Source organism: Chenopodium quinoa, unplaced genomic scaffold, assembly GCF_001683475.1.
Source record: "Chenopodium quinoa cultivar QQ74 unplaced genomic scaffold, ASM168347v1, whole genome shotgun sequence".
NCBI lineage: Eukaryota > Viridiplantae > Streptophyta > Magnoliopsida > Caryophyllales > Amaranthaceae > Chenopodium > Chenopodium quinoa.
In genome coordinates, this window is record NW_018742329.1 from 2,272,028 (window position 1) to 2,344,116 (window position 72,089).

The 72,089-nt window shown below is 38.4% G+C and overlaps 1 protein-coding gene across 1 annotated transcript; it reads right to left on the reverse strand.

Moving 5' to 3' along the window:
• Positions 1-34,428: 34,428 nt before the first annotated feature.
• On the reverse strand, positions 34,429-47,676 carry LOC110690027 (CTD small phosphatase-like protein 2). The gene is made up of 7 exons (XM_021866853.1): positions 47,564-47,676; positions 45,835-46,087; positions 43,523-43,650; positions 40,888-40,990; positions 39,770-40,300; positions 38,938-39,275; positions 34,429-38,465 (listed from the first exon to the last, which is right to left on the reverse strand). The coding sequence occupies exons 2-7, from the start codon at positions 45,995-45,997 to the stop codon at positions 38,307-38,309; spliced, it is 1,422 nt and encodes a 473-aa protein (XP_021722545.1). The 5' UTR covers positions 45,998-46,087; positions 47,564-47,676; the 3' UTR covers positions 34,429-38,306.
• Positions 47,677-72,089: the final 24,413 nt, after the last annotated feature.

Below are 72,089 nucleotides of genomic sequence, written 5' to 3' on the forward strand. Positions count from 1 at the left end.
TATATAATTTGAACCCACTTATAAAAAATGATAGATTCGTCACTAATTTGTTGAACTTTTTTTTTATTAGGTTAGGACCCGTGTCACGCGCGGTAATTTTCAATAATTCTAATCATAAATTATTCAAAGAAATAACAAAATTATCACAGGTTGATTTGATATTTGCATTTCATTGTTTAAGCATGAAACTTCTATTAAACAATAAAAAAATATATATAATCTTGTTGTAATACATAGTACATAATAAAGTATGTATTTTATATTAAAAAAATAGTCAATGTCACAAATTATGTTAAGAATATTATTATTTTATTTATTTTTCAGTGTAATTTTATAATTGTTAATAATTTTTTTTAAAAAGATACATCAAATCTTTTTAATGTACATCTTGATATAAATAAGAGATTTGTTTCTTAAATAGATTTTATTTCAAAAAAAAAAGATACACCAGGAGATGATTTCTTCTAATAATATTAATTTTTTTTTAAAACCAATGAAAATGGTGACACATGTCATTTAGACCCTACTTAACGGATTTTTTGGACGGAAACCGTTGAATGGTGTTAAAATCCATTTGTAAAAAAAATTGTTATAATGTTAAAGATTTTTTTTTCTTTTCTTTGAGGTGCTAAAAACCATTTTTAGTCTTTTTTGGTGTTAAAAACAAAATTTCCTAATATTTATTTATAATACTTTTTTAATATAGGAAAATACTGATTTATTTGCGAGAATTCGATTCTTGGGATATTATATACCTTCCATGAGATGGAAATTGTTTACTCGGTTCAGTTGCTAAAGCGACGTAAAGAGTGTAAAATAATATGAAAATTAATTGTCCAAGACCATTTTTAAAAGTAACACTTCTAATAAATGATGAGAAAGCAAAATTAGAGAAAGGAGTTCCAACCATTAGATTGGAACAGGAGCGAATACAGGTTGGGCTCAAGTGGGTTCAAACCACTGAATTTTTGAAAAAAAAAAATTTAAATAAAGAAAAAGAAAAAAGGGTTAAATAGAATATCTTCACATTAAAAAAAAGATCGTTAGATTGTCTCTCCAACAAGGCTGTAATTTTCAGCGATATAAGCGGGAGATGCTCCGCAATTCAAGATCTACTCGACAATCGTATTTTTTATGAAGGAAAATTCTATTTGATTCAATATCTTATGTATTTGTTAACATCGAATCTCTATTGTAGATGTCGTATGACTTTTAATAAATGAAATACTTTTGCTATTCAAAAAAAAAAAAGTTAATGTGTAGCCTAATGGTTATTTTTGGAGCGCGTCTTTTCTTCCCCCTTACAAGGGAGACACGGGTTTGAACCCTCCCACAACCCTTTTTTTTAACAAAATCGAGACTTCACTTCACAGCTTCTGTAATTCCCCAAAATTATTTCCCCCAAATTCAAAAACTCCAAGTCCCTAACTCACCTCTCTAACTCTCTTGTAACTCAATTGCTCCACCCCAGCGCGGCACACCGATACTACTCACGGCTGGAGCTGCTCGTCTGTTGACTGCTCCTCCATGGAAGCACAGCTCCACCATCTTCCCAACAGCCCAGCGAGTAACAAAGTAATTAAGGTACTACAATTCTACCTTTTTTTTAGGGATTCTACAATTCTATATAGTTCAATACTTAAATGTTAGTTCATTTAATTAGATTGTAAATTTGTAATGTTTATAATTGATGAATTGATGATTTTTGTAAATTTAACTTGATGTCTTAAACTGCCATTTTATTTGTGTGTATTGTGTAAGTGTGTTAGTTGATTTATTGTACGATTGATTTTTTTTTTTTAATTGATGAATAGTATGGGCGATCAATTATTGAATGATAGTTTAGTCATTTTTGTTGAGGGAGACTTATTTGCTAGAGTTAGTGATGATGATGTATTGATACGCTTCCAAAGTATGCAAACTCGAATAATGCTTTTGTAGGTTTTTTTTTAATTTGTTTTTATTATTTTTTTTATCATTTTTCTAATTGTAATCCATTTGTAATCTGAAATTTGAACTAACGTATTGAATATTTAATTAATGTATTCACGTTCCTTTTTTTTCCCAATTTCAAACCCACTATTTAGAAATCTTAAATACGCCACTGGATTGGAAGAACTCAAATGCGGTCAAAAGAAAAGATAAATGGTTAGTTTATTGAATTTGGTTTTAATAATATTAGTGTTAGTAGCTAAAATTAATGATAATAAATAATCGGATTTTTCACGAAATACCACCGAGTTTTAACAAAATTCACCAAATTCCACCAACTTTTTTCAAATTCACCTTATACCATTCAGTTTTTACACATTATTACACAATGCCTATTTTCTTAACGAACGTTAGACTAACATTTGTGTAATTTTACAAATTCACCATATACCACACTGAAGAAATTTATTTCACCTTATACACACTAATAAAACATTTAAACTTATATCACCAGATACCCAAAAATAATAATACTGACTAGTTTTTTAAAAATTCTCCACATAAGCAGCCTACACCACCAACAACAAAACTTGTGGGAGGCTTGAAAAAAATCTGGTGGTGTCTTCAGCATGACTATGCAGGTGTAATACTCCGTATTTTTTATGTATTTTTATAAAGTATTTAAGAATTTATAAAATGTATTTTAAGGCTAAAGTATTTTAATTATAAAGTTTTATAAAAGTAAATTATATTTTGGGCCAAACGTTTATTATTATATGGGCTCAATTAAATAATCGTATGTATTCTTTTCCTACATACTCTTGTTAGACATACCCATTTCATTTTACGAAGCCTAATTACTTATTTGTACCCTTGTGGGCCAAATATTTCATAACTTAAGTCCTCATTTTTAATAGGAAAATTTGATTATAATAATCCACCTTTGCCCGATTTTTTTTTTATTAATCCGACCTTTTGATTATTCCACAATAATCCAAGGTTTAAAGGGTGTTCTATTCTATTAGGCCAAGCAGGTCACTTGACCTAAAATAGCAGGTCACCTGCCATGTGTCATGTTTTTATTTGTCCCAAAAAAAAATATTTTTCAATTTATTTTTGTCAAAAACTTTAAAATTAAAAAAACCATTTTTTTTTCCCTTCCTTTCTTCTTCCTCTCCCCTTCCACCTCCATTAAAATGCCACCTCCAACTGTAACCCCCAAAATCGGACCACCTCCATATTTGACCTCAATAACCCTACCCCTCTCAATCACCACCTCCACTGCCACGCAGCTTACCGCCACCACTTGAAAGCCCCACCATCACGCACCACTTGAAATCCCGACCCCTCCACCTGAAATCCCAGTGATATTATCACTGGGAAACCAATTTCAGATCCCAAAAGGCAAAATGCAGCTCTAACAAAAGTATATCAGCTTCAAAATCCCCAGAAAAAAATTTGCAAGAAGAAAAGAAATGTTCTTGAAATTATCTCCTCAAAAAGGCATCTAATTTTCTATAGTTTAAAACATGAACAATGCCAATAAATAGAATTAACCTTGCAAAAAAAAATATCAAGGAGGAACCACTGTCCAGTTGCTGAGAAATCCCCGGTTCACCATCCCTCCGCCTGAAATCTCGACCCGACCGTCATTCCTCCACCCCACCGTGGCACCGTCACCCCTTTACCCGAAAACCCCACCCCACCGTCTTTCCTCCACCTTAAAACCCAAATTCTAGAAACCCAAACCCCTTCTTCTTCCCAAACCCCACTCTCCAAACCGAATTCAAAGTATTTTCTTTTAATTTCTAAACTAAAGGATCCGAATTAAAGTTCTTGGTTTCTAAAGCTTTAATTTTACGAGGTGGGTTTCGAGGGTTGGTTGCAGGGAAACAGGGGCGGTAAGAGGGTGGTCAAAAATCAGAACAGGGAGGGGGAGGGGCAGCAGGCCGGCGCTTGGTCGTGGGTTGACATGGAAGGGGGGAAGGGAAGGGAAATGTAGGCCATGGAAAGGGAAAGCTTTTTGGCTGGGATTTTTTATTTTTAACCTTATTTTTTTGTTAAATAAATTGAAAATAGTAATAAATAAATAAAATTACCTGAAGAACACGTAGTAAGTCACTTTGACCTAATAGAATAGAATACTCCCTAAAGTTTGAATTATTGTGGAATAAACGAAAGGTCGGATTAATAGAATTGGACCGCGAAAAGGTTGGATTATTATAATCAAATTTTCCTTTTTAATAAGCCCAAACTTTACCCTATACTCTCTACTCTATAAATACCTCTCAAAACCCCAAAATTTTCCCACACAAAGAGGCTCATGAATCATATTGGGGTAAGTATTATTTTCTTTTCTTTTCCTTTTATTTTTCTTTTCTTTTTTTCTTCTTATTTTCTTTTTCCTTAATTTTCCCCTTTTCCTTGTTCACGAGGTTATACGTGAAATTGGTTTCACACATACAAATCTTGCGCCACTTGTTTTCCACCTCATCACCGGCAGCTGCCACGTCACCAACCAGCCACCGGACGACCACCTGTTGCCGGCAACCGCAGTCACCACGACAACTGCTTGTGGTTTTTCTTCCTTCTCTCTCCTCCTTGTTTTTACTTTATTTAATGTAGTATGTATTTTGGGTTTTAATTTTAATTGTTAAAACATGATTAGTATGTTTTATAATTATTTTTTGATGATTAAAGATTGTAAATTTTAGAGTATAAAGTGCTTTAATTTCATATTTTATAATTCTTTAAGGTAGGGTTTTAAAGTTTATAAATACTTGATTTTTAGAGTTCTTTTATCAATTAATTTGGGGGTTTGAATACCCATTGATTTTGATTGTTAACCAAGTATAAAGATATGATTTAGATGAGTTTTTAAGGAGTTTTTAACAAAGTAATAATGTTGGAATTTTATTTAAAGTAGTGAAATTGTGATTTTAATGAAAGGGTTTAATTACCCATTAAAGAAGAGTTTAATTAGGGATTTTGAAATAATTTTCAGATTATTTTAAGTAGTCTAAAGTGAATTTAAGTTGCTGGAAATTGTGTAGACTAAGAGAAGTATAGTGTTATTGTCCCTTTATGTAGGATACTTGGTTCGGGAATTGTTGTAGAGTACTCGGCTATTTTAAGGGCTTAATTGAGGTACGTTCGCGTACTTAGCATAATCATGTTAATATAATAGCATGCTAAATGTGTTTGATTGATTAAAAGTAGTATCATGCTAGGTTTGGATTGGAAATTATGATTTGGATATTATTGGTTAATGGATTATGAAGCATGATTTATTTGTGATGGAATATTGAATGGGAAATCATAGTTTGGAATATTATTTATGAACCATATATTTATTTATGGAATGGTAGATAGCATGTTTAATTAAACTAAATGTTTAATTTGGTTTAGAATATTTAAAAGGAATTTTATTATGATTCATATAATTTTTATTGATGCTATAAGCATCAGGAAAGAGCTATATACGTGTCTATGTACACGAGAAATAAATTGTATGTTGGTGCCCTAGTGCACTTAAGGTGTTCTTAACACTGAGGGATAGGATTTGTGGCGCTTTATGCGTTTATGGTGTCATTGGCACCGAGGTAGAATTAAAAATGATTCAACATTAAATATTATGTGGTCACTAATTATTCAAGAACTAAATTGGTATATTCAATTGATTGAATAATTATTGTTGATTGAATGATTATGGTTTGAGAGTCATCACCAAGTTTAATAATCTGAAAATAACGTAAAGTGAAAGAGATTACGCACCAAAACTCTTGGAACGTATATACCTTGAGTATGAACATATGAGGGGAGTTATGGGGTTTTATATTTAACCATAACTTCTACTGGAGTACAGGACACTTTACATTCATTTTATTATTAAATATTAGGTTACTAAATATTAGGTTACTAAATAAAAAGTTGGGGCAACTAGAGTATATGATCAACGATGTTCGAAGAGATAGAGGAAAATCACGTAGTGAATTTGATCGAATTTGTAAGAGGATGTGTTATTTTAATATTCATGGAGATAAAAGCTTGAGTATACTTTCTAAGAGTAAGAAGTGGAAGGGAAATATAACGGAAGGAAAGTGAAATACAACTAGGAAAGGACAAGCTGCAAAAAGGATTTGATAAAGGTTTATTGAGGTTTTAGAGTGGTTGTTTCATTCAGATCGTGGTGGATAGATTCTCTAAGTCCACGATGTTTAAAAACCAATGAATGAGGCTTGGAAGATGGAGCGACTTGCGAAGGCTTACATCAAATTTGTTGTGAGACTACATAGAGTTCCTGAGAATATCAAGTCAAAGATTACTAATTTCTTTCAAGATCCTGGAAATTATACGGGAGAACTTTGGTAATACATTGAGGACGATTACAACATCCACCCATTGGTATAATAACGAAATAATATTTTACATGGGAATTTATGCAGGGAACATGTGTATTCAATTTCCGAAAGGATGTAACAAAGTCACCATACAAGCCAGTATTGGCATGGAAACATTTTTTAGGTTGGTATAGAAAGAACCATGAAAGTTCACTATGTTGGGGAACATAAGTGAGAAGATCGTTTTAGAACTCCAAACGAGTGAAGTTATAGTGAAGCAAGAAAAGTGATATAAAATAACCCAAGAAAAAGGGAGGAGAAATCAAGTAACAACAATTTCAAATCAACAAAACAAGATAAACCTATCTCAACAATCACCAAGATATATGAAATAGGGATCTTAATCAAAGCTAACACCAAGTAAAGCTAAAATTAAGGTGTAACCACAAAGATTACAAGGGAGCAATCACAAAGAAAGCAAGATAATACAAAGATTATGGTAGAGAGAGAAAGTCTATTTGATTACAAAATCAAGAAAAGTTCAACATTAATTGAGATATAAAACGTCTTAAAACAACTTAAATAGTTCGCACAAACTGACAAGAAAATAGGAAAAGGTTCGGCCGAATTCTGGGTAAGTTCGGTCGAACTTGGGGGTAATTTCGGTCGAACTTTGGGTAAGTTCGATCGAACTGTCCTGCTCCTGGTTCGGTCGAACCTTTGGAGTTTGACCGCTACTGCAAAACTGACAAAATGGTTCGGTCGGACGTCCTAGGTTCGGCCGAACCTCTTCAATTCTTCTTGTCTTCTTCAAGTGTGATGATGGTTAGTCCGAAAGGTGACCCCAAGGAGCTTGGCCCGACTTCGCATCACGACACGTGGAAAGTCTTCCACTTCTTCAACTAAGTTCCATGCACCCGCGTCAAACCCCTCCTTTTCAAAAGGAATTGCCCTCAATTCCGGTTCATCATCACCAATATCATCTTCAAAAAGAAAAGGAGAAAAATCACCAAGATTAAAGGTAGCATGAACACCAAAGTCTCCCGGTAGTTTGTGCTTGTAAGCATTAGGTCCAACTCTCTCTACAACTTCAAAGGGGCCTTCGGATCTTGGCATGAGCTTGTTTTTTCTCTTAGCCGGGAATCTTTCCTTCCAAAGATGGAGCCTCACAAGATCACCTACATGGAATTCCCTTCGCTTCTTGAATTTGTTTGCTCTTGCCTTGTAACTCTCATTTTCCTTCTCAATTCTCTTCTTGACATCTTCATGAAGCTTTTTCATCGTTTCCACTCTTTCTTTTGCCTCAAAGCTCAACTCCTCTTGAGGGATACTAGGCAACAATTCAAGTGGTAGGCGGGGATTGAAGCCATACACTACTTCAAATGGTGTCTTACCGGTAGCTATGCAATGAGAGCGGTTGTAAGAAAATGCAACTTGAGGTAGCTTAAGATCCCAATCTTTCATGTGTTTGCTAATGATATCTCAAAGAACGGTGGACATGGTACGGTTAGTCACCTCGGTTTGGCCATCATTTTGAGGGTGACTAGAGGTACTAAACAAGATCTTGGTTCCCACTAACTTCCACAAAGTCTTCCAAAAGTAGCTCAAGAACTTAGGATCACGATCTGTCACAATACTTTTTGGAATGCCATGAAGCTTCACCACTTCTCTAAAGAACAAGGTAGCCACATGAGAAGCGTCATCGGTCTTGTGGAAAGGAATGAAGTGAGCCATCTTACTAAAACGATCAACCACAACAAACACGGAATCATTTTGCCTTTGAGTGCGAGGGAGAACAACCACAAAATCCATACTAAGATCATCCCAAGGGTGACTAGGGACCGGAAGAGGAGAGTAGAGTCCTTCACGGAATTGACTCTTAGCCTTATGACAAGCCCCACAACGAGCTATCACATCTTGCACATCACCAAATATCTTGGGACAATAAAAGTGCTCTCGAAAAATGTCATATGTTTTTGCAACCCCAAAGTGTCCGGCTAGTCCTCCTTGATGAGCTTCCTTAACAAGCAACCGTCGATGAGAGCACTTCGGAACACAAAGCTTGTTTCCCTTGAAAAGGAAACCCTCTTGCACCATGAAAGAGCCATCGACCCCTTCCTCACACTTCTTCATCAACCCACCAAAATCCTCATCATCGCCATACAACTCTTTTAGCAACTCAAACCCTAAAAACTTTGCATCAAGAATAGTGATCATACTTTGCCTCCTAGAAAGAGCATCGGCAACAAAATTGCTCTTCCCTTACTTGTACTTAGAAGAGATAGTGAATGATTGGAGGAATTCAAACCATTTGGCATGCCTTGCATTGAGTTTATGAGAACCATTGATGTACTTAAGAGATTCATGATCAGAGTGTAGTACAAATGGTCTAGGTCTCAAGTAATGTGACCAATGATCAAAATCCCTCACAATAGCATAGAACTCCTTGTCATAGGTACTATACCTCATTCTTTCTCCACCAATCTTCTCACTAAAATAGGCAACCGGCCTCCCTCCTTGCATAAGAACCGCTCTAACTCCAACCCCACTAGCATCACATTCAACTTCAATGGGTTGATCAAAATTCGGAAGAGCTAAGATTGGAGCCTCACACAATTTCTTCTTGAGGGTCTCAAAAGCCCTTTGAGCCGATGGTGTCCACTCAAAAGTACCCTTCTTCATGCATTCGGTCACCGGGGCCAAAATAATGCTAAAATTCTTCACAAACCTTCGATAGAAGGACGCTAGTGCATGGAAACTCCTAACTTGAGTGAGAGTAGTAGGAGTAGGCCAAGATTGAATGGCCTCCACTTTACTAGGGTCCATTGAGATCCCTACATTCGAAATCACATAGCCAAGAAAAATAATACTATCCACCATAAAAGTACACTTTTCCAACTTGGCAAAAAGTCGCCTACTTCTCAATATTTCAAATACTTGCCTCAAATGTTTAACATGATCAAGTTCACATTTTCTATAAACAAGTATGTCATCAAAATAAACAACAACAGATTTACCAACTAAGGGGCGAAGTACCTCCTTCATGAGCCTCATGAAAGTGCTAGGAGCATTAAAGAGCCCAAATGGCATAACTAGCCACTCATACAAGCCTTGCTTGGTCTTGAAAGAGGTCTTCCACTCATCTCCTTCACGCATGCGAATTTGATGGTACCTCATCCTCAAGTTAATCTTCGAAAACACCTTGGAACCATACAACTCATCAAGCATATCACCAAGTCGGGGAATAGAGAAGTGATACTTGAAGGTGATGTTATTGATGTCCCTACTATCCACACACATCCTCCATGTACCATCCTTTTCAGGAACCAAAAGAGCCGGAACCGAACAAGGGCTAAGGGATTCCCTCACAAATCCTCTTTCAATCAACTCACCAACTTGTCTTTGAAGCTCTCTTGCTTCATCGGGGGTACACCTATAAGCCAGTCTATTAGGGAGTTGAGATCCGGGAATAAGATCGATTTGATGCTCAATTCCCCTAATAGGTGGCAAACCGAGGGGGAGATCATCGGGAAAAACATCATGGTACTCAACCAATACTTCCTTGACAAGGGGGTGGATTGGGTTCTCTCACTCACTCTCTTGTGTTTCCCTAAGAAGACAAATAAAGACAAGGTGTCCTTGATTTATCTCCTTTCCCATCTCATTTTCCCCAATGAGAAGGTTCTCTTTGATTGTGTTTCCTGTACCCAAGGGTTCTTTGTGTTTGATGGTGGGGGACAAGGGGTTGAGTACAATCTTCTTCTTATCCATCATGAATGAATAAGTGTTCTTTATTCCATAATGCATTACATCTCTATCAAATTGCCAAGGTCTACCAAGCAATACATGACAAGCATCCATAGGCAATACATCACAAAGTACCTCATCCTTATATAGCTTTCCAATTGAGAAAGAAAGAAGAGTTTGTTTCGTTACCTTCACCTCATTGTGATTGTTAAGCCATTGAAGCTTGTAGGGAGTAGGATGATCAGTAGTTTCAAGATTGAGCTTGCTCACCAATGTTGTTGAAGCCACATTAGTGCAAGAGCCACTATCAATGATAAGGTTGCAAACTCAATCCTTGATGGTGCAACGAGTTTGGAAGATGTTTTCCCTTTGCTCTTCCGCCAAAGGGGTAGAAATGGAGTGAAGTGCCCTCCTCACAACAAGGATTTCACCCTCATCGGCTTCAACTAGAATCGCATCCTCTTCATCATATATAGGGTCTCCAAAATCCCTCTTCTCATCTTCGTATTCATCATCATCCATTTCACGAATCATCATAGCTCTACTATTTGGACACTCATTAGCAAAATTTCCATAACCCCTACACTTGTAGCAAGTCTTCCGATTGCTCATCTTGTTGTGATCATATTTTCTAGAAGAGTATATGGGAGCCTTGCCTTTGTCATCCTTGGAAATAGGCTTGCTTGTCTCACCCTTTGGAGCAAAAGAACTCTTGAAGGTAGGCTTAGTATACCAACTAGAACTACTCACCTTGTCATACTTCTCAAACTTCAAAGTTTTTTGCACCACTTGATCAAAACTTCCATGGGCATGCACATAATCCTTTTGCCCATGCTTTCTTTCAATACCACCAATATACCTAGCAATCTTATGCTCTGGTGCTTCGTCAATTCCACTCATGATAGAAAGTTTCTCAAACTCCCTAGTATACTTCTCTACCGACATAGTTCCTTGCTTAAGAGAGTTCAATTTAAGATAAGCATCTTGAAAATAATCTTTAGGCACAAAGTCCTTGTTCATATGTTTCTTCAATTTATCCTAAGAAGTGATTTTTGATTTTCCATCTTTCTTCCTACGATTATTTAAGTTCTCATAAAATGGTTCGGTCAGACTTCCTAGGTTCGGCCGAACCTCTTCAATTCTTCTTGTCTTCTTCAAGTGTGATGATGGTTATTCCCAAAAGGTGACCCCCAAGGAGCTTGGCCCGACTTTGCGTCACGACACGTGGCAAGTCTTCCACTTCTTCCACTAAGTTCCATGCACCCACGTCAAAAAGTATCCATGAATGGATTTAAGTGGTGCAAGTTAAACAGAAGACAAGGGACAAGTGTTATTGAAAGTGTAACCGATAAAACAAAGGATAAATTTTGGAAAGAATAAAGAGGATGAGTCAAAGTATATAATAATGCGAGTTTGCATAGAATTGGTAAAGTGGGAGACTAACTTGGAATATTGTTGGACCTTGGTAAGGTATAAGACAATTTTCATCAGTCATTGTGAAGAACATTGACTAAAAGTATGGGTTGCAAAAGAACTAATGAGTGTAACCAATTTGATCAAGAGAAAGCTAGAGAAAATCAATGTTTTGAATAGCAAAGTGCTTCATACTTTCACTAAAAGATTGGTAAAAGATTGTGTAGATGGAAATTGATTATTTTTGGAATAATGAGTAAGGAATTGATAATATTATTGGTACTCGCAACAAGGAATGAATATAGAAGTATTATGATTTTACCAAGGATGGAATGAGAAAAAGATCAACATAATTCTAAAGTTGAGATATGTGGAGTTACGGGGGCGTAACTCGTTTTCTTTAAGGGGGGTAGAGTGCGATAGAATTACGCGCTTTTCTTTTAATGTTGGCATTTTAAGTGCTTTAATTTTTCGGTCAGTTTTACACTGATTTTGTTATTTAGTTTGATTGTCTTACACACTAGGATGTGTAAGTTTATTTCCAAAATTGAATCTTACACTAATAGTAGTGTGAGTTTGTTAGATAGTCTAATAGTTTACACATTACATTGTGTAAATTTGTTAGTAAAGTTGTTGTCTTACACACTAGTTTGTGTAAGTTGGTTAGTAAGTTGGTTACTTAACACACTAGTGTGTGTGTGAATGAATAGATGAGGTAAAAAGGAAGTATCACAAAAGTACAACAACTAAAATTATTAAGAAAAGATTTTGAGATTTTAAGTATTTATTTGCATATAAACGAGTTTTTAAACTTTTCATACCTAAATTTTGAGGACGAAACGTGTTTTAAGAGGGGTAGACTATAATACTCCGTATTTTTATGTATTTTTCATAAAGTATTTAAGTATTTATAAAATGTATTTTAAGGGCTAAAACATTTTAATTATAAAGTTTTATAAAAGTAAATTATATTTTGGGCCAAACGTTTATTAATTATATGGGCTCAATTAAATAATCGTATGTATTCTTTTCCAACATACTCTTGTTAGACCTACCCATTTCATTTTACTAAGCCTAATTAGTTATTTGAACCCTTGTGGGTCAAATATTCCATAACTTAAGCCCTCATTTTTAATAAGCCCAAACTTAACCCTATACTCTCTACTCTATAAATACCTCTCAAAACCCCAAAATTTTCCCGCACAAAGAGGCTCATGAATCATATTGGGGTAAGTATTATTTTCTTTTCTTTTCCTTTTATTTTTCTTTTCTTTTTTTTTCTTCTTATTTTTCTTTTTCCTTAATTTTCCCCTTTTCCTTGTTAACGGGGTTATACGTGAAATTGGTTTCACACATACAAATCTTGCGCCACTTGTTTTCCACCTCATCACCGGCTGCTGCCACGTCACCAACCAGCCACCGGACGACCACCTGTTGCCGGCAACCGCAGTCACCACGACAACTGCTTGTGGTTTTTCTTCCTTCTCTCTCCTCCTTGTTTTTACTTTATTTAATGTAGTATGTATTTTGGGTTTTAATTTTAATTGTTAAAACATGATTAGTATGTTTTATAATTATTTTTTGATGATTAAAGATTGTAAATTTTAGAGTATAAAGTGCTTTAATTTCATATTTTATAATTCTTTAAGGTAGGGTTTTAAAGTTTATAAATACTTGATTTTTAGAGTTCTTTTATCAATTAATTTGGGGGTTTGAATACCCATTGATTTTGATTGTTAACCAAGTATAAAGATATGATTTAGATGAGTTTTTAAGGAGTTTTTAACAAAGTAATAATGTTGGAATTTTATTTAAAGTAGTGAAATTGTGATTTTAATGAAAGGGTTTAATTACCCATTAAAGAAGAGTTTAATTAGGGATTTTGAAATAATTTTCAGATTATTTTAAGTAGTCTAAAGTGAATTTAAGTTGCTGGAAATTGTGTAGACTAAGAGAAGTATAGTGTTATTGTCCCTTTATGTAGAATACTTGGTTCGGGAATTGTTGTAGAGTACTCGGCTATTTTAAGGGCTTAATTGAGGTACGTTCGCGTACTTAGCATAATCATGTTAATATAATAGCATGCTAAATGTGTTTGATTGATTAAAAGTAGTATCATGCTAAGTTTGGATTGGAAATTATGATTTGGATATTATTAGTGAATGGATTATGAAGCATGATTTATTTGTGATGGAATATTGAATGGAAAATCATAGTTTGGAATATTATTTATGAACCATATATTTATTTATGGCATGGTAGATAGCATGTTTAATTAAACTAAATGTTTAATTTGGTTTAGAATATTAAAAAGGAATTTTATTATGATTCATATAATTTTTATTGATGCTATAAGTATGAGGAAAGAGCTATATAAGTGTCTATGTACACGAGAAATAAATTGTATGTTGGCGCCCTAGTGCACTTAAGGTGTTCTTAACACTGAGGGATATGATTTGTGGCGCTTTCTGCGTTTATGGTGTCATTGGCACCGAGGTAGAATTAAAAATGATTCAACATTAAATATTATGTGGTCACTAATTATTCAAGAATTAAATTGGTATATTCGATTGATTGAATAATTATTGTTGATTGAATGATTATGGTTTGAGACTCATCACCAAGTTTAATAATCTGTAAATAACGTAAAGTGAAAGAGATTACGCACCAAAACTCTTGGAACGTATATACCTTGAGTATGAAGATATGGGGGGAGTTATGGGGTTTTATATTTAACCATAACTTCTACTGGAGTACATTATTATTATTATTATTGTTATTATTATTGTTATTATTATTATTATTATTATTATTATTATTATTATTATTATTATTATTATTATTATTATGCGCAGGAATATTATTATGCGCAGGAATTCCGCCACTTATGAGTGGTTATTGATGCTGGCACGGTTAGCTCCCGTGTCAGTAATCTCAAATTTATTTGGGGGAGGTTGAGGGGGAAACCCATTCGATGCGTAGTCAACATTAAATAAATTATGTAGTGTCTAGTGAGAACTTTTGTTGAATGTTGTATGTTTGAAACACAGGTGCAACAAGGTAAGTTGTGTGTTGATAGGAAATAATTACGCTTATGTACTCAGCTTTGCTGATTGTGTGTTTTGTGTTTTTGTTGGCCTTGTCATTATCTTGACCCTATGATGACCCATTTTTAATGGAGAGTAGTGCAAAACAAGTAAAGATAAGCTTTTCAGGTGATGAAGCGTATTCATGAATGGGCATGAGTGAAGAGCGAATCATGCTAGTTTCTATAAGTATATGAATGTGTTATTGCTTTAATTTATTTATGACTATATTATCATTTGTGACTAACAATAAGGGTTTTTGAGTTCGGTTTTGTTTTAATAAGGGCCTACAGTGGTTCCAAGTTGTAGGTTGATTTATTTTACTTTTGTTGACTTTACTTTTGTTTGGTTGACTTTTTAAGTTGACTTGTTTTGAACGGTTTTGAAATTAGTCTTCCGCCGTGTGTCTTTGATAGTTGCCTTAGCCGTTTTCACGGTGGCGGTAATATCTTAGATATTCCTATTTAAAGTTTTAAATAAGGCAAAACAGGTATTTTAAAAGGAAGAAATTTCTAAGGTGTTACATTAGGCATCTATTGCAGGACTTGAAGGCAAATCTTGACATTCTAGTGGATTCATTGCGGAGAGTGTGCACTTATTAGTGTGGTTATGCTTTACTCCTATAGGAAGATGCTTTTATACATAAACTAGTCGTTGAAAATGGTAATGGCTAGTTTTTTTTTTTCAAAAATAAAAAAAGTAGTCGTTATAATTTTGGGTACATGGTGAAACAAGTTTTATTAGTGTGTATATGGTGAAATAAATTTTCTCATAATGGTATATGGTGAATTTTTAAAGTATCATAAACGGTAGGCTAACGTTTGTTAAGAAAATAGGCATTGTGTGATAATGTGTAAAAACTGAATGGTATATGGTAAATTTGAAAAACGTTGGTGGTATTTGGTGAATTTTGATAAAACTAAGTGGTATTTCATGAAAAATCCGATTAATTATTTTTTTTTTGAGGTTTATTGATTGTAGGTGGGTTCCAAGGTATGAGGTGTCTAACATTGCTGGAAGAAGAAAAGTTGAAGCGAGAGATTTTGAGATGGTTGAGTAACTCCTAAGGAAGAGTTTACTTAATTTGCACAAAGTGAAATAGGAATAGATTTGGGTTGAGGTTATGGACTATGAGATCCAGCATACATGGATACTTGTAGCACAAAAGTTTCATATGGATTAGGTTGAACAAAACTAAAGCAATTACTTTGGCTTCTCTTTCTCGCACAATTTTACTGCTTGCTTAAACATACTTTTTGGTTTTAAGGAAAAGCGATACCTATTTTCTTATATAGTTTCAAATTTTAGATCGAGTACGAGGTCTATTAAAATGTTTTATGTGTTTAAGTACTTGATTATTCGATGGTATAGTAACATGTTAAGCACTTAGGGCCTGTTCTCTTACGTTGAAATTCAGTTTAATTCAGTTCAGCTCAGCTCAATTCAGCTCAGCTCAGTTCAGTTGAGTTCATCTCAGTTCAGTTGAGTTCAGCTCAGCTCAGTTCAGTTAAGTTCAGTTCAGCTGAGTTCAGTCAATGAGGACAGACCCTTAAATTTTTACCTCCATTAACTTGGAAATGATGTTGAAAACAAATGATGATTTATTAAATTGTTGTCATGAAATTTACAAATACGCAAAAAGTCTAAAACGATAAATTGATTAGAAATTTATTACGAGCACGATTATAAATTTATCAATAAATTTTGACCTATATATTCAAGCTAAGCTCATTAAGATGGAGTCATTATTAGACAATATGTTTGATCTTAGTATGTATTTTATTCATATAGAAGGATACATATAACTAGGAGCATCATGTTTATGAATGTTCATTCAAAGGGAATTGCCTTGTTCAATTGGCAAAGGTTAATGATTAAACAAAAATTGATAAATAAAAATTATGAATAATTCATCACAATAAATATGAACCAAGAAATTGCATGGAATGCTTGGTGAGTGACTTTCTACTTGATGGCCCCAAAAGATGGGATATTCCCCTTGTGAGGAAACGTTTAAATGAGAAAGCGCTATGGAAATTTCAAGTATGGAGCTTTCGAATGACCAGAATGAGGATTTATTATACTAACCTTATCATAAATTAGGAAGATATACGACTAATTAAGACCGGGTATGCTTTTCTCCAAGGTTTGAAAGAACATGAACAACTTCATGTTACAAATCTGAATTTTTGGAAAATTTTGTGGCGGTTGATACACCTCCTAAATGGAGCCTTTTTCTATGGAAGATATTGTTATATGGGCAGGTGGTTAAGGCTAACTTACATCATAGGGGTATACCAATATAGTTAGAATGCAATGTATGTGGAGATGAAGAAGAGGATGTAGAACTTTAGGTACTATAAGCGGAATTGCATAAATCATATTCATAAGCATCTAAACACCAAGATCAATGCATAACACATAAGGAACAATTAATATAACCTTTGAAGCTTGATTCCACTAGCAATCGAGCAAGAACAAACGGGAGACAAAGAAACCCAAACGTGATTCCTTTACTTGGTCCACGGGCACGGATTAAACCTCCGCTAATGCTAGTTAGTTGTAATTGAGCCTTTTCAATTAAACTTCTACGGAGAAGAGAGAAACACGAACTAACCACGAACGAACACCACACGCGCCATGACAGGGTAAAGTCGTATCCCCTAATCAAAAGTAAATACCTAAATCCTATAACTAAAGTAGATAGAGAAGTAGGGTCGATCTCCACAGGGAAACAAGTCTTTTTACTCCTAATTAATTATTATAATCTAAATTATCTAAGTAACCAATATTTATATTTGAGTATGAAACTAAACTACAAAGAATAGGAATAGGGAGAAAACAATATATAAAAGGATGTAGGGCATATGTTCACCAATAAATAATACTCCAGGGTAAAACATAGTAATCAATCATTGACATTGCATAAATAACATGATTAACAGGCTCTCGCAATTTATTAATCAACATAGATCTAACAGGCTCTCGCAATTTACTAGATCTAAGTTCTTATTGAAAATAGTCTTTAATATCAAATTAACATCTGCTCGATTCATCAATTTAATATTGCTATACTTTTACAAGCTGCAATTGTAAAACATTAAAACAATTCAATAGGAAATTATCATGCAATATCAAAAATCATTAATAGTCAATCATCAATTCAATTAACCAGATTGTAAAGGGCTTTCGTTACGTATTACAATCACACAATTAATTTATCGATATTAAATCTCATCTCTCGAATCTTGACTTAACCATTTATAAATTAACTTGCCTATTGAAACTAGACCTAAACATTAATTCTCATCTCTCGATTCTTGAATCAATATTGTCAAACTCATGCATAAAAGATAGGCCTAATATAGTCACAGAGCATTAAATCAATCAATAGGAAATTAATCTAGCATTGATAATCAACAACAATAATTTACCCCTTCATATTATTTATTAGATCCCCATAAACCCTAGAAATTAAACTACTCACACATATTAAAAACTAAACTAATCAAAGTAATAAAATAAATCATAGTGAAAGGAATAAAATAAATAACTAAGATTAAGGGAAAAGAAATCGTTACCAAAATAAATCTGGAATTAATGAAAGAAATAAGAACAAAGGTTTAGAGAGAGAGAAAACTAAGTAGAGAGAGAAAATCTAAGAAAGAAGGTAACTAGTAATTCCGTACAAATCGTATTTAAACCTTTCCTAAAACACGAATAAAACTAAACTAATCAGACTCTAGGAAAACACGCGCCCGATCAGGCGAAGGGCCGCACGATCGGGCCCGCCTTTTTCACAACGCCTATACTGATGTGCCGCGCCCGATCGAGCCTACACTCACCCGATCGGGCGCACCTCTCCCTTGAGAGTGCCTTCGCGCGCATCCGCCCGATCGGGCGTATTCTTGCCCGATCGGGCGTATTCTTGCCCGATCGGGCCCGGTCTTCTTCTTCGAGGCTTAGACTTCGTTTGGGCTAGATTTCTCGGCCCAATCCATATTTCCTCTCGGGTCTCGAATACATGGTCCTAATGCCTCGTGATCCCAATTACCGAGCCCTTAATCACCGGCTCTCACCGATCTTGGGCTCCAAAAGTGGTCGTGTCCTTCTAGCTTCCGCAGTCGATCCAATAAGGCCCGGGAAAATGCTCCAAGAGCGCAATTTCCTGTAAAATACAACTAAAACTACGAAAACACTAGAACACACAGATTAGTAATAAAAGTGGCCCGAAAGAGCCAAAAACACTACTAATAACGACCACGGGACGGGGATAAAACACTATATAAACTAGACATATCAAACTCCCCCAAGCCAAACCTTTGCTTGTCCCTAAGCAAAGAGCTCATCAATGAACATATAAAACATACTTCACCCCAATAATCAAATCAAACCAACGATTCAAGGTAAATTTAATGAACATGCTTCAACATCAATCAATCTTATTCATCTAATCACCCTTCCTCCCCAACAATTGTCAAGTAAAGAAAACCACAAGAGCATATAGAATTCAAGACTAGTGCTCACACACTCAACTCTCATTTATGTGGCGAGTAAAGAATGTACTCGATCGCTCTCTACCCAACCCCTTTAATGTGAACAATGCCCTCCCAACTCACACTCTCGTGTGTATAAAAACAATGAACGCTCATCCTACTAGTAGACTCGAAATATGCCAAGTCATAACTTGCATTGAAAAACAACACTTTCGCATATACATAACTTCTATGCACAAGGTCGGAAGGTCTTTTAAGCTTGTAATGTAAGGCTAGGGTAAAGGTAGGATAAATTTGGGATTATGTGAGAGAAAAGCTATGAATTAAGGGAGCTAAATCCTAATAAATCCATGATAAAAAATAATGATCATACACATCTCCAACATAACCAACTCTAAACAACAATCCACCAAATATACTCCAAACAAAATAAACCATCCCAACACTTACAATTTCACTCATAAGAATATGATAATGTAGAACTTTTAGTGAAAAACAAATTTTGAACTCATTCTCTTTTTTTTTTCTTTAGAACAACCTTCAAATAGAACATTTGAGCATTAATTTTTTTTTCTTTTGCTCTTTGTTTCTTTTTATTTCATAATGGAATTTTCAACTTTGAAACACAACATCAATATTTTCCAATCAAAAATCAAAGAACAATAACTATTCTTTTATTCCCACATTGTGCAAATAATATGCACACCACAACTCCCTCACCTCACCAACTAATAGCTCCCCAAGCCAAGCTTGGGACTAGTAACCAATGGGGCTCATATAGGCTTGTAATGTGGCTAAATAAACAATAAAAGGGCACAAGCAACAACATGGGTAATAAGATGGAACAAATGTATCTATATACTCTAAAGGCTACCTAAAAAAATGAACGCCTTCGTCCTCCTCATGTGCATAATAATAAGTCATGAAACACTACTCATAGTTGCTAATCAATACTCAAATTCATTGACACACCAGGAATTATGGAACTATCACACATTTCCTAACCAAATCAACTAGTCAAGCACTATATTCACAAGTAGTTGGGCAAAATTGACGCATGTTTAGGAATCCAAACAATTATACTTCAAATAATGACCAACAAATCCACAATATTCATCATCAAATACCAAGAATCAAAACAATTTTCTCAAGTATGGGGCACAGGGAAGTATGATTTACAATTCATTGGAACGTATTTTTGAATTTTACGTATTTTTGAATTTTTTTTTATTTTTCAATTTTTTTGTATTTTTCATATATAAGAAAGCAATAAAAATTACACTAGGAAAGCAAATAAAACTATACTAGAAAGCAAATAAAGAGAGAAAAGGAAGAGAATTACCAAGTGAAAGAACACCCCCCAAGACAAATCAAGCAATGCCCTCATTGACTTGGGAGAGTAGCCTACTCCTCATCCTCATCCATCCTAGAATAGCCCCCGCCGTGGCTAGAACCGGCTCCTCCATGGCTAGAGCCACCACCACCATACCCCGAACCACCTGCATAGTAGTTAGGGTCTACATTCCCACCCATACCCCCATATCCGTGGACCGAAAAGTAGTCCACGTAAGTACCATACGCACCGGGGTGAGAATACCCTCCTTGGGGGTATTAGAACCAATCGGGAGTAAGTGAATCGGGAGGAATAGCCCCCCGACGGGCATAATCATCATAAATGGGGTAAAGGCCCCTCCCTAGGTTCCTCTCTATAAGACCAACCCGCCCATCTAAGGTGCTTAACCTAGAGTCTAGGTTTTGCATCATACCCTCAACCCTCCCTTGCCCCGTCTCAATGCGGTCTAATTGGCTCCTAAAAGCCGAAAAGTCATATGGGGCATTGGGGTCGACATTGTAATCGACCGAGGAAGTGGGCATGACATAGGTGAAGGGTGGGGGTGGTTGGTAGTGTGGTGAGTGGTGAATGCGGGATTGGTGGGGTTGTGGTGAGGGGTGAGGTGGTTGAACCTCACCTTGACCATTTATCTTGAAAGTATAAGAGGGCTTCCCCCTCTCAAATTTGGTCAAGGCGGGGTTGGGTAAGGTAAAGGCTTGGTCTCTCCTACCCGATTGTCGGTGGACAATCCACCAAGTATCACTCCCCACAGGTTGCACCCAGTTCAAACTCCCTAAATAGGGTAGGTCCATTAGGTTCGATCCCACAACTTTCCTATGTCCATCGAGGTTCCAACCTAGGTGTTTCCTAGCAATATGGGTCACTAACCCCCCAAAGTAAATAGGTGCTCTAGAACTACTAGCCTCGGCCGCATTGGTCGCCCTTTGGAAATGATTGGCTATCCTATGGGGTATGTTCAGTTTTTCAGCATTAGGAATTATATAGGATGCCAATAGTTCCAATTCATCTCTCCTAACATTTTCCGGTTCATGCCTCCCAAAAATAGTGAGGCCAACAAATCGTTGCCAAAGTTTTGGGACGGGATGTTGAATCCACGTCCCTTTGGCATGTTGGAGGTTCACTAAATCCTCCCCAGTTAACGTCTTATAGACCACGGCGGTGTGGTCTTGAGAGGGCTCAATAGGTTTATCCGATTTTAAATCAAACAACTTTCCAAATTCTTTTAGAGTTAGTCTCACATCGTTGTTTAATAATCGGAATTGTACATGAGTGATTAGTGCATTCATTTTAATAACATTAAAACTTGAGATAAATTCCAATGTTAAATAATCATATGTATCATGGCACATTTGAAAAAAATGACTCATGCCTATACCCTTGAACAATTTTTCCACATATTTATCAAGGCCTAACCTACCTAATGTGGGATGATGAATAAAACGGGTAGAGATTACCTGACGATCGATGAGGTTGACCATCCTAACCCGTTTCTCCTCTGAGGTGATGACAACCTCCTCCCATCCCGGAATTTGAAGATCCGGGTTGATTGTTGGTTGTGGTGCACTTGAGCTCTCACCCCTTTGGTTCCTTGAACGCTTTGAGGCCATTTCTTTGTAAAATAGTGGTAAATTTGAGGTTTCTCTCTCTTAGGGTTTGAGAAAATTTGAGAGTATTTTAGATTGTAGAGGAGGATGAGGGGAGATGGAATATGTAAGAATTTTTTAGTTTGGATGGAAGAATTGGAGGAGATCTTAGATTGAAGTGTAAGTTAAAGGGTTGAAAATGGAGGTTTTAGAGAGAGAAAGTGAAATGAAGAAGATGAAATAAGGAGAAAGTGAGGAAAGAAAGAAGAGAAAAGAAAATAAAAGGGGGACGGACTGATGGCGCGCCCGATCGGGCGAGCCTCGCCCGATCGGGCGAAAGTGGGAAATTCCAGAACTCAAGTTGCGCGCCCGATCGGGCGTGAATGCGAACAAAATTTTCGCCCTTTTCTCGCCCGATCGGGTGAGCTTCGCCCGACATATCTTTCCTTTTCACTCGATTTTCCAAAAAAAGCGCCCGATCGGGCAAGCTTCGCCCGATCGGGCGAAAATAGTCTCTGAATTCAGCCTTGCTTGCACGCCCGATCGGGCGAATTTGCTGCTGATTTCTGGGTTGCTTGCGCGCCCGATCGGGCCCGAGCAGCCCTTTTTCTCCGATTTCTTTTCTTCTTCAAATTTTTCTAAGTCTTTATACCTGTCAAATTCATACCTGTACAACAACACTTAAAACTGGTGAAATATCACTCTCCTCGCCTCTCTAAAAAAAGCAAAAATAAGGAAAAAGGAAAACTAGTCTAGAAAGCATGAAATACGGGTTGCCTCCCGCAAAGCGCTGGTTTATCTAGGTCCCGCACGACCTTCTTACCAAGTACAATTTCTAGGACCCTTGGCCTAACGCTTGATCGGGTGGTTTCTCACCCAGTCTAGCGATGTTTAGGCTGTGATGCGGCTTCCTAACATAACCTGTGGGACACCAAGTCGCCTTATCTGGTGGATCCTCCTTGACTTGGAATGGGGGATCTTCAATGCTACGCACTAAAAACCCTTCTTCGATCGAATGTTGCTTCAAATTGTCATTGCGTTCAACACTTGCAACTCGATTTGGCGGAACACTTACCGTAGGCTCGATTCGCACAACTTGCTCGATCGGTTCCACTTGTTCATCCTCGAAACCAAGACCAACATTGTAGAGTGCTCTTTCTATTGCATCGACTTCCTTCTGCCATTTGTCTATCTCATCTGAAAAGGATGTAACACAAGATACCGCCTCCAAGGGATCTTTTTCAAGAGCTTGGGGCTTATTAGAATAATTTACAACCACATTAACACTGAAACATTTCTCCTCAGTCATGGAGCTTTTAGGGGCATTATTCAGATTAAAAACCACTTTATCGTCCCCTACTGATAGTGTTAACTTACCACTTCTTACATCTATGACTGCTCCTGCAGTGTTAAGGAATGGTCTACCCAAAATAATTGGGGTTTGCATATCCTCAGTCATATCAAGAACAACAAAATCCACAGTTATATAAAATTTACCTACTTTAACGGGGACATCCTCTAAAACACCTAAGGAGTATTTGAAAGAACGGTCGGCCATTTGTAGAGTTATATTGGTAGCTTTTAACTTACCCATATTCAACTTAGAACACACAGATAATGGCATGACGCTAACACTAGCACCCAAATCACATAATGCATTATCAATCAAGAGATTGCCAATATGACAAGGGATAGAAAAACTACCCGGATCTTTTAATTTAGGTGGAGGCTTATTTTGAAGTACGACACTACACTCTGCAGTGAAAGCTATTGTCTCTACCTCACTAATAGACCTTTTTCTCGTCAATATTTCTTTCATGAATTTTGCATACGAGGGGATTTGTGTGATTAATTCAGTTAAGGGGACTGTTACCTTCAAATCTTTAACCACCTCCAGGAACTTACCAAACTGCTTATCCAAGTTTGTCTTCAATTGACGATTGGGGAAAGGAAGTTTGATGATTGGCTTTGGAGCATTCTTATGCTTGTCTGGAGTAGCCACCTTCTCTGGAGTTGTACCCTGCAATGTAGAATTAGATATGTTAGTATTATCCTTTAGCCCTGCAGGGCTATCAACTACATTGTTTGGTTTAATGGAATCAAGATTAACATTATTTAATAAAACAGGTTCATCAACTCTGAGCATAGAGGGCCCTTCATAGTTTTAACCACTCCTTAGAGTAATTGCAAATGCTTGATCCGTAGGCCTAGTCGGCTGTGCCGGCAGGGCTCCCTGTTGGCGAGCTTGTAGAGTAGCGGAGAGTTGCGCAATTTGATTATCTACAATTTTATTGTGCGCTAGAATTTGATCAATTGTCGCATCTCTGCTCTCCATGTGCTTTTGCATATTGACCAACATTGCTCTAATTTTCGCCAAAGAAGGGTCGGAAGATGAGGGGGGTTGTTGTGGTTGATTCTTCTGGCTAGCATTGGGATGATAATATTTCTGCTGCTGTTGTTGTGGCACCTGTGGTTCTTGTGGTGGTGAATTTTGAACATTAGTGCTCCGGTAGGAAAGGTATGGGTGATTTCGATACCCAGGATTGTAAGTGTTGGAGTATGGGTTATTCTGCCTATAAGCTTAGAAGGCATTAACTTGCTCCACGGAACTCCTGCAATCCTGCTCCCAATGACCTACAATACCACAATTTTCACAGAAAGCCTCATTATAATTATTATTAATCGCAGAAACATTAGCTACATTAGCAGTGCTCAGATTATCTAATTTTTGACAAATAGAGGTCAGTTGAGCTTGCAAAAAGGATATAGAGTCGACACTATGCTTCCCCTTATTAGCAAATCCTCCGGGATTCCCATATTGGGAATTGTGTATCGCCATATCTTCAATAACCTGCCTGCATCATCAACATTAAGATTCATAAATCTCCCACTAGCTGCAGAGTCTAAAATTATTCTAGAAGAATTTCCAATGTCGTTATAAAAGGGTTGGATTAACTGCCATTGCGCTAAATTATGGTGAGGGCATTCTCTTTGTAGGTCCTTGAACCTCTCCCAAGCCTCATATAAAGACTCATCGGCTTCTTGGGCAAAGTTCTGAATTGCACTCCGTAGTACTACTGTTCTCTCTGCAGGATAATACTTGTTATAGAAATTCAAAACAAGAGTTTCCCAGTCAGTTATACCAAGTGTAGTTCTATTTAAGCCATTAAACCACAATTTAGCTTTTCCAGTTAAAGAGAAGGGAAAGAGAATCTCCCTGATTTGGTCTTGAGTGACCCCGGCTTGCCTGATGGTGTTGCAATATTGACAATAGTCGGAAATGTGAAGATTCGGGTCTTCACCCTTGGCTCCACTGAATTTCTTCCTCTCTATCATTGTTATAAATTGAGGTTTGATTTCAAATTGAACCCCATCAAGAGCCGGAGTAGGGGTGAGATGTGGAAAATCCGTAAGCTTTGGTTGTGAATAATCACTAAGCTTCTTTGGAGCCGTCATCTCTGATTTTGTGTCTGATGATGCCTCTAAATCGCTAAAATCAGTTGGAGGATCGCGGTGATTATTGTTATTATCACCAGAATCCGCCAGGATTTGCTTGTAGAAGTTTTTCTGTCTATGGAAGGAACGTTCGATCTCAGGATCGAATGGGATGTAACCTGATCTGGAACACCTGGGCATAAACAAAAACTAGAAGCAAATATGAGATTTGTCTCAGAGAACTAACGCTCTCTGAGAAAAAAAAAGGAAATAATCTAGACTACAAAAACAATTAGAAATAAAAATAAAACTGTTTCCCCGGCAACGTCGCCAAATTTTTCTAGTATAGTGGTAAGTATTCCCGCCTGTCACGCGGGTGGCCGGGTTCGATCCCCGGCAACGGCGCCAAATTTTGGCAGGGTAAAGTCGTATCCCCTAATCAAAAGTAAATACCTAAATCCTCTAACTAAAGTAGATAGGGAAGTAGGGTCGATCTCCACAGGGAAGCAAGTCTTTTTACTCCTAATTAATTATTATAATCTAAATTATCTAAGTAACCAATATTTATATTTGAGTATGAAACTAAACTACAAAGAATAGGAATAGGGAGAAAACAATATATAAAAGGATGTAGGGCATAGGTTCACCAATAAATAATACTCCAGGGTAAAACATAGTAATCAATCATTGACATTGCATAAATAACATGATTAACAGGCTCTCGCAATTTATTAATCAACATAGATCTAACAGGCTCTCGCAATTTACTAGATCTAAGTTCTTATTGAAAATAGCCTTTAATATCAAATTAACATCTGCTCGATTCATCAATTTAATATTGCTATACTTTTACAAGCCGCAATTGTAAAACATTAAAACAATTCAATAGGAAATTATCATGCAATATCAAAAATCAATAATAGTCAATCATCAATGCATCAATTAACCAGATTGTAAAGGGCTTTCGCTACGTATTACAATCACACAATTAATTTATCGGTATTAAATCTCATCTCTCGAATCTTGACTTAACCATTTATAAATTAACTTGCCTATTGAAACTAGACCTAAACATTAATTCTCATCTCTCGATTCTTGAATCAATATTGTCAAACTCATGCATAAAAGATAGGCCTAACCTAGTCACAAAACATTAAATCAATCAATAGGAAATTAATCTAGCATTGATAATCAACAAAAATAATTTACCCCTTCATATTATTTATTAGATCCCCATAAACCCTAAAAATTAAACTATTCACACATATTAAAAACTAAACTAATCTAAGTAATAAAATAAATCATAGTGAAAGGAATAAAATAAATAACTAAGATTAAGGGAAAAGAAATCGTTACCAAAATAAATCTGGAATTAATGAAAGAAATAAGAACAAAGGTTTAGAGAGAGTTTAAGAGAGAGAGAAAACTAAGTAGAGAGAGAAAATCTAAGAAAGAAGGTGACTACTAATTCCGTACAAATCGTATTTAAACCTTTCCTAAAACACGAATTAAAACTAAACTAATCAGACTCTAGGAAAACACGCGTCCGATCGGGCCCGCCTTTTTCACAACGCCTATACTGATGTGCCGCGCCCGATCGAGCCTACACTCACCCGATCGGGCGCGCCTCTCCCTTGAGAGTGCCTTCACGCGCATCCGCCAGATCGGGCGTATTCTTGCCCGATCGGGCCCGGTCTTCTTCTTCGAGGCTTGAACTTCGATTGGGCTAGATTTCTCGGCCCAATCCATATTTCCTCTTGGGTCTCGAATACATGGTCCAAATGCCTCGTGATCCCAATTACCGAGCCCTTAATCACCGGCTCTCACCGATCTTGGGCTCCAAAAGTGGTTGGTCCTTCTAGCTTCCGCAGTCGATCCAATAAGGCCCAGGAAAATGCTCCAAGAGTGCAATTTCCTGTAAAATACAACTAAAACTACGAAAACACTAGAACACACAAATTAGTGATAAAAGTGGCCCGAAAGAGCCAAAAACACTACTAATAACGACCGCGGGACGGGGATAAAACACTATATAAACTAGACATATCACGCCACCTAGGATGGCCAGTCGTATGGACGAGGGGGGAGAGAGATTAGGGTTTTGGGACTTGGTTGCTTGAGTTACAATCAACTGACTTGTCAATCGTTCTGTTAATTTAAGTCATGGATCTGATCATATCTCTAAATATGAATCCATGTCAAGCCCAAACTCCTTATCCTAATCAAACTACTCTAGCCTTAAGATTTGTCATGATCTCATAAGGCCCATTAATGGGTCTTTTACTTGTTTAACTCAATACCCTTGTTGTATGACCTTAAAAGATCTATTCTATTGGGCTTTGGACTATTTGACTAGCCCAAAGATCATTTGTCATCTCTAGCAACAGACAATGACGACCCAAAAAAATGAACTTATTATCTCCATAATAGTGATCCTTAATATATCTAGTAATTTCACTTACCGAATACATAATTCCTTCAGAGGACTTACAACACATGTTTAGGGGGTGCACAGTGGCACATTTTGCTTGGGATAACAGTTCTCTTGTTTTTAGTTTGAATCTTGTTGAATCTATTTCTTTGCGACAATGGATACAGAGTTATATCATGCTTTTTATAGAGAGGATAATATTCATAACAATAGAATCATTACTCTTATAGTGACACTATGGTGCTTATGGATAACTAGGAATGGTCGGGTTTTTAGAGGGGAAGATGGTGATTCAAATGGTTTGGATTCATCATATGGGTGAGGCTAGGGAGGAGCTAGATTTCTTCACTTATAAACAAAGTATGTGTTCCCAGACTACAGGTTCAGATAAGGAGGGGGTGGATACTAGGCCTCCGGGGTTCCTTCAAGCTTCTTTGGGGACAGATGTTTATACGCCAAAGCATACTCTTGTAGCAACATAGGGAGTTATGGTGTTGTTTGATGGAAAGCATACAAGCAATGTGGGTTTGGGATGGGCTTTCTGTACAGATGGTGGCAATTTTCAAGAAAGAGGTGGTCCTTCCACACAAAATAGTGAACATATTTGTCCCTTCTAGAAAAATTTTCCAAAAAACAAATTCAATTTCATCATTATCAACCATTACTTTGCTTGCATTGGTTCTAACACGCACTTGATGTTCTCTCCCCAAAAAAGGTGCGGTATTGAATACTCTTGTGATTTATGTTCTTCCCTTCCAAAGCGATTGTGGCGTTAGTGCTCATAGGCATTTGTATGTTGTGAAGTCTCCAAATACATCATATGTGTTGCTGCATATATTTTATGTTCCAAGCCCAACTCTCCTAGATAGCCAACTTTGGTGCCTAACTTGAATTGAAAAAAATTTCTATTCCTTCCAACCTTTTCAAGTTTACATGAGGAATGTCATAATCATTCTTGCCCTTTGTTCAATGTCTTAGGTTCAAGTTCATATAAAGCCTCATTAACATTTCATCCAAATCTTCAAACATTTTCTTATGCCTTAATGACTGTATACTCTTGAAAAATTCAAGAACTAATATGCATATTAAGATTAGACTATTTGGTGACTGTTATAATATGATGAAATTCATCTTGTATAATGTGTCTTTATGTTGTCTTGTTAATGAAAGTTATTTTAGGGTCAATACTAGGCCATTTATCATTGATTTCTGGAATAATTTAATGAATTAATGTCTCCACTTGCCACCTCCTTATTCACTTATTCAAAGTTCTTGGTGTCCTTTTCTTGTGATCCTTTGAATTCGTGAAACGCTAAACATCGCCCACAAATTACCACATGAAGCCCACAAATATGTTATGATTTTACCATTATGCCCTTTTGCTAAAATTGAGATAATCTCGGTGTAAAAAATGTGGAGCCGTATTGGCTCGTCGGGGGAGACCGGATGGCAGGCCGGAGATGCGGGGGACGCCGGAGATACGTCGTCGTCGACGGAAAACGAGGTAAGTGACCGCTAAAATTCACGGTTTACCGTCGTAGTGGCTACGGCGCCTAGGATGGTCGCCCAAACCGTAGCCTGGACGTCCAAGCCGGACGCCAGAACCACCAGAGTGGCGTCCAGGCTAGACGCCCAGACCACCTGAGTGGCGTCCAGCCCAGACGCCCAGACCACCAGACTGGCGTCCTGGGCAGACGCCACTCCACTGGGTGAGGCGGCCCTGCCAGGCGCCAGTCCACTGGCTGTGGCAGCCCTGGCAGACGCCACCTTTAATAATTAATTTTTTTTTTCTTTTTTGATTTTGTTGTTGTTTTTTATTTAATTTTTTTGTAAAAAAAAATCGAAAATGATTTTTTAAAAAAATTCGAAATGGGTTTTTTGTAAATTAAATTTGAAAATTTGAAATAGGTTTTTTTAAAATTAAATTTGAAAATTCGAAATGGTATATTTTGAAATTTAGTTTGAAATTCGAATTGGCTTTTTATAAAAATTAAGTTTGATTTATATAATTATGTTTTTTTTTGTGTTAATTCTGTGGAAATATAGAAATTAAATGTATTATCCGTTAAATGTATTTATTGTAATATATAATTGATGCAGGAATATGGTGGAGACGGAAATGATTACAGTGGGATATTTGGACATGATGGTCCATTCGAAGAAGCTCAACATGCGATTGATTGGGAAAAACAGGTTGCAATTGCAGCTGGATTTTGCTTGGTAGTAGCAACTCATAAATCTCAACAGGATGGTAGAATGGATCGCATTTTGAGATGTGACCGTTATCGCAAAAGAGAAGAAAGAGATTTTCGTACAGCCACTCGGTTTGACACAAAGCGGAAAGGTTGTGGGTGTGAGTTCAGAGTAAAGGTTCGACAACTACGGAGTCGTGACGGTTGGGAAGTGATAGGTTACTCTAAATGGGGGTATCACAACCATGAGATGATAGTATATGAAGAGGGTCATCGACAACTGAGCGGCTTAAGTCCTGCTGCGAAACTAGTTGTGAAAATTATGAGTGATGCTCAAGTCAAGCCTGCTAAAATATTAGCATCTGTGTTAGAGAAATTTCCAGAAGACCATCCAAACCGAAGACACATCTACAACGTCAGACAGCAACTCAGGTTTGAACGGTCAGAGGGAAGGAACCCTATACAGCAGCTGCTACACCAGGCACAATCACGTGGTTACCTGTTCTGGTTTGATTCTGATGAAGATACAGCGGAGGTGACTCATCTTTTCCTTGTGCATCCTGATTGTGCTGATATGATCAAGTCTTGGCCATTTGTGATTTTGATCGACTCAACGTACAAGACAAACAAGTACAAGTTCCCTCTGGTTGAGATGGTTGGGATGGCTCCAACGAACCAGAACTTTCTGATTGGTCATGCAATCATCAGGGATGAGACGGCTCCAAGTTATTATTGGGTGTTGGAGAAGCTGAGAAACTACATCGGGCCTAATGTTCATCCAGCAGCCATCGTCAGCGACTGTGAGGGAGGTCTCTTTGCCCCCATAGCAGAGCTGTTTCCCGAATCGAACCACTTATTGTGCACATGGCACATCAACAACTGCGTGAAAGTGAAAGCCTACAACCTTTTCAGGAAGAATTTGGAAATGGCAGAGAGATTGGTGAATGGTAAGTGGCGGAAGATCCTACAGGCTACCACAGAGGAAGCGTATGAGCGAGCATTGGCTAACTTCAGGGATTCGTACCAGTGGTGTCCGGCACTGGTGGACTATGTGATGCATCAATGGGTCCCTCATAGGGAAAAGTTTGTCAAATATTGGACAAACCAGGTACTTCATTTTGGGAACACTACAACATGTAGAGTTGAGAGCGCTCATAGAGCTACCAAGGACTGGATTGATTCATCGACCGCTGCTTTGGATACACTGTTCGCTAGACTGAACAAGTCAATTGAAACTCAGAAGAACGACATCAGGAACTCTCTAGAGGACTCCAGACGACGACATGGTACGATGTATAGCCATTTTATATTTAAGATTCTCCATGGTCGTGTGTCGCACTACTACTTGGGGTTGATTCTCACTGAGCTGAACAGGGTGAGGGACTTGGCTGACGAAGTGTATACTCGGTGTGGGTGTACTATTTCAGTAACTCATGGATTACCTTGCGCATGCACCATTCATCGCGTTATTACAGAAGAAAGGGCGTCGTTACATGATATCCGGCCATTCCACGACGTACTCCCTCGACGATGCAGGTCGGACCGCCTTCATCGGGCACGCCGGGGGAGGAGGGACAACTTGGACAAATCCAAGTTGGCGAAGACATCGCTGGGGCATGTACGCTTCGACGATGTCACGATACTGAATGAGTCCCGTGTACAGGGTCCTGGGTACCCTAACACTAGGGTTCGGGCCGAAAGGCATCCAGTTCACCTGTACAATTACAACATATAAAATATAATAACATGAATATAATATGTGCAAATAATAAAATGTAGACTCTATAAATAAACGTTACCTCTAAGGGGGACAGCCTGTCCAGCAATAACCGTATCGATCGGAGGCGGTCAACGGACTTCTTCTCCGAGCGGGGACTCCACGCACAAGCACGCGGCATCCCCTCATCAATAGGAACTGGGTCACGATGTGGTCGCAATGCAGGAAAATACTCGTATATCCAAGTCTGCAATAGAGTCAGACACCCAGTGATACCTGCCGCGTCAGCCCGACTCGCAAATCCTAGTTAGCGATACAAATACGCCAACGTAGCCGATCCCCAGGAAAACTGGCCTACACTGTCGGGGTCACACGCCTCTACGATGTCGCGTGGCCTGAGCTTGTTTCCGCCGCTCTTATCCGGAAACAAGGTACATCCGAGGAGTAGAAAAACATAAGCACTCAGCTGTGCGTCGGGCGTCCTACGTGCACTCGGGTACAAACACCGCTGCAACACAGATGCGATCTTCACACCTCCGTGTTCCCAAACACCTAGCGCCTCGGTGTATAGTGCAGCCCTGTCCACCGCCAACAACTCCGCCAGCGAATCTGCCTGATCCGCATCAGCCACAGCACAAAGTCGTTTACCCTCAACACGAATCCCCAGAATGGCCTCGACGTCATGTAACATGATCGTCATCTCACCGAACGGAAGGTGAAAAGAGTTTGTATCCGGCTGCCATCGCTCAATGAAAGCCGTGATCAGCGTACTGTCAATCTTATCGTGCATGGTGGCAGGAACGTGCTTCACCCCAGTGCCCTCCAGTCGCTCGAACATCTCGCTCTCCGCCGGCCAGGCCTCAGCCCATGTACGCAAAAAACTACAAGTCTTTTCCCGGGTATGACATTTCAACAACCCCGTAACTGAAGGCCTCTCCTGGTCCTCCCAAATACGGGCAGCTATGTGTCCTAGAAAGCTAGGAATCACACTCCCGTCAACAGGCCCACCGGGCACCTCACTCCTAACAACCCAAGAATCATTACCCGCCCTCGACCGTTTCCTGCTTGCCCCAGAGACAGTGGACGCAGATGATGTGCCAGATCTACTAACAAATCTACCACCCCTACCCTTACGCACCTCCACCATATGCGTCTCGTACATGTCATCAACCCTCTGACTGAATGGACCGTAATCATCATACGGTCCACTGCCATCGTCCACATCCTCATCCTCATCTGCGCCCTCCTCCTGCTCCTCCTCCTGGTCACCCTCCTCAGCATCATCATCGTCATCGTCATCCTCATCCCGACGGTGGATCCGTTCTCTACGAACTGAGGCCGAAATACCACGGGATCTGACATGTCTATGCCCCGACCTCTCCACTGAATAACTTCTACTAAGAAGCTCTATATTCTTCCCCCCACCATGACGACCCTACACAAAATTTTAAAATATATAAACATACAAAAATTTATACGATAAATAATCATCATCGCAAATCAAATACACTAAAAACAAAGAAATAATAGTAAACAAAATATAAACGTAGAAAAAATACAACGTAATTGAAAAAATATATAAAAATAAACAACAAAATATAAAAACAATTCAAAATTATATTACAAAAAAAAAAAAAAAAAAAATTAAAAACAATTTTTTAGAAAAATTTAAAAAAAAGGGGGGGGGGCGCCCTGGCTGGACGCCCAGCCGGCGGTGGTGGCGCCAGATGCAGACGCCGCCACCAGTTGGCTGGCGTCTGGGCTGGACGCCACCGCCACGGTTGTGGCGTTTTGTCTAAGCGCCGCAACCGTGGCGGTGGCGTCCAGCCCAGGCGCCAGCCAACTGGTGGCGGCGTCTGCATCTGGCGCCACCACCGCCGGCTGGGCGTCCAGCCAGGGCGCCCCACCGCGTTCACGGCGGTTTTCCCCCTTTTTTTTTTTTTTTTTTTAAACAAAATATACCTTTCCACCTTGGGACATCCTTCCCTCCGCCGCCGCCGCCACTTCCTTGCCTTGCCGCCTCGACATTGCCGTTATTTTGAATTTTTTTTTTTTTAGAGAGGTTGAAAGAAGATGAGCAATGAGAGTGTGAGTGATGAGAGTGTGAGTGTTTTTTTTTTTTTTAAGGTCAAGGGCAATTTAGGGAAACCAAGTGAATTTTGTGGGCTTTATATAGTAATTTGTGGGCGATGTTTAACAAATCCCTTGAATTCCTATTTGGTTCTCGTGTGTACAAGAATGGAAAAATGACTTATTATCACATCATATATGCATTTCCCTCTTGAGTTAAAGTGTGACCTTGCTACCACTTCTATAAACATTGGGATGACTTTGTTGAATGTTACATGTATTGTCTTTTTTTAAATTTGCAAAACAGGCCCTTCGTGATTTTCTTGTTAATTAGATTCATGTCTCATCTAATTTTTTTTATTTTTTTATTTTTTTTATTTTTTCGGCTTGGTTAACTGATTGGAACAGGTATTTGGGCTTGATTACTGTAGTAATTGTTTGAGTGTCCTATTTGCAACTTTGTTAAGTTCGATACTTTATCCACAACTTTGGCCAACTTTAGGGCTTGTTGTTTTGAGTTTGCCAGATACCTAAAATGGCTAAATAAGAGTCGCTACAGAACCGAATAATATATTGTCTCACATGATCAACAATTCTCGACCACGCACATAATAAAAATGATAATAAAAATATGGAAAGAACCACCTGCGTATAAAATAACTAAGCCAAGCAAATTATACATTTGGCTAGAGCGTAAAAATACAGAAGAGAATTTAGATCAACTAACCAAGATGAGAAGCTTGTGAATAAGCCTTATGTCCACAAATCAAATTACAGAACTGAATAAACACACTGATATAACCATAATTTTAAAGAATTTCCCATCAGAAAAAAATTGTAGTAACTTCTATAATCTAAATTACAATATCCTGTTGGCCGCAGGAATTGCAGCCCAAAATTGGGCAATAGCAAAGACGAAAGGTTGTAAAGATTTTGTAGCATCTCAAGGTTTCTTTCTGGAATTGAGCAATATTAAATGTAAAACAAGACAAATAGAAGGGAAGCATAACAAAATGCTAACAACCATCTGCATTATGAGGATTCAGCAGAAATGACAGGAAATTTGAACTTGGCGTACCTAGTAAGGTAGTATTTGCATAAGCAGCCAATCCATTAACATCCCTATATAAACCTGCAATAAGGCATGCAAGCTAGTAAACTATGAAATTTAGGTTCTGTCAAATCTTTTTAACTTACAGATCAGTTGGCTTCTGCTACTAAGAACAGGCCTGTCTCTCATGAATCTTCATCAACAAAAGAAGACCAGTAAAAATGTCAGTCGAATCACGAGAAGTTGAGAACCTAAGATAAATTCATTAGACATGGGACTTTTTGGTATAACTGACCTAATATTGGTTCATATAACAGCATTCTAGTCATTAATACAGTCCATACACATTATAAAACACTCTACTCTACTCAGGAAAGCACTGCAATCAGTAGATATAACAATGATTTCCAGTAACTTTCAACTCTTCTTCAACAGCAAAAGGCTATTACCCTTAATCAGCAGATATTACCATGATAATCCCCTTTACATTATGTCATATAGCTCCATACCACTTACCAAAAAGCTTCTATAGTTGAATGGAGCATCAGGAAACATACCATTGCACAAGCAACTTATGTCCTTGACACGTAATCACCCAAATCCATAGCCTGCATCATGTATTGCTCTCTCTCTCTCTCTCTCTCTCTCTCTCTCTCTCTCTCTCTCCCCATAGCCTTCGTCATGTATTCTCTCTCTCTCCCTCCCTCCCTCTGAAGAGAATAATCAGGGCTGAACTACAAACAACAAGCTTTCATAAAACATCCAGTGAGCACTCCCTCAATGTGCATACATTAATTCTGTACTTTGACTGTGTAACTGTGTTAAACACTCGTAAATCCAACAGGGGTATGGAATTCCTCACCTGATAGGCTGATACCTAAATTATATTGTTCCACATTTTTACATAAAAACTATAAGAAAGGGTCTCGGAAATTCAATTTCTAAGGATCCATTCCTAGATAACCACATTCTATGACACGCCATATTATCCTAATATAGCATTATCCAGAAAAGTTCTCTCTAGAATTCTTCTTTCAGCCCTTTACTCTTCAACAGTATGTCCCAAGTTATATATCATCATGATAACAAAGACTACAACTCCAACCATCAAGGTCTACTGAGCAGGCCAAATTTACCTCATTGAACCTAGTGATCACAATCACAGCATTAAAAGAAACTTCTCAAGGAAATAGAAAGGCTTAGTAGCAAGCACAAAAAGTAAACCAGGAAAAATTGAGTAACATACAAGTCCGGAAGTTGATTTAAAAAAAAAAAGAATATAGAGAGTTAGAGACCAAACATCCATACTCTTAAGCTAGGAAAGCAAGCACAGGGTTGGTTAACTCACACTACAAGTTATAAATATTTAAGATAGCATCTCAAATGATTTCAATGTTGTACTTGCCAACTTTTGTTAGCCCAAGGCTGAAGTTGTAAACTCACCAGTGTACTAATATTACTATAACTGCACGGCCATTAGGCCTCTGATCCTACACATAGTAAAGACAATAGTACACATAAAGGAAGCATGCAGTCACCAGATCACATAGAAAAGAATGACCATAAATTATATACAGTGTAACAATAACAAGAAATCTTACATCAGTAGCAGGTACATCTTGTTTTTCTTGGAAAATCCAGAGCCTTTCAACAGCTGTGTGGTGCTGTACCAATCAAAATTCTTGCACACCTAAAAAAGAGGTGCTGACAAGGGATTTGTGGACAGAAACCTCAACTTGACATCTTTTATCTAATTATTCTCACGATGATACCCACCATTATTTCTCTAACATTAACACCCTAACAAAGAGTAAGCCACCACATATCAACACAACTACACAGGGCCTAATTGAGGACATAGTTTTGACAGACTTGGTTCAAGCAGTACTTTCATGGCATAAAGCATGGATTTGAGCAGTATAAAGAGCACAATCAAACAAGAGCAACATCTTAAGTCTCCGTAAGGGATTAGATTTGTAAACAAGAGCCACCTCCTGACTGTATAAGGAAACATATTGGTATAGGGACACCAAGCCTCTGACAATCACCGCTAGGAACTACTATTTGAAAGAATAACTTGAACCTCACCCATATACCATTGTCTGAGTAAGGAAGAGTTTTCATCCCCACCTTTTCCCACCAAAAAAAAATGGCCACTTTTAAGGCTTAAAAGGGCTACTTACATTAAGTAGTGTGACTCCTCTATGCACACAAGCTAGCAAGAAAGCTTGACTGCATGATTCTATCCTTACCCCGGGTAATTTTATCACCGTAATGCCATCATGATCATGTTTCAATAACTTATTTATACAAGAAGCTACTCTTAAGAATAAATTTGGTCACTTGTCATATCATAAATTCATAAAGGGGTTAACTTGTCAATGAATGATTTCTGCGCTAATATTAAGTCAATAAACAACATCCAAACTGGTGCTCTTATACAGTTGTATGTCAAAAGATCTATATTTACAGTTGCAGATTATCCTTGCTTATTGTGCCCCCCCCCCCCCCCCCCAATTCTCCAAAAAAAAGCACAAGACAAAAGTTAGCAAATAGAAAGATGGAAACTCAAAATTCAAAGGAACAACGTGATAAGCTAAATATAGTTTCCCCATCTTTATGCTTTCTCTATGTTCTTCCAAGATTTTTTAGCCTCCAATTTACTTTCATTATTTCATCTCCCTCTCTTCTTTTTTCCTTTTTCATTTTTTCTTTTTCAATATTTTTTTTTTTTTTTTTTTTTTTTTTTGGCAAGACTAATGTTGTGCTTTCTCTATGTTCTTCCATGTATCTTTAGCCTACATTTACTTTCATTTCTTCATCTCCCCCCTGCCCACTATTTTATTTATTTATTTTCTTCCAAGACTAGTGGACAATGGGAATGGGCTTGTACATAAACAAAACTGCATCCCAAAGGTTAGTGGAAGGAAGCTATGTTCAAATATATTTCCAAGCAAAAACCACTTCAATATATTGTGCTGCCTTATTATTGAAATTAAAACAAATACTATGTACATATGACTATTTGAGCCACTATTTCATAACTTTTCTGAATCAAAATGATATCCATGTTTGATTTAAATTCTATCATACCCAAAAAAATCATCTTTAGGCATGTCTATCAATGATTTTTAATGGTTCATAAAGGACTACAGAATACTTCCAAATTATTTACAAATTCAAGCAAAATAACAGCATCTTTATCTGTACAAGAACAAAATTAAAAAGAGTTCCTGGAACTACCATGGGAATCAATCATATAACACAGGTTGTTAGCCAGGAGAAGAAAGGAATGACAGACAGTAAACCTACCTCAAGCATAAACCTAATTACTTTATGAAAATTATAGCAAGAAAGATATAAGAATAGAGCATCTGACTGGTGCTTGCTTTTGCAAAAATGGTTGATGAAAGAGTTAATCAGCGATGAACTGAAATATAAAGAGAGAACAAGGGGTTTTTATTCCTTGTTACCGAATCTCTTTGCAATAAGAGGGCGCACATCATTGACGTCAGCCAAGGTCTCCAGGAAAGGAACTAATGACATAAGCTCGTTGTCTGATGGGTCATCAAACCAGCTCTTTATTGGAATTCCATTATTTACTTGTAACCTGAAAACCTGACAACAAAACAGAGGTAGTGTCAAAACAAAAACATTACTTGGTTACGGTCAAGCTACTTGACCAAGTTACTGGTTTCTCATTCTTCAGCATAAACCAATTTTAAATTTGCCCCAGTTTAGTCTTTCAAAAATACAAGTTGATGCCTTAACTTACTAAAGGTGAGAGGCTACTTCAAATCTAGGTCGTAAAGCTTGATAAACAGCACAGCCATTCAATACAATGGTTACCCCCCACCCACCCTTTTTTTTTCCCAAACAAAAATATAAATGAATAAAAGATAAAATAAAACTACAGTATGACTTCCAGATAAATTCCCAACATTCAGGATTTAAGCAATACAAATCTGATCTGGAATAAAAGACAAAATCAAGCAAAAACAGCAAAGATTAATGGAGAAATAAGGGGCAGGACAGCAGGATATGGTCTCACATAACAGAACTGATAGGAGAATTTGGTCCATAAAAATACCTGAGGAGAGTTATCTACAATCATAACCTTAGCAAGGTCAAGACCTAACACTGTCAAGTCTTTAGTATAGCTTCCTTCGGAGAAAATGCATGATTCCCGATAAACTCGACCAGAGATGAGCTTCCCATCAGGATCCAGTATATCCAAAAGTTGTTCTGCATATATACTTTGACTAGCAGTGAAAACAATAATTTCAAACATCTCTGCAACTTTCTTCAAGAAAGGCCGAAGTTGAGGCCTTTCTTTCACATACACAGTATGAGCTTTCATGTTGAAGAAAACTGTAAATGTAAAATCTGCATCCTCACAATGATCCAATGTACTATGGACAAGGGTTTCTGCAAAAATGGAAGTCATTGTTAACAATTTACTGAAGTGAATTTTAAAGTTTAGAAACAGTGTCATTTGAATCGAAATTACTCTAAGCAGGAGGGACGCGCTCGTTGGCACAAGAAGACATATGATTAATTCCACTGCGGCAGGGATCTGGGGAGGTCTACCTTACACTTATTAGTCATATATGTATACGTGTCAGGATTAACTACAAACATTAAAAAGTTTACATTCATTTATCTTGCAAAGCCAAAAAACGAAGTTCAGCTTAGATCCACGAGCAAACTATTTCCTTTACCAAGTCTACAGTTCATTTATTTTGCAAAGCCAGAAAACCAAATTCAGCTAAGCTCGAAAATCAAACAATTTCCGCACTCATTTCCATGATTATAGCCACTTCTAACTAATCAAAGATTTCAGAATATAACAGGAAAAATAAATTCATGTCCATGTATTATGAATTACAAGAATTTCACACATTGAAAACAAAGAAACTCACCATCTAAATCAAGAACCAAAGTAACGGGCTTTTTTTCCCGTGATTCTTTTGGCAAAATAGTTGGCCGAGTACTAGGTACAACCTCTGATAGGTCAGGCAAGTTTCTAATGAATGAATGAGGATCAAAATACTGTGCCTCGTCGGAATCATCACAAGATCTATGATCTGCTTCTTGTTCACCAGGACGAACCTGATGAATAGCTAACAAAAAGCTTGAATCATCAGAGTCCATTTTTGCTTCTTCAGATGTTCGTGAATGGAGAATTTCGCTCAATTCCGCAGAATCACTAAGTAAGGGCAAAGTCATGTGTCGTTCAGTACCATCAAAGAAGACATTAGAGTCTGCAACCTCATGTGCAGGAATTGTGAGCTTCTCAGCAATGTTATCACACATGAAACTCCCATCAAATGTTGAACCTGCAAGAATCATGTCTGAAATGTTGCAAGTTCGATAGTCAGATGAACTTCCACTATTACCATCACTTTCCTCTGCCACGCTAAATTGAAATGGATCTGAATCAATATTGACTCCTGTACAAAAGAACAGTAGACCTTGAGCATTCAACAACTATAGATTCTAGAGCAAAACATGACGAAGATCGTGCAGAGGTCACCTATCTAGATGACTAACTTCAATAACAAACTAACAAAATCTAATTCTTTGAGCCACAGACAAAAGCATAACTATGGTTGCACACAGACAAAAGCTTTTTTAAAAAAAATCCTAGCTACTCAGTTAGCCTTTATGCTTCACTGGTCATTCTCCTATCCAGTGAATGGGTTTAGCAAAAACAGTCCGATCATTGTTAGTACTATATTTTTTTAAAAAATAAAAATAAAAAATAAAAAATAAAAAATAAAAAATAAAAATAAAAATAAAAAAAGAAAACTTTTAAGTTATTTTTTTTTAAAAAAAAAAAAAAACCCTTTTCAGTGTTTTGTAAATTAGATCAGTAATTGAGTCATATTGCTACTACAACTGTCATATATAAAGAATTGATCAGATGAGTGGAAGTAAGGAGTGGAAAACAAATGGCAAAAGGGAATCACATTTCAGCAGCCAGCATCATACTAAAAAAAAAAAAAATCAGCAAAAACAGTAAGGAGTAAACTTTTACCTGCGTTATAGTAAGAATTAGGTATATCCCGAACATCGAATTGATAGAAAGTGGGCGAGAAAATTGTTCCAAAATTTGTGGAGCATGAGACTGGGGGTAATTCCTGCATTGAAAATCATATATTCATGAACATCTACAACAAGACCATATCAAAAGCAAGGACATCACATTTAAGGGAACCATGCTATTAGAATCACGTATACACAATACACTAGCATAGTAGCATATATTTAAAAAAAAAAAATTGGTTTCAAAAAACAAAGCATATATTAAAAATGATGGCCCAGATACGCTAAACGCATTAACGCACATTAGGAACAAATGAAAGTAACAAGGAGTAAAAAAAGGGTCAAACAAAGATTAACAAGGTTTAGCCTTGTAAATGTAAAATACATCACAATGTTGCTTTTTCAATCATATCGCAGTAATCTGGTTTAATAAGCATTCTGAATCACTGTTAGTACAATGGTTTCATCTAAGATATGGATATCAAACTGAAGTGTTAATCCAACAGTTCCTACATGTAGAATTATAAACCTAATGGTATGGAGATCAAATTACAAAATCTATTAACCAAAAATGATTGTCTGGACATCAATACAGAAGAGATTTATGCCAAATCTTACAAGTTGTGAAAGAGGTTAATCAAAGTTAAAAGGCATACAAGTTACACCAAGTCACCAACATCCATTGGAAGTCAAACATACAAAAAATTTCAGCCACTTTAAGAAGCTATTTTCCAAGCATTGACCCACGATTTCCAAAAGATAAGGGCAATTAGGAATTTAATCATTGCACCAGCCACCAGGGCAGAATCTACATTTTTTAAAGTACATCTATATGATTAGAGTATAATTCTACCCCACATGTATGGTAAAGTATCTCTTGCATAAATTTCCATTCAACAAGATCCACAAATTTAATCGACATCAACCACAGTTCTTTGATCTAAGCATGCTTCTCCCAGCTTAAAATTGAATTCAGCCTATAGATCATAGAAAGTAATTAATGAATCTATGCGATAGACTCAATGGGGCTGCCACCCAAGTGAAATGGGATGCAGAGAACAGCAAGGCACTATTGGACAAAACTCATCAATGAAACACTAAGAGGAAAAGCCTGCTGGTTTTATACTCTGTAGAATAGTGACAAAGTTATTTAACATTAGACCATCTCCAATGGTGAGACTCGTTGGAGTTCTTCTAGGAGAGAGAGAATATTTTTTGTAAAGGATACCAATAAGTTGGTATCTAAACTTGGATACTCAAAAAGAAAGTTGCTAAGTTTAGATACTCAAAAAAAGTGGGCCCTTATCAGTTGTATATTGGTTTATTTATCTATTTAACTTTTAACGTTTTTGTAAAAACTTAAAATTGTTTATTTAATTGGATGTAGTGGGCCATATTAGAAAATGACATTAATATACTTAAGAGTCTCACCATTGGAAAATTATACATCACATGAGTTGCTAAATTGAGAAGTGAGTTGGACATCACCACTGGGTGTGAAAAACAACTCATTTTATATTTTTATACTCAAAGTTGAGTCTCACCATTGAAGATGTCTTGTTTCTAGTGTAGCTTGCTTGATTATATAAGGAGTAGTAGTAGTAAGGCAGTAGAGGGTATGAGATTTGTAATGTGGAATGAGAGAGAATGGTAACCTCAAGTTTTTAAGAGAGGGTGATAACCTAAAGTTATCAAGAGTAATACCCTCAAGCTATTAACTTTATCATTTTGCAACTTGTTTTGCCATTATCAATCAAATTTCCAAGCTATCATCTTATAATTTCCTCTTATTCATTAAAATATACCAACCAGAAAATCAGTCTATAACAATCTACCAAGGTCACAAAGAAAGCTATACAGGTTTTCTGATATAGCAAAGCTTGGTACCACATTTTCATATTCTTATTGACATTGTTTAGCTGAATAGAGCCGAAATTGAAACAAACAAATAGAAAACCTCTACTCACAAACCAAGCTCAAATACTCCATGCCCAATTAGTGTAAGCGGCATTTATATATTTCAGCATCTATATCAATGCTAACACTTAATTCAGGGACGGATCCAGTATGGGTTCAGCTGAACCCATACTAGGAGAAAAAATCTCAAATAACTAAAAGAAAATAATTGAAACAGTTATAAGGAAATGCGTGCATAAATGATGTGATTACAAAGAAATGGATTAGTGGTCGAAAAGCTCAGCGCAAATTGCTTTGCTAAACTCTCCCCTTGGTCGTGCGTTCAAGCCATCTGCCCCAGCAATTGTACTTATTTTCCTAGTAATTTTTTTAATTTTTTTTTTTGAAATTTTCACCCTTATCTTGTTGATATCCTAAGTTACCCTGACCTCTATTTCACAAGAACTAATACTGCTTAATGTCTTAATGAACATTCTAAATTACCTTAAAAAATTTCATTTTTTGTTATTGCAAATGCATCAACTGCAAACCCAAATTATTTGGTTGTAATAGGGATTTTGGACCAAAATATTTAGATTTTATTGTATATCAAGACTTAAATATATTTAAATATTTCAAGGTTAGACAAAATTTTCCTGGATCCACCACTGACTTAATTGCACTATTTCAAGAATAGATCAGATTAGTATATTAGATTTATTATGACTTACCATTCCCTCAGTTACTGCAGAATCACTGAAAGAGGTAGCTAACTGTTTGAAGATGTCTTCACAGCTTTGCCATTCATCAGTGTTGGTAGCTCCAGTGTCTTGATTATTTGATTCACTGCTTGGAGGCACTGTACAAATAAAACATAGATGACCATGTGACCCCGAATATTTTGGAATACATTTCAAAATTAAGGGTGGTTCTAGGAGAACAGAAGCTGATAGATACGTTATCCGTCTTCCTAAAATATGAAGTAATTTCTAAAAATAGTTTTAAAGACAGATAAACAAGCCACTAAAATATAGCAAATAGATACCAATATCATATATAAGCTCGGAGTTGGATGGCAAGTTTCAACAATTGCACATATTACTATTTATCACTATTTCACTTGCCATCACAAAATCATTAGCTAGACTTCTAATGGAAGAATTGAAAACATATTGATGTATAAAAGTTCCTACTTAATCAAAAGTTTAATATTTTCAATATATTATGTAAAACTTAGAGACTAAAATGTCATTTCATATGAATGTTTATACTTCTGTAATTTATTAAATAGCAACCACAGAAACTGCACATTTTCTAGGGTAGAAGAGAGAAAGAGTGCAAAGGGCATTTGGCTGACATAATCAACAAGAGCAATTAACAATCCACATGACATAGTATTACAAGCAATACCTTCTCCTAAACAGACCTCCCATCCAGCAGACTACCCTCTTTAAGCCTCAACCACCACCAACAAGGACTCCCTACACAATTTGTACCCACCACCCACCACAAGCAGCCCAGCGCCCCAGCCTTAATTATCTCGTCCACCTAAACTGGCCTCAACCCAACAAGCCAAACCCCACCTCCCACCCCTATCATTGTTGTTAACTCAACCGAACAGCTCCCCGAAGTTAAATCGACAAAAGAAAGAAGATCAAAAGAGTCAGGGTCTGTAATTGGTTAAACATTTCCCATAATTAGCCGCATTCATCCTTCTTGTTTCACAAGTCAACAGAATTTGCAAAATAACTACCTAGATCTGCTCCCATCCTCCCTCTCTTTGTCTTCCTTTGTGGAGATCAATGTCGAAGAAAGTTAGGTCATATCAACTTAAATACACTCTCACTATGAGTCCATGACTTGTCAGAGATGTATCTCTTTCTTCAACTTGGTAATTGTCATTGGTGTACCACCAGTGAAAGGGTTGCAGAGAAAATAAGATGGAGGTCAAATTTCAAATCTCATGTTAGGGCTTAGGAGGCTACACCATCAATGGACGGGAAGGCTGAGACTGGAGAAAAGGTTAATATGCAGGGGGGAGGGTGAGAGGGAAGGATAAGGAGAGAGGGTAATTATGAGGAAAGAGGGCAATTAAATGTTCAGCTAAGGCTAATACTAGTATTTGGTCATACTGATTACAAAAAAATATCCAATTTAAAAGAAACATTGGAATTGAGGAAGTATAAAGAATTTAATACATACAAATCCTAATAAGAGGACTCTCTAGCTATAATTATAGTTGAATTCAAGTGAAAATGTAGCCAAGGAAAGGAAGCCTCTTCAAAAGAATTATGGTAATGTACATATCTTGATGCTATCATGAAAACTTTGTCCATGACCACAAATGAGAGACATAAGAAAGTCAGCAAAATTATAATAGCCAAGAGAAAACCTCTCTCCTAGTCATTGTGTAAACATATCAGAGTTTAACAACAAATAATTTATTCAGCTCAAAGGGCATAATGTGCCTTATTGTGCCACGCATCATATATGGGTCACAAGCTAAGATTTCAATGTGGAAAGCTAAAGTTCCCTACATGAGCTGCACAAATATATATTTTCTTGAGGTGTCAAACAGAGATGCCATGTCAGTTAAGTATCTCATCAAGACTATGATAGGCACACCAGTTTAAACTTTCAAACAATATAATATATAACTCCCATCCTAAAGTCATTGCTTCACTCCTTAAGGACAGAATACCAATCAACAGCAGTAACTGCTTCATCATACTTCAACTTATTCTCCTTCAAATTCCCATCTTAATAAAAGAATAACTCCTACAAACCTCAAAATTTCATTCAGTTGAATTATTTTGTGGCTTTCATCAATCATGCTGCAATGGTAAACCAGCTCTAGGGGATATGTCTTCAAACAAGAATGATATAAGGTTAAATCAAACTAAAAAAAAAGGTAATAAGTATGACACTTTCTGCCAAAGTTTACAATTATATATGGGTTGGCCTTGGAGCATTTCGATGAATTTCTTATTACTTGCTCATTAAAAAGAATATGTCTACACAATCGGACTCAAAGAACGCTTACCTTCATGGCAGCTCTGACAACAAGTGTCAGCATCATCTGCCATCTGAGAAGTCTTGACATGAGACCTTTTGGATATTGTACTTGACTTTTGACAAACACGTAGACAGTTTTTCTCTTTCACACAACACACACTTGACTTCATCTTCATCCTTAGTGATGGCATTTGCTCTATGCTTGAAAAGTTGACAATCTTTACCCAGAAACATCAAAGGGGACGATGCACCCCAGAATAGATTCAACTAGCAGCAACAAGCTGCAAAGAGACCATTAATGGAAGTATAAGCAACTAAGGATACAAGTCAATAGTAGAGAGTCTAAGTTGATAGGAGAGATAATGGAGTTCAAGGGGATGTTACAACATGTTACAGAATCTGAATAATGTAGGCAGCTCCTTTTTCTTAGTTCACTGAGCAAGCTTAAAGCTTCAAATTTGAACCAATTCAAGAGTTCAAGACAGTAACATGAGCATAAGAACTCAACCTTTTGACTTTTAAAGAGTAGCTAATCATCAACTTAAGGTTCACGAGCAAGGGAAAAGAAGCAACAAAAACTGCTAAGAAAGTTAGAAGACTACAGCTCACGGACACAGAGTAAAGACATGCAGGGTATGTAGAGAGGAGAAAGCAGAATAGACAGAGTACAGCTGTGCAGAGTGACCAAGTATGTTAAAAACAAAAAAATAGATGTCTCCCAACTTGATGCCTGCATGGAAGAACAGTTACTAATTTACGTACACCCAAATGCAGTAATCTACATGCAATGCGCTAAGCATTTGCACGGGATCATAACTTTCAGATGCTTAAAATGAGCTAGTGTTTACACCTATTTCAGCAAAGTTACTTAACTCAAACTACATTCCATAGTATATATTCATACAAATGAGTCTATGAACTACACATATACAAACTCCTCAGCTCATACTAGCCCACCAAATTCATATATCTACTAGCCCACCAAAAATCAATTTCTTGGACAGAAAAGGAAAGATGAGTAGAAGGACAACTCGAGTTACTCCAAGTAATCCTAAATCAGATTGAGAATAATAATTGAGGCAATAATACAAGCCACAAACATAAAGAAGGCACCTAAACCACACACTTTAACCCTCACACAACCAGAAAAGAACAACAAAAATATTCTTTAAAAAGCATAAGAATTCAGATCAAAAACTTAAAGTCAAGATTAAACAGTGCTCGAGTAAAAATCAAGGTAACCCAATTGCAAATTCGAAAGAAATTAAACAAGTAGCAAAATCAAACTAAACTTCTCTTTCTTAACAAACGATATAATATCCGATAGACGAAGACTAAAACCCCACCAACTTAAATTACTATCAAATTAACTAATTGAATATAAATAGATTCTTAAAAATTACTTGAAACACCAAAATCAACAAGAAAACCCAAAATTAACATCCGAACTAAACCCATAAAAAAAATAAAAAATAAAAATACAAGAATTCAATATACTTCAGCTAATTAATTCATCAAAATACTAACAAGTAACAGCATCATAAAAAAAATAAAAATTTACGAGCTAAAACAATATTTAAATTCAGCAAAAAAAATAAAGCAAAATTACAAGTCAACCAAAGAACAGAATTAAATCAAACATCAAAATTACAAAAACAGACAGTTTAACTAATGATTAAAGAAATTAATCAGGTAATAATTAAAATAAAATAATAATTTAATTGATGATTAAGTATAAATAATCAAGTAATAATTACCTGAAGGTAGAAATTGTTCTTGAGTTTCTCTCTCTAGAAAGTTTAGTTTCTCTCTCTAGAAAAAAGGAAGGAAGAGTGAGAGAAAAGGAGACTTGAAGGGATTAACTTCTTCCGAAGTCAGGTGGTGAAGGTGGGCTGACTTTGATGGACGGTCAGGATTTAATCTTTTTGGTAACTCGGAATATCCTCTAGGATTTTGACGCGTGGAATGTTTTTTACAGGTTAGTGGTTGTTTGTTGACACGTGCTGTTTCACGGAATGAGAGGATGAGAGAGAAAATTATAAAACGCGGCTGAGGTTGAGTATCACGCGCTTACTCTCGCGCGCGGTTGGTGGTTGTTGCAGGTGGTTTGGCGACTAAAATTGTACTCCCTCCATCTCATACTTAGTTTCTGTTTTCTACTCTGTATTTTGGATTTGGAGAGCCAAAATATTATTCTTGTTTTTACTTTTGGATAATAAGTAAAGACCTTTACTTTTTTAACTTTTTTCATTGTAATTTTAACATTACCCTTGAATTTTGCTCATGTCTTATACTATTTTCCACTTTTTCTCTTTAATTTTTGTCTATAATTGTACTTTTCACTTTTATTAATATATACTTCATTCACTTTTTTCTCCTATTTCTTAAATACTTTGAAAAAAACACAAACATAAACTATATTGTGGGACAGAGGTTTCTCTTATTTCGTACTCAAATTAATTCATATTTTATATTAATTCGATTGAGAAGTACTCTGTATAGTTCAAATAAAAATAGTTTTGACAAGAGCTAATAAAGTAATGTCTTATATGGTAAACAAAATTAAGTTTAAAAAACATTCAATTCATGAATAGGGGTGTAAATGAACCAAGTCAATCAATAAACTTCTCATGTTCGGACTCGAATGAAGCTTGTTCATGTACGTTTATTTAATAAATGAGCCAAGCTTGAACAAATTTTGAAGCTTGTTTAATAAATGAGTTTGAACACGAACATAGATATGCTTGTTAAGATAAGTTCATGAACAACTCGTTTATTTATGTTCATGAACTACTCGCTTATTTATGTTCATGAATTATTGATTTATTTACAATTATTAATTTAGTTATTAAATTTATAATTAAGATTCAATTATTATGTTAATTTTGAAATTTTCGAATATCAAAAGTACAAAGCTCATTTGTTGGGGTAGCTCGATTATTATTATTATTAAGTTCTTTCATGAAAGGCTCGTTAAATAAACAAGTTGTTCACGAACCGTTTGTGAACATATAGTTGTTGAGGGAAAAAACACCTCGTATACGTGGACCAATCCCATGGTGACACGTGACCCAGTTATAGGGTGACACGTGTCACCACGGGAAGATGCCACACATTCAGCACAAGAGCACCCAAGGTTTTAGGCCAATCTCGTAGCGACACGTGGCCCAGTTAGAGGGTGATGCGTGTCGTCACGAGAAGATGCCACGTGTTTAGGGCATATGTCCCCTTTTAAATCAGCACGCCAAAGTGGCCTAACAACGTCAGGGCCCAAATCCCGAGAGAAATCAATGAAAGCCGCAAAGCGACGCCCCCAAAGTAACACGTGGCATTCACTTATTGCGCAGCCAATCACGTCACGTAAATGTAGGGTATAAACCCTAGAAAGGGGCACGAGTCTCACCCCTATAAATACCCCAATCATTTATGATGGGGGTGGATTAAGACATTTTACAACAACAGAGCATTAAATAGCTCCAACTTCTCTCTACTTTCTCTCTCTAGCCTTTTCCGTTCCGATCACTAACTTGATCGTCGGAGGCGAATACTCCGTTAACTGGAATATTCGTTGTTTTGCAGGTTGGACCGTCTCGTTGCCAGGAGAGCGTGACCAGTATCCCAGGAAATCCAAAAATCACCCGAAACATTTGGCGCCATATGTGGGGATACTCGTATGTTATGGCGATAGACGGCCAGACACCTAATCCAGGCAAGGATGGACATGTAGAGGATATAATCCCTACAATCCGTACTAGCGATCCGCTGATAGCCACATTTCAAGAAGCTGATGACCCTCCTGTTACTGCAACCTCTCTTAAGGCCGCGCTTAACAAACTCAGAAAAGAGATTGAGAGCAATGGAGCCTCTACCTTTAGGCAGCCGCTGATGTGTCTATTTTATACAGTATTTTACCCCCGTCCCTTGGTCATAATTAGTAGTGTTTTGACTCTTTAGAGCCACTTTTATTACTAATTGGTGTTTTCTAGTGTTTTCGTAGATTTGGTTGACTTTTGCAGGGATTTATGCTTTTGGAGTATTTTCCCGAGATATTTTGGAGCAATTACGAACATTGGAGAAGCACGACCAGATTTTATAGCCCAGGGCCGGTTAGAGCCATCGAACCGGTGATTAAGGGCTCGATATAGGTGATACCGGGGCATTTGGACCGAGTATTCAAGACCGGAAGAGGAAACCCAGATTGGCCCGAAGAATTGGAGCCCAATCAAAGTCCAAATAGTGGCCCAAATGAGCCGCCCGGCCAAAGAGGCTGGCGCCCGGAGGCGCGCCCGGTCGGGCGGGAGAAGCTTAGGCTGGCGCCTGGTGACGCGCCCGGCCGAGCGCGAGATTAGTAGTAGGGTTAAAAAGGCGTGCTCGATCGGGCGCGTGTCGATATAGGTGATACCGGGGCATTTGGACCGAGTATTCAAGACCGGAAGAGGAAACCCAGATTGGCCCGAAGAATTGGAGCCCAATCCAAGTCCAAATAGTGGCCCAAATGAGCCGCCCGGCCAAAGAGGCTGGCGCCCGGAGGCGCGCCCGGCCGGGCATGAGATTAGTAGTAGGGTTAAAAAGGCGCGCCCGATCGAGCGGTGCCTCGCCCGATCGGGCGCGTGTTTTTATTAGTTGACGCTTAACGTCGTTTTAATTTGTTTTAGTTTAGGATTTTTGTACGGAGTATAAATACTCCTCCGTAATACGATTTTAATCTCTTTTCTCTTCTCTTTTTACTCTTTCTTTTACTCTCTTAACTATTCTCTTAGATTTCTTTTCTCTAAAAACCTTTGTTCTTAATTCTACTTTTAATTCCAGATTTACTTGGGTAACGATTTCTCTTCTCTTAATCTCAGTTATTTATTTTATTCTTTTTATCAATTCTTGCTTTATTGCTTTGGTTGGTTTAATTTCTACTATGTGTGAGTAGTTTTATTTCTAGGGTTTATGGGGATCCATAAATAATATGAAGGGGTAATTTGTTGTTAATTATCAATGCTAGATTAATTTCCTATTGATTAATTTAATGCTCTGTGACTAGATTAGGCCCGATCTTTTATGCATGAGTTTGACAATATTAATTCGAGATTCGACAGATGAGAATTATGTTTAGGTCTAGTTTCAATAGGCAGGTTAATTTATAAATGGTTATGTCGAGATTCAAAAGATGAGATTTAATACCGGTAAATTAATTGTGTGATTATAATACGTAGCGAAAGCCCTTTATAATCTGATTAATATATGCATTGATGAATGATTATTATATTCTACCCTGGAATATTATTTATTGGTGAGCCTGTTCCCTAGATCCTTTTATATATTGTTTTCTCCCTATTCTCAATCTTAGTAGTTTAATCTCTTATTCAAATATAAATATTGGTTACTTCATAATCTAGATTATTTTAATTAATTAGGAATAGAAAGATTCGTTTCTCTGTTGATTCGACCCTACTTCCCTATCTACTCTAGTTAGAGGACTTAGTAATTATTTTTTATTAGGGGATACGACTTTACCCTGTCAAAATTTGGCGTCGTTGCCAGGGAAACGGTTTTATTTTTATTTCTGATTGTTTTTGTAGTCTAGATTATTTCCTTTTTTTTTGTCTCAGAGAGCGTTAGTTCTCTGAGACAAATCTCATATTTGCTTCTAGTTTTTGTTTATTCCCAGGTGTTCCAGATCAGGTTACATCCCATTCGATCCTGAGATCGAACGTTCCTTCCATAGACAGAAAAATCTCTACAAGCAAATCCTGGCGGATTCTGGTGATAATAACAATAATCACCGCGATCCTCCGACTGGTTCTAGCGATTTAGAGGCATCTTCAGACGAAGAATCAGAGATGACGGCTCCAAAGAAGCTTAGTGATTATTCACAACCAAAGCTTACGGATTTTCCACATCTCACCCTTACTCCGGCTCTTGATGGGGTTCAATTTGAAATTAAACCTCAATTTATAACGATGATAGAGAGGAAGAAATTCAGTGGAGCCAAGGGTGAAGACCCGAATCTTCACATTGCCGACTATTGTCAATATTGCAACACTATCAGGCAAGCCGGGGTCACTCAAGACCAAATCAGGGAGATTCTCTTTCCCTTCTCTTTAACTGGAAAAGCTAAATTGTGGTTTAATGGCTTAAATAGAACTACACTTGGTATAACTGACTGGGAAACTCTTGTTTTGAATTTCTATAACAAGTATTATCCTGCAGAGAGAACAACCGTACTACGGAGTGCGATCCAGAACTTTGCCCAAGAAGCCGATGAATCTTTATATGAGGCTTGGGAGAGGTTCAAAGATTTACAAAGAGATTGCCCCCACCATAATTTAGCGCAATGGCAGTTAACCCAAGCCTTTTATAATGGCCTTGGAAATTCTTCTCGGATAATTTTAGACTCTGCAGCTAGTGGGAGATTTATGAATCTTGATGTTGAAGATGCAGGTCGGGTTATTGAAGACACGGCGATACACAATTCCCAATATGGGAACCCTAGAGGATTTGCTAACAAAGGGAAGCATAGTGTCGAATCTGTATCCTTTTTGCAAGCTCAACTAACCTCTATTTGCCAAAAATTAGATAATCTGAGCACTGCTAATGTAGCCAATGTTTCTGCGATTAATAATAATTCTAACGAGGCTTTCTGTGATAATTGCGGTATTGTAGGTCATTGGGAGCAGGATTGCAGGAGTTCCGTGGAGCAAGTTAATGCCTTCCAAGCTTATAGGCAGAATAACCCATACTCCAACACTTACAATCCTGGGTATCGGAATCATCCATACCTTTCCTACCGGAGCACTAATGTTCAAAATCCACCACCACAACAACCACAGACGCCGCAACAACAGCAGCAGAAATATTATCATCCCAATGCTAGCCAGAAGAACTAACCACAACAACCCTCCTCATCTTCTGACCCCTCTCTGGTGGAAATTAGAGAAAAATGTTGGCTAATATGCAAAAGCACATGGAGAGCAGAGATGCGACAATTGATCAAATTCTAGCGCATAATAAAATTGTAGATAATCAAATTGCGCAACTCTCCACTACTCTACAAGCCCGCCAACAGGGAGCTCTGCCGGCACAGCCAACCCGGCCTACGGATCAAGCATTTGCAATTACTCTGAGGAGCGGTTCAAATTATGAAGGACCCTCTATGCCCAAAGTTGATGAACCTGTTTTATTAAATAATGCTAATCTTAATTCCGTTAAACCAAACAATGTAGTTGATAGCCCTGCAGGGCTAAAGGATAATACTAACATATCTAATTCTACATTGCAGGGTACAACTCCAGAGAATCTGGCTACTCTAGACAAGAGTAATAATGCTCCAAAGCCAATTATCAAACTTCCATTCCCCAATCGTCAGTTGAAGACAAACTTAGATAAGCAGTTTGGTAAGTTCCTGGAGGTGGTAAAAGATTTGAAGGTAACAGTTCCCTTTACTGAATTGATCACACAAATCCCCTCGTATGCAAAATTTATGAAAGAAATATTGACGAGAAAAAGGTCTATTAGTGAGGTAGAGACGGTAGCTTTCACTGCAGAGTGTAGTGCCGTACTTCAAAATAAGCCTCCACCTAAATTAAAAGATCCGGGTAGTTTTTCTATCCCTTGTCATATTGGCAATCTCTTGATTGATAATGCATTATGTGATTTGGGTGCTAGTGTTAGCGTCATGCCATTATCTGTGTGTTCTAAGTTGAATATGGGTAAATTAAAAGCTACCAATATAACTCTACAAATGGCCGACCGTTCTTTCAAATACCCCTTAGGTGTTTTAGAGGATGTCCCCGTTAGAGTAGGTAAATTTTATATACCTGTAGATTTTGTTGTTCTTGATATGGCTGAGGATATGCAAACCCCAATTATTTTGGGTAGACCATTTCTTAACACTGCAGGAGCAGTCATAGATGTAAGAAGTTGTAAGTTAACATTATCAGTAGGGGTTGATAAAGTCGTTTTTAATCTGAATAATGCCCCTAAAAGCTCCATGACTGAGGAGAAATGTTTCAGTGTTAATGTGGTTGTAAATTATTCTAACAAGCCCCAAGCTCTTGAAAAAGATCCCTTGGAGACGGTATCTTGTGTTGTATCCTTTTCAGATGAGATAGACAAATGGCAGAAGGAAGTCGATGCAATAGAAAGAGCACTCTACAATGTCGGTCTTGGTTTCGAGGATGAACAAGTGGAACCGATCGAGCAAGTTGTGCAAATCGAGCCTACGGTAAGTGTTCCGCCAAATCGAGTTGCAAGTGTTGAACGCAATGACAATTTGAAGCAACCTCCGATCGAAGAAGGATTTTTAGTGCGTAGCATTGAAGATCCCTCTGTCGGAGTAAAGGAGGATCCACCAGATAAGGTAAATTAGCGTCCCACAGGGTATGTCAGGAAGCCCCGTCGCAGCCTGAACACCGCTAGACCGGGTGAGAAACCACCCGATCAAGCGTTAGGCCAAGGGTCCTAGATATTGTACTTGGTAAAAAGGTCGTGCGGGACCTAGATAAAACAGCGCTTTGCAGGAGGCAACCCGTATTTTTAATGTTTTTTTAGACTAGTTTTTATTTCCTTATTTTGTCTTACGAGAGGAGAGAGGAGGGAATTTAATGAGTTTTTATAAGTGTTTGTACAGGTTTGAAGGAAAAGAGTTAGCTAATTTTTGGAGAAAAGAAGAAAATATCGATTGGACGATTTAGCCTCGGGCCCGGTCGGGCGAAGCTCGCCCGACCGCCCGCGAGAGCAAGGTTTAAAAATAGAGAAATACCGCCCGACCAGGCAAGTGGCGCCCGACCAGGCGCGAAGCTTGTCGTTTACGGACTTAATTGTCCGCCCGATCGGGCAAGCCTCGCCCAACCGGGTGCGAGAAGGGCATAATTTTAAAGTTAATGATCGCCCGATCGGGCGAATCGCGCCTGATCGGGCGAATCGCGCCCGACCGGGCACGAGACAAAGTGAAAATCGGACAATCAGATCGCCCGACCGGGCGCGAAAAGGGCAAACTTTTTGGACTATAGATCGCCCGACCGGGCAACCTACTGCCCGACCGGGAGCGAGAGCCTAACCAGAATTAATAATAGATCGCCCGACCGGGCGACCCACCGCCCGAACGGGCGCGAGAGGATCCGGCCTTTCTTCTTCTTTCTTTTCTTCTTTCTTCCTTCATTTCTTCTTACCTCCATAACTTTCTCTCTCTAAAACTCAAATTCTCTCTACCTTCTCTCTAAGATTTATTCTCCATTACCAACCCAAATTCAAAACTCTTTACATATTTGTGATCCTCTCTTCATCCTCTACACTTTTATATAAAAATTTTTCAGATTTAATTCAATAAATTTTCAAACCCATTTCTTAAACATGGCTTCAAAGAGGGCTAGGTCCATTTTTGGTAGGAGCTCCAGTTCGAGGGAGGAATACGACTCGGACTTGCAACTCTTGTACTGGCCGACGATCCGGATTGTGAGCCGAGAGAAAAAGGAACGGATGGAGCACTTAATCGGTCGTGAGGTAATTCCTTCTCGGTGGTTACACCGCCCTACCCTAGAATCATTTGGTTTGTATGATTTTGTAAAACGATTTTTGAATGACATTGGCATGAGAAAATTTGTTGATATGCACTATCCTACATACCGAGAACTTACTTGTGAATTCCTGTCCACTTTCCATGTTGTTAGTAGTAGAAATGGGCCAAATTTATTTTTCAGCTTAAACAATAGAAATATTAGTTTAACTTTTGTAGAATTTTGTAAAATTTTTGAATTAAATTCTGAATTATATCACCAGTGGCATGCGGACTATAAAATGAGTGACTTATATTATTCTTTGACTGGTTTGCCTACCCCCGACCCCCAACATGCTAGTACCAAACCTATTCACCACCCTGTCCCAAAAATCTGGCAAAGATTTGCGGGTTTGTGTTTTTTAGGTAGGGCCGAGCCTCATAATGCTCAATCTAACGAACTAGCTGTCATAGGACACTATGTGTACGGGTATGGGAAATTGAACATAGGTAGGTTTATAGTTCACCATTTGATTAGGCATGCCACAGCCAGCACCACTTCCAAGACCTCTATCCGTTTAGGTGGCCTTATCACTCGAATAGCGGTGAAAAAGGCCGGTTTTGTAGTAGACGGACCCCACCAGCTGACCAACTCTGGACCAGATACCTACAAAACTGCTAGGTATTTTGAGGATGTGGGGTGGATTAGACCGGATAGCGAGCAGACACCCTTTTGGTGTATTCGGACTGGGAACGAGCAACCTTTGCCCATTTTTCCCTTACCTAGTCCTGATATGACCGCCTTTCCCCCAGGGCAACCTTCTTACACTTATGATGCTTTAGTTGCCAACGCTAGGGGGCAGGCGCCACCACCACCAGTTCCACCACCCCAGCCTCAGCCCGAGGTGGCTTTCTCTCCACCTCGTATGTCCCATTCCATCCCTCATGTTGACTCTGACCCAGTTTGGGATCTTCAGAGTATAGGTCAGGCCCTAGGACGTATCGAGCATTCACATACTGACCTTAGGTAGATGGTAGGCTCCATAGACCAGAGGTTAGGGTACCTAGAGAGGAACCAGGGTAGAGCTCTCTACCCTATGTACGATGATTATGCTCGTCGGGGAAACATTCCCGACGACGCTATTCACCCTGACTGGTTTCAGCCTCCACCCCAGGGATACGACAGGGATCCCACTGCCCGTGGTATTTACACTGACTATTCTTCTTTCTTCGGGTACGGTCAGGACATTTATTTCGGGGGACCGGCGGGGGGGTTTTCACGCTGATTATTTTGGTGGTAGCTCTTCTGGTGCAGGTGGTGCAGGTGGAAGTGGAGGTGCGGGTTTCGGCTCGATGGATGAGGATGATGAGGACTAGCTATGCTGGGCTAGTTTCCGAGCCAATGAGGACATTGTCTGATTCTGGCTTGGGGGAGATTTTGGTTTGGTATATTTCTTTTTCTCTTTTCTTTTATTTTTGGTGTGTTTTCTTAGGTTAGATTTCTCGTTTTCTAGGTTAGTTTTATTGCTTTCTTATATATATAAAAATACAAAAAAATTGAAAAAATAAAATATTCAAAAATACGTTCCAATGAATTATAAATTATGCTTCCCTGTGCCCCTTACTTGAGAAAATTGTTTTGATTCTTGGTATTTGATGATAGGCATTGTGGATTAGTTGACCATGATTTGATGTTTGGTTGCCCTGAAACTTTAACATGCGTCAATTTTGTCCAACTACTTGTGAATATAGTGCTTGACTAGTTGATTTGGTAAGGAATGTGTGATAGTTCCATAGTTCCTAGTATGTTAATGAATTTGAGTATTGGTTTACAACTATTAGTAATATTTATATGATTCATTATTATGCACATTGTGGAGGACGAAGGCATTTGTTCTTTTAGGTAGCCTCCAGATATTGTAGATACATTTGTTCCCTTCTTGCTACCCATGTTGTTGCCTTGACCTTTTGTTGTTTACTAGCCGCATTACAAGCCTATTTTGCCCCATTGGATACTAGTCCCAAGCTTGGCTTGGGGGAGCTATTAGTGAGTGAGGTGAGGTAGTTTGTAGTGTGCTTATTATTTGCACAACTTGGGTGGGATTTGAGAAGTTGTTTTGTTGTTGATCATGTTTATTTTTGATGAGTTTCAGAGTTATATTTTCTTGAAAAAATTAAGCATGATATTATGAAAAAAAAAGAGAAGTTCAAGAAAAAAATGTGAAAAAATAAGTGAACTTCAAAAGAAAAAAAAATGTTCAAATGTTCTAGTTGGAGGTTGATCAAAGAAAAATTATATAGCTTCAATGAAAATTCAAGTTTGGAAAATAAAGTTTGTTTATTCACTCTACTTCTTCATTATTATATCTTATGAGTGAAATTATAAGAGTTGGGATTATTTATTATGATTGGAGTATATTTGGTTGATGTTAGAGTTGGTTATGTCGGAGATGTATGATCATTATTTATTTTGATCATGGGTTTTATTAGGATATGGCTCCTTTAAGCATAGTTTTTCTCTCACTTATTCCCAAATTTATCCTACCATTTACCCTAGCCTTGCATTACAAGGTTTAAAGACCTTTCGACCTTTGTGTATAGAATTGTATGAATGTGAAAGTGTTGTTTATCAATGCAAGTTATGATTTGACATATTTCGAGTCGACTAGTAGGATTGAGCGTTCATTGTTTTATACACACGAGAGTGTGAGATAGGAGGGCATTGTTCACATAAAGGGGTTGGATGGGGAGCGATCGAGTGCATCTTTTACTCGCCACATAAATGAGAGTCGAGTGTGTGAGCACTAGTCTTGAATTCTATATGCTCTTGTGGTTTGCTCTATTTGACAATTGTTAGGGAAGAAAGGTAATTGGATGGATTTGATTGGTTGACTCTGAAGCATGTTTATTTGATTTACCCTGGATCGTTTGTGCTTGATTTTTACTTTTTGGGGTGAGGCATATTTATTGATTCATTGATGAGATCTTTGCTTAGGGACAAGCAAAGGTTTGGCTTGGGGGAGTTTGATATGTCCATTTTATACAATGTTTTACCCCCGTCCCTTGGTCGTTATTAGTAGTGTTTTTGGCTCTTTAGAGCCACTTTTATTACTAATTGGTGTTTTCTAGTGTTTTCGTAGATTTGGTTGACTTTTGCAGGGATTTATGCTTTTGGAGTATTTTCCCGAGATATTTTGGAGCAATCACGAACATTGGAGAAGCACGACCATATTTTATAGCCCAGGGCCGGTTAGAGCCATCGAACCGGTGATGAAGGGCTCGGTATAGGTGATACCGAGGCATTTGGACCGAGTATTCAAGACCGGAAGAGGAAACCCAGATTGGCCCGAAGAATTGGAGCCCAATCGAAGTCCAAATAGTGGCCCAAATGAGCCGCCCGACCAAAAAGGCTGGCGCCCGGAGGCGCGCCCGGCCGGACGGGAGAAGCTTGGGCCGGCACCCGGTGACGCGCCCGGCCGGGCGCGAGATTAGTAGTAGGGTTAAAAAGGCGCGCTCGATCGGGCGGTGCCTCGCGCGATCGGGCGCGTGTTTTTATTAGTTGACGCTTAACGTCGTTTTAATTTGTTTTAGTTTAGGATTTTTGTACGGAGTATAAATACTCCTCCGTAATACGATTTTAATCTCTTCCCTCTTCTCTTTTTACTCTTTCTTTTACTCTCTTAACTATTCTCTTAGATTTCTTTTCTCTAAAAACCTTTGTTCTTAATTCTACTTTTAATTCCATATTTACTTGGGTAACGATTTCTCTTCTCTTAATCTCAGTTATTTATTTTATTCTTTTTATCATGTCTTGCTTTATTGCTTTGGTTGGTTTAATTTCTTCTATGTGTGAGTAGTTTTATTTCTAGGGTTTATGGGGATCCATAAATAATATGGAGGGGTAATTTGTTGTTGTTAATTATCAATGCTAGATTAATTTCCTATTGATTAATTTAATGCTCTGTGACTAGATTAGGCCCGATCTTTTATGCATGAGTTTGGCAATATTAATTCGAGATTCGACAGATGAGAATTAATGTTTAGGTCTAGTTTCAATAGGCAGGTTAATTTATAAATGGTTAAGTCGAGATTCGAAAGATGAGATTTAATACCGGTAAATTAATTGTGTGATTATAATACGTAGCGAAAGCCCTTTATAATCTGATTAATATATGCATTGATGAATGATTATTATATTCTACCCTGGAATATTATTTATTGGTGAACCTGTGCCCTAGATCCTTTTATATATTGTTTTCTCCCTATTCTCAATCTTAGTAGTTTAATCTCTTATTCATATATAAATATTGGTTACTTCAAAATCTAGATTATTTTAATTAATTAGGAATAGAAAGATCCGTTTCTCTGTGGATTCGACCCTACTTCCCTATCTACTTTAGTTAGAGGACTTAGGAATTATTTTTGATTAGGGGATACGACTTTACTTTGTCAGCCGCCCAGGAGAGAGGAACAGAGGGCTCCAAAGAAGACACACGGCAAAACAGTCCATGCAACGGACGCTGGAAACACTCCCTTTCGAAGGCCGACCGGAAGGTCCCCTAGGGTACCACAGACTAATTTTTCTGATTTGTTTGCGAAAACACAGTCAGCTGGGGGGAGGGGTAGGCAGCCTCGAAGAGAGGAGCCTGAGCCGTCCAGATGATGGAAGGACGCAAGGGATTACCTTCGGCATAAGCAGGGGGAGCGCGCCGCCTACTCGGACACGGCCTCAACCCCAACTATGCCAGATGATTTTTCACATCATTCTCTCTCCCAACATACCAACACGGCCATCTCCAGCGGAAGTCAGGCGGTCCGCACCCCAACTCCTATTCTTGTCATCCATACTCCAACTCCTATTCCAGCCCAATCACTGCAATATCAACCTCCTCAGGGGTTCAATGGCTTGATGCAGCCGAACCCCTAGGCCTACGGACAATATGGGCCATACGGCCAGGTGTACGGACAGGCTCCTTACCTGGCTGGACCGTCCGTGCAGCAAAAACCCATCGATTGGCAGATGCGCCTACTTACTCTGGGAGATAAGCCGCCCCCGTTTTCGAAAGATATTTTAACAGCCCCTCAGCCGCCAAAGGTGAAGAGTGTACTTGTGGGAGCCTATGATGGCACGGGCAACCCAGAAGAACACATCACCTCGTACAGGAACCTGATGTACTTGCAAAGCGTAGATGATGCTACTTGGTGCAAATGCTTTCCGGCCACTCTGAAAGGTGTTGCGCAGGATTGGTTCAACAGTTTGCCGGCCGAATGTATCAATTGTTTTACTACTCTTAGTTTGCTGTTTGTGGGAATTTTTTCATACAACATACCGCCTCGAAAGACTAGCCTTAACTTGGCGACAATCGTCCAAGGGAAGAATGAGGGCCTACGCTCGTACGTCCAACGATTTAACAAAGAAAAAGCCCAAATTCATAATCTGCCGGACGAAATGGCTTACTCTGAATTTCTCCGGGGATTAAGGCACAATGGTTTTAAATTTGACCTGGTAAGGAAAAAGATTCGGACATACGCAGGTGTCTTGCGGGAAGCCAAAGCTTATATTGAAGCGACAGACTTTTGCTTGCTCACAAAATCAGAAACGCCGGCCAAGGGGTCTGAGAAAAAACTTTCTCAGCAAGACTCGATCGGCCAAAAGAAAGAAGGTAAAAAGAGAAAGAAAGTTTGGGTGGCTGATGCCTAGCCACAGAAGTCCAAGAAAGTCAAGACGTACGAGCTTCAGTTTGAATTCAACAAGGATTGTTATTCTATCTTGATGGAAATCAAGGATAAGTTTGAATTTGAGAAGCCGCAGCCGCTGAGAGGCCCGACTTAGTATAGGAACAAGAACAAGTACTGTCATTACCACAAGGACGTGTGACATGACACTAACGATTGTATCAACTTGAAAAGGTTGCTGGACAAGCTAGCCGAGAAGGGCATGCTGAATTCGTATGTGATGAAGTCCAAATTCACCTACACATGGACAAACAACACGTCCGAGCAAAGATAGAAGAATGATAAGAATAAGGATAAGGAAGATGATGGGAATAACACTGATTCAGGCTTTGTGGTCGTGATATCAGGAGGATTTTCTTCAGGCGGCCCAACTATGAAGGGGATCAAGCAGGACGCCCGGAATTTGGGAAAGGTGATGCAAATGGACTCAGTAAAGGTCGAACCCTTCCCCGAAGTAATCATCAGTGAGGCCGATCGGGGGGAGGTCAAAGCCTTACACAATGATCCCATGGTATTCATTATGAAGATAGCCAATTTGAAGGTTGGACGAATATTGATTGACACGGGTAGCGCGGTTGATATCATCAGCCTGGCCGCCTTGAAGAATCTAAGCTTCCCAGAGGATGCTCTCCAGGACATCACTCACCCGTTGGTCGGATTTGGGGGGAATGTCATCCACCCGGTGGGCCGGATAGATTTACCCGTCTGATTTGGGCAAAAAGGGGAAGGAAGAGATATGGTTGTCCGCTTCTTGGTTGTGAAAGAGCTGACTGGATATAATGTCATACTCGGTCGTCCTACACTGAAAGCAGCAAAAGCAGTCATTGTACCTCATCTAATGCTGCTAAAGTTTGAGAGGACAGACGGGAAAATAGGTACAATCCAAGGAAGTCAGAAGATGGCAAAGGAATGTAATCAATTGGCGATTAAGCCTACAGCGCGCGGACCAAAGGCGTCCGAGCCAAAAGAAGAAGGAACCTCACTCCCAACACACCAGGTCGGCCAGAAGCGTAAGGCGGCCAAGATAGAGCAAGCATAGCAGCTAATGACTGTCGCCCGACCAGAAGAGTTACGCCCCCAGCCGGCCGGCAGTCACCAAGATATAGTGCTTGACCTCGATCAACCAGGTCGGACGGTTAGTGTGGGCACTATAGCTTTGGGTGTGCTTGGGGATGAGTTAATTCAATTGCTGAGAGAGTTCAAAGATGTATTTGCATTTGATGTTGGTGAGATGCCAGGTATAAGCCCTGACCTGGCCGTGCATAAGTTGGCTATAAACCCAGCCATTAAGCATGTCCGCCTGAAGAAGAGGAATCATGGAGAAGAGAGGAATCAGACGGCCGCAGATGAAGTAAAAAATCCTGGACGCCGGTTTCATTCGGCAATGTTATTACCCAGAATGGGTGGCCAATGTGGTTCTTGTGAAGAACCCGAATGGAACTTGGAGAATGTGTGTGGATTACACCGACCTGAACAAGGCATGCCCTAAGGATAGCTTTCCCTTGCCCAAAATCGACCGCCTGGTTGATTCGACGGCCGGGCATGCCCTGATGAGTTTTATGGACGCATACTCCGGATTCCATCAAATCCCATTATGGGAAGAAGACCAAGAGAAAACAACGTTCGTAACTGAGCAGGGGTTGTACTGTTACAAAGTTATGCTATTCATCCTTAAGAATGCCCCAGCTACCTTTCAACGACTCGTTAATACAGTCTTCAGAGATCAGCTCGGCCGGAATATGGAGGCGTACATTGATGACATGATTGTCAAGTCCAAAGAACCGGCCGACCATTTGAAGGATCTGCGAGAAACTTTCACCGAACTCAGGCGGCATAAGATGACGTTAAATCTAAAGAAATGTGTCTTTGGTGTTGAGTCTGGTAAATTTCTCGGATTTTTAATTGATCAGCGTGGAATTGAGGCCAACCCTGAAAAAATCCAAGCCGTCATGGATATGAAGTCACCAAGGACAATTAAAGAAGTACAAAGATTGACCGGCTGTTTAGCAGCACTTGGTAGATTATGTAAAGATCAGGGGATAAGTGTCGTTATTTCTTTCAAACCATAAAAAAGAAAGCCATGTTTGAGTGGACAGAGGAGGCTGAGGAAGCATTCGTACAGCTAAAAGGCCACCTTCATACATTGCCTCGGCTTGTCAGCCACTTAAGAGTGAGAAGCTATTTATCTATCTTGCCATCTCTGAACACTCTCTAAGTGTCGTCCTGCTTGCTAAACGGGACAGCCACCAGATCCCTTTCTACTTTATCAGCCATGTACTTCATAACGCTGAGCTGAGGTATCCCCCTATTGAAAAATTTGGCTTGGCATTATACATGGCATCGAAAAAGCTGCGGCCATACTTCTTGGCACATTCAATCGTGGTCTACACAGACCAACCTCTGAAGAAGCCATTTACAACTCTAGAGGCAAGTGGCCGTATGCTTAAATGGGCCTTGGAAATGAGAGGCTTTGACATTGCATTTGAGCCAAGAAAAGCAATCAAGGGACAAGCCTTTGCTGATTTTTTAGCTGAGATGACTTGGCCGGATCTTCAGCCGGTCGGAGACCAGATCTGGAAGGTGTTCGTGGATGGTAGTGCAACAGCTACTGGTTGTGGTGCAGGTGTCATATGTCAATCTCCTGAGGGAGATAAGTTTGAGTACGCTCTGAGATTCCAGTTTTAAGCCTCTAATAATGAGGCCGAGTACGAAGCCCTCCTGGCCGGCCTTAGAATGTGTAAGGCGGCAGGAGCAACAAAAATTGATGTAAGCTCGGACTCCCTAATTGTAGTCGGCCAGGTGAATGGAGACTTCGAGGCGAGGGAGCCGGCTATGATGAAATACTTGAAGATCGTAAAGGAGGAGGCTGAGAGCCTAGATCATTTTACTCTACAACAGGTTCCTCGTTCGTCCAATCATCAGGCGGACGCCCTCTCTAAGTTAGCATCCTCAGCATCATGTGATACTCCCAGGTCGGTATTTTGGGAAGTAAAAGAAAGGAGGAGTATTGATGCTGAGCCAGTACATATCATTGATAGAAGTTCCACTTGGATGGACGGGATCATATCTTACTTAAAGGATGGATTACTCCCGACCGATCCTAAAGAGGGTTGGCTGATGAAAAAGAGAGCGGCCTGGTTTGAAATGAAGCAAGGAGAGTTGTTTAAAAAGGCATTTGTGAAGCCGTACCTGAAGTGTATCACACCTGAGAAAGGGCATGATGTCTTGGACGATCTTCACCAGGGGCAGTGCGACTCTCATATTGGAGGACGAGCCTTGGCTGAAAAGGCTGCCCATCTGGGCTACTACTGGCCGATTTTAAAGTCGGACGCCATGGAAATGGTAAAGAAGTGTGACAAGTGCCAGAGGTTTGCAACCTATATCCATCGACCCGCCAACAGTCTTTCGGTCATCAGTAGTCCGCTCCCCTTTGCCAAATGGGGGATGGATATTTTAGGACCGTACACAACAGCAACCGGTCAAAGGCGTTATGTGTTTGTAGCAGTAGACTACTTCACAAAGTGGGTAGAGGCCGAGGCTGTCCGGGGCATCAAGTGGACGGATGTTTCAGCTTTCATATGGAAGAGTATCATTACCCGCTTTGGCGTTCCTCAGTCTATGGTGTTCGACAATGGACCCCAGTTTGAAACGCCTCAACTCAAAGAATGGTTGGAGGACCAAGGCATAGCTCATTGCTTTGCTTAAGTCGGCCGACCACAAGCCAATGGTCAGGTAGAGGCATACAACAAGTTGATCACCAATGGAATTAAGCGCAAGCTTGAAAGGGCAGGTGGCTTATGTGCTGATGAGTTGGTTAATGTGCTATGGTCCATACAAACCACGGCCAAGAGTTCCACGGGAGAAACTCCATTCTTCTTGGTCTATGGTGCTGAGGCTGTCCTCCCAATTGAAATGTATGAGCCCACCCTTAGGGTGATACTATATGATGAAGCGGCTAATTGGGAAGCCATGAAGACCGCCCTAGACTTCCTTCCTGAAGCTAGGGGCAACGCGGCGCTTAGACACGAAATCTATCGTCTAAGGATGACAAGGGCATACAATCGCCGGGTGTCAAAGCGGCCGATAAAATTGGGAGATCTGGTCTGTTGATGTTTAAAGGTTTTGATGATGAGGAACTTAAGTTACAGCAAACTCATCTCATAAAGACTTTTCAAGTGTTTGTGCAGCCTAGGTGAAATTGATCTTGGAGATGGAAGAAGTAACTAAAGCTGAGAAGACTTGAAGGAGTTCTTTATCAAGAAAGTTATTCAATATAAAAGAAGAGTTCCCTAACAGGAACTGAGTTCCCTCACAGGAACGTTCCTTCACAGGAACTTGAAGATTGCTGACTAAGATCTTTGGAGGAACTTAGTAAGCGTGGAGTCCAAGTTGCGTAAGAATTTACAGAGCTATAGTTGCGTAAGTTTGCCAAGCTTATCATACTGTCATATTAGTTTCGCGTTTCATGCATAGCTTGCCTATCATATACTAGGTGTTAATTCTTGTATTTGGTTTCGGGTTTATTAGGGTAAGAGTATTTTTATCATTGCATACAGAGAGAGCTTCTGGTGAGAAGGGGGAAGATCTGTACTTAGGGAGTACGAGTGAGTTTGAGTGTGGGACTCAAACTGGGTAGAACAAGGTGTTGTTCTGTAGCAAGTTCATTCTGGAACTTGAGAGTAGAGGCTGAATTATAATAGGTTGTAACCTGGTGTTTGCCTTATTATAGTGGAATTATTTGTGTTTGAAATCCCTAAGGTAGGGTCGAGGTTTTACTTCTAGTTGGGCACTAGAAGGTTTCCTCGTAAAATCTGTGTGCATCGCAAGTTCCTATTTTGTTCTGTTTTATATTTGCAAAATTATTATTTAGGAACTCAACTACAATTCACCCCCCCTCTTGTAGTGTTCATCTCAATTAACAATTGGTATCAGAGCACGGTTCTCACGTGCAAGCAGATAATTTTGCTGAGTAAGTTCCTGGAGAGATGAATTACAAGGAGAAACTTGAAGAAGGGTACTCTACCCAACGTCCACCTATGTTCAACGGTAAGTTTTATGCCTACTGGAAGAACAGGATGGAGATATTCATCAAGGCCGAAAATTACCAGGTTTGGCGTGTAATTGAAACTGGTGATTTTTAAATAACTCAAACCAATGACAAGCATGAGGTAGTTTCTTAATCTATTTCTGATTATGATAAAGAAGATTATCAGAAACTTGAAATGAACGCTTTAGCTATAAAGTATCTGCACTGTGGACTTGGACCCCATGAACATAATCGTATCATGGGATGCAAGTCTGCCAAAGAGATTTGGGATTTGTTACAGATAACTGATGAAGGTACTAACAAGGTAAAACGTTCTAAAATAGATTTATTTATGTCTAGGTATGAAAGGTTTGAAATGCAATCCAAAGAAACCATAGAAGAGATGTTTACTAGATTCAATGATATTATTAATGAACTGAACTCCCTTGGCAGGCAAATTCCTATTGATGAACAGGCAAGGAAGATCTTAAGAAGCCTACCACAAGATGAACGCTGGAGATCCAAGGTTACTGCCATGCAGGAAGCTAAGGACTTTACTAAGTTCAATATGGAACAACTAGCTGGATCATTGATGACTCATGAACTTCATCTGAGTTCCAACACTGAAAGTTCCAGAAATAAAGGTTTGGCACTCAAGGCCGAAGACTCAGAAGGATCAGATGTTGATGAAGAAGAGATGGCTATGCTAGTGAGGAAATTTAAGAAGATGATGAACAATAGGAAGTTTGACAAGAACAAGAAGTATACAAGTTCCAGAAACACAACGTGTTTCAAGTGTGGATCAAAGGATCATTTTATCAAAGATTGTCCTGTTCAGGATGGAGAGAAAGGAAAGACTAAAGGCAAGGAGCAATCCAAGGAGTCAAGAGTCTACAAGCCTTACTTCACCAAGGACAACGTTAAGAAAACCATGCTTGCTGCTTGGGGAGATACAGATTCAGAAGAAGAAGAGGAGGATCAACCATCAGAAGAAACTGCTCATTTATGTCTAATGGCAAAAACTGATGAAGCTGCCAAACTGAAGGAGCTTGAGTCTGAGGTATGGTTCTCTTACAATCAATTAAAACATCTGTCTAAAGAGAATCTAATAGGTACTGTTTTGGAAATCCAAGAAGATCTAAAAGAATTGCATAAATCCAAACATCTAAGTGATAAAGCTTTGATAACTTACAAAGAGAACAGTGAATGGGTTGATAACATGAAGTTTGACATTCAATACAGGTTCTTCAGTCTGTTTGATGACAATAAAATTCTAAAAGAGACTCTAAAGAACTTAAAACAAGATAACATACTCTTGAATGTGGAATTGTCTTTGTTAAAACTGAGTGTTGATACTCCTAACTCTGAAGTTCCTCCACAGACTGATTATCCGAATTTTGAAAAATTGAAACATGATTTGGAAGAGTTAAAAATAGATAAGGCACGTCTTGAGGGGGAACTTGAGAGGGCTAGGAAAGGTAAACAACCAATAGAGTATAGAGTTCCTGATTGGATCACTAAGGCTCAAACTAAGAATACTGAAGGTTTAGGTTTTAAAAAGAAGTTCCAGAAAGAAAAGAAGTATGTCAATTTGCCCAGTAGCATGGTTTGTTATTTCTGTGTCAATACAGGGCATAAGCAAGCTAAGTGCCCTAAGAAAGAACAAAGCACTCAGAAGAATATCAAACATGTAAAAAAAATCTGGGTAAAGAAAAATGAATCAACCCATGTTACACAGGAACCCAAGGAATCCTGGGTTCCTGACTCTTACGTTTAAATTCTTCTTGCAGGTTCCAGTGAGGGGGAACAACACTTGGTACCTCGATAGTGGTTGTTCTAAGCACATGACTGGAGATAAAACTAGATTTCTCTCACTGGATGCCTACTATGGTGGAACTGTGACCTTTGGTGATAACATGAAAGGTGATATAATTGCTATTGGCAAGATAGGAAGGTCACGTTCCCATGCTATTGATAATGTATTTTTGGTCGAGGGCCTCAAGAACAATTTGTTAAGTATTTCTCAGTTTTGTGACAAAGGTAACTCTGTTAGCTTTACTTCAAATAAGTGTAGAATCATCCACAATGACACTGGGAACATTATTTTTTAGAAGGAACTCGAAAAGGGAACACATATGTTGTGGATCTTAACGAGGTTCCTAACAGTAGTTTAACATGTCTTAGTGTTATTGAGGATAATCCTCTTTTATGGCACAAAAGATTTGGCCATGCAAGCTTTTCTTTACTGGATAAATTAAGATCTAAGAACTTAGTGGAAGGACTTCCTTGCGTTAAGTTCCTGTATGACAAAGCGTGCGAAGCCTGTGCTAAAGGTAAACAGACCCGAATTTCTTTCAAGTCCAAAAAGATGGTAAGTACCAAAAGACCTTTGGAACTAATTCATATGGATCTATGTGGTCCAATGAGAATCCAAAGTAGAAGTGGTAAGAAATATGTAATGGTTATTGTTGATGATTTTTCAAGGTTCACTTGGGTTTTCTTTCTTGTAAGTAAGGATGAAACGTTTGACGAGTTTGTTGCTTTTGTTAAGAAAGAACAGAGAAGAACAGGTAATCAGTTGATACATCTTAGATCTGACCATGGAACAAAATTTGAGAATTCAAAATTTGATGAATTTTGTGCTGAGTATGGTATGGATCACAATTTCTCTGCCCCAAGAACTCCACAACAAAATGGAGTAGTGGAACGCAAGAATAGGAGTCTTGAAGACATGGCAAGAACAATGCTGATATCAAGCAGGCTGCCTAGGAATTTCTGGGCTGAGGCAGTAAACACAGCATATTATATACTCAACAGAGTATCTGTTAGGGCCATCACCAACAAAACTCCTTATGAACTTATGAAAGGGAGAAAACCTAATATTTCTTAGTTTAGATCTTTTGGTTGCAAATGTTTTGTTCACAATAATGGTAAAAGGAACTTGGGAAAGTTTGATGAACGTAGTGATGAGGCAGTTTTCCTAGGATATGCCTCAAATAGTAAAGCTTATAGAGTTTATAATAAAAGAACAATGTGTGTTGAGGAGTCTGTACATATTAAATTTGATGAGACTGAAAATTTGGTTGATGTACAGGATTGTGATGATGATTTCGAAATTGGACTTGTGCGTAAGCAAAATCCAGACGAGGAACTAGAATCATTGCAGAAGCAGCATGGTGAAGTTGCAGAAGTAACGAATAATGAAACAAATGCTGAACCAGAGTTGGAGAATGCACTAGGAACTCCACTTCAAGAACAGACTGAAAATCTTAATGAAGGCCAAAATGTGGAAACTCCTGAAGAAGTTCAACCTGAATTCCAGAATCAGGTTCCTACAGAAGAACCAGTCAACAATAATGAAGAGAGGATGTATCCAATAAAAGATTTTACTCCAAGGCCCTAGAAATATCATAAATATCATCCAGTTGACACAATCATGAGTGACATCACAAAAGGAACTCAAACCAGATCTCAGCTTAGGAACTTCTGTGCATTCAATGCATTCCTTTCTTCCATGGAACCAAAAAGTTATGTTGAGGCTTTAACTGACGCACACTGGATTAATGCTATGCAAGCTGAACTAAATGAATTTGAAAGAAATAAAGTTTGGCATCTGGAACCTAGACCTAAAGACAAGAAGTCCATTGGACTAAAATGGGTATTCAGAAACAAACTAGATGAACATGGTATTATTGCCAGGAACAAAGCTAGACTAGTTGTACAAGGTTTCAACCAACAAGAAGGAATTGACTATGAAGAAACATTTGCACCTGTAGCCAGGTTAGAGGCTATTCGTTTACTTATTGCTTTTGCTGCTTATATGGGTTTTAGGCTGTACCAGATGGATGTCAAATGTGCATTGTTAAATGGATACTTAAATGAGGAAGTCTATGTGGAACAGCCTCCTGGATTTGAAAATCCAGAGTTCCCAAACCATGTCTATAAGCTTGACAAGGCTCTTTATGGGTTAAAGCAAGCTCCTAGAGCATGGTATGAAAGATTATCTAAGTTCCTTTTGGCTAACGGTTTTAAACGTGGCAAAATTGATAAAACATTGTTTTTAAAGTCAAATGAAACTGATATCTTAGTTGTACAAATTTATGTTGATGATATTTTATTTGGTGCAACTAACGAATCTCTGTGCAAGTATTTTGCTGACCTTATGAGTGGAGAATTTGAAATGAGCATGACTGGAGAACTAAATTTCTTTCTTGGTTTGCAAATTAAGCAAACTGAAGAGGGAATTATGATTCATCAGCAAAAATATATTAAGGAACTGATCAAGAAATACAAGTTGGAAAATGCCAAAACCAACAATACTCCTATGGGAATTGCTACTAGATTGGATGAAGATCCATCTGGAACTTGCATTGATCAATCTATGTATCGAGGTATGATAGGTTCACTACTTTACCTAACAACGAGTAGACTTGACATATCTTTTAGTGTGGGTCTGTGTGCCAGGTTCCAAGCAAATCCAAAGGAGTCTCACTTGTCAGCAGTAAAAAGAATCCTTAGATACTTGAAAGGAACTGACGATTTGAGTCTCTTCTATCCTAGAAGTGATTCTTTTGATTTTAATAGTTTAATAGATGCTGACTATGCAGGTGATTTGGTAAACAGGAAAAGCACTTCAGGTATGGTACAGTTTTTAGGACCTTGTTTAGTTTCTTGGGGTTCCAAGAAGCAAAACACAGTTGCTTTATCTACAACAGAAGCAGAGTATGTAGCTGCAGCAGCATGTTGCTCACAAGTTCTATGGATAAAACAACAGGTCAGAGATTTTGGTATTATTTTGAAATGTGTACCGATTTACTGTGATAATACAAGTGCTATATGTATTTCTAAAGATCCAGTTCAACACTCAAAGGTAAAACATATCCACATTAGGCATCACTTTCTAAAAGATAATGTGGAGCAAGGGAATATTAAGTTAGAATTTTGCCAAACTGAAAATCAAATTGCAGATATTCTAACCAAGCCCTTGAACAGAGAAAGATTTGAGAAATTGAGACTGGAACTTGGAATGATCAAGCTGAAGTACTAGCCTCTGAAGTTCCAAGATATGGCAAAGTCAAAAATATTGTAAATAGAGCAAAAAGAACTTCTACCACAAACTTGGTGTGATAAACATAGCTAAAGTGTCACCGTTGTTAACTACCGAAGGTAAGTTCATTAAATTGCTCAACAGTATAAGTTATTAAATTTGTACATTGCATACATGTTGAAAGCGTGTTCCAATTGTGTTTTATAGAAACTTCAATCAAGATTAACCGAATTTGGAAATTTAAAATTTTTGAAAGATTCATCTAGTGTTTAAATTTTGAAAAATTAATTGAATTTGTTCAATTAATAACTAAACAGTGAAAACTTCCTAAATTCTCTCCCACCGCTTCATTTATTATAAAAGCAAATTTTCACCCACTTCTTTCACCTCACTGTCACATCAAATTTACTCCCTCTTAGTAAAACTTTGAAAACCCCTTTAAAACCCTTCCTTAAGCTTCAATGGTGATCATTGCTGAGTTTGTTTCCTCTGAAGAATCCCAAAGTCCAGAAAACTCAATTCAGGAAGAATCATCTCCTTTAGCCATGGTAAACTACAAAGCATCTTCTACCTCTCGAACACCTTTTGAAAACCCTAAGAAATCTCCTCCAAAACCAAAAGAAGTAGAGAGTACAATCGATCAAGGGGACTCCTCTGTCTCGAATGTTCTTCAAAAATTAAAGGAGTGGAAGGAAAGAAAACAAAGTGTGAAGTCTCTGGAAGAGCAAATTGAGGAAGTTGATGAATTTGTAAAAGAGAAGAACCCAGAAGAGACAATAGAGGAGAACAGAGAAGAAGAAGAAATAAGCGAGGGAGAAGAGGAAGAAAAAGAAGAGGAGAACAACTCAAAAAAGGAAGAATCGGAAAAGGAAGATGAAGAAGAGGAGGTAACTGATCAAGAGGAACTTGAATCAATGGCAGGAAGGTATGTAGTAGGTCATCGTCTTGACGCTGTGTGGTGTAGAAAAGCAAGATTTTTAGAGTTTCTTC

Excerpts from the sequence above, each read along its gene's own strand:
- LOC110690027 (XM_021866853.1), bottom strand. The coding sequence starts at position 45,997 with ATGCCATCACTAAGGATGAAGATGAAGTCAAGTGTGTGTTGTGTGAAA. Across the intron at positions 40,991-43,522 it reads CTGCAGTAACTGAGGGAATG|GAATTACCCCCAGTCTCATG; the intron begins GTAAGTCATAAT and ends TTTTCAATGCAG. Across the intron at positions 39,276-39,769 it reads TTTGGTTCTTGATTTAGATG|AAACCCTTGTCCATAGTACA; the intron begins GTGAGTTTCTTT and ends CCATTTTTGCAG.